Genomic DNA, 72,089 nt, shown 5'->3' with positions numbered 1-72,089 from the left:
TGGTTTTCACAGACATTTTGTTTCTGGCTTCAGTCAGAACTTTAAGATACAAACTTTATGGCCTAAACAAGATAATTTAATTTGAGACTATTTTTCAAAGTTAGATGGGCTTAGATTAACATCTTCTCTTCCAGTACCTCTGTTATACTATATTAAACAGTTACAATACAGTCTGACATACAGATGTATTTTTTTCTGTCCAGCAGGACCAACTGTTGGTACATTTCTTAACACAAGCAGCTTTACTAATGCATTTTTCAATATAAGCATCTATACAAATTGGTTTGATATACAAATGACATATAATTCTTTACAAAACTCCAGCTAACTATGCTGGCATATGCTACACATCCACTTCTCCTGGCATAGCTGGCAATACCTCACATCATCACATCTTTCCCACTTTGAAGACTCAAGCTAGTTTCTCAAGTGACCCTGGAGAAATTTTGCTTGAAAGGAATGAGCCTGTCTGGGAATACATTAACCCATACCCTGTCTAGAGAACCCATCTACATTAGCATTGCTGACCCCACTACAGTATAGCACAGCACTGCCATGTCATATGCCTGCAACCCTAGACTCTACCTTAATGACTTGGCATTTTGTTGGCTGCCTTGATGTAGCCATAGGTCCCCCTCAGACTCTTCCTGCCAGCCACTGTAAATACTCAGCACAATGGTCTCCCCATCATGGTAACATGGTACAGTTTGTGCCCCTGCCTCTTGCCTAACAGTTCTACCATGTAGTTAATGTCACTGACCTTCCTTAACTCTTTGAAGGGTCCTTCCCAAGCTACCTGCAGCTTATTGTGTCTGACAGGAATGACAACCATAAACTGCTGTCCCCAGCATACTCAGGCTCAAGCATTCCTGTCATGCCAGACCTTTTTCTGCTGTTGGGGCCTGCCAGGTTCTCCTGGGCTAAGCCCATATGCTCCCTATGCCTTGTCCTGAGGTTTAGGATATATGTCACAATAGATTGTGTCACGCTCACCCATTCACTCATCATGAATCAAATCTAAAGGCCCCTCACCTTATGCCCATACAGCCACTCAAACGATGAAAACCTGTGGATTCCTGGGGTACCTGTCTATATGCAAACAGCAGATGGGCAAATATTTATCCCACTTTCTCTTAAACTGGCCTACCAATGTCCGCAGTAAGGACTTTAGAGTTTTACCTCCCCTCAAGACCATTAGACTGGGGGAGGTAGGGGTGGTCTTTAGGTGCTTCACCCCACAGAACTCCCACAGACAAGCCAGCAGGTCTGACATGAAATTGGCACATCTGTCAGTCAGTATTTCTCTTGGGAAACCTACCCTGCTAAAATCTCTAACAAAGTATTTGCCACCTTCTCTGCCTCAATGGAGGACATAGCCACTGCCTCAGGATATCTAGTAGCATAATCTGCTAATGCCAGGATATACTTCTTCCTGTGGAACTTGGGATAATCAGAGGCCCCACAATATCCATAGCTACCCTCTGAAATGGCTCCTCAATCACAGGAAAAGGCATCAAAGGAGCTTTAACCTTGTCTCCTGCCTTGCCTACTTTTAGGCACTGCTCACAGGTCCTGCAGTACCCTGTTGCATCTCTTGCAATCCAAGACCAATAAAAGTTCTGCATAATACATCTATTGGTACTCTTTTTGCCCATATGATCTGCAAAAGGAATTTCATGGGCTATGGCTAGAAGTGCCAGACAGTAGGCTGTGGGCATTACCAACTGCTGTATTACCTCACACTCTAGCCTTTTCTCATGGGTTCACTCTCTGTACACTAACCCTATGTTCCAGTATACAGACTCCCCTTTTCCTTGAGAATTCCTTTGTGGCCCTTCCTAGCACCCCTTCCACAGGAAGTCTAGTATCCTCCGACAGTGGTGCCTCACTGTCAGCCTGGGTACTACCACTCACCTCTGCCCTTGCAGTAACCCTGTCCAAGGGAACATCAGTACCCACCAGCAGCTGTGGCTCACCTTCAGGCTCACTGATACAGCACCTCACCAGCCCTGGCTTCAGGTGTGGGGTCTGTCTGGGTCTCCCCAGGCTACTAGCCCCACATGCCTGTCTCCAAGCCTGGCTACATGTAACTGCATGCACACTGCAATATCAAAATCATTCCCTATCAAGACATCTGCAGCAATATCCTCAAACACACCTCAAACACACCTACTTGCTTGATTCCTGTTTCACCCTCCCAGTCAAGGTGAACCCTGGCCAAAGGCATTTGGAATGGGGTCCTTCCTAAAGCTCTGAATGGAGTGGACTGCCCAAGCAAATACTGCTCCTCTTTAACCACTGCAGTATTCATAATGGTTATGTCAGAGGTTATTTCTGTCTTAGCAATGGACTATTTTCCATCCATAAAGATAGAATATAAACTCTGGTGATAGTTTGGTACCATTGATGTTTCCAGACAACTTACAACTGGCATACTGTTATTCCCACTTGCCTGCTCTCCCAATTTTTATTCCTCACATTGCTTCCATGGACATCTGTATGCTACATGGCCCCATTGGTTACATTTAAAACATCTAAACATTGATACTAGCCATGTACCTGAACTAGTGACTTCCCCTGTTACAGGTGGACTCCTCTGGGAGGTTTAGGCTGCCCATCATGGTTTCCCTTATAATCATGTGCAGTACTGGGTATCCCCGTCTTGTGCAGTGGTGCCCTGCTTGTTAAGTATAGATCTCCTTTTTTCCCCAACTCATCTGCAGAGTTGCATTCTGTGTCTGCCAACCAGATTCTCATCCCCTCAGGCAAAGTGCTAAGGGCTTGTTCATTCACCAAAAGGTCTTCCAGCCTTTCAAAAGTGGTGACCTGACACCCACTCGCCCACCTATGAAAAGCACTTAACTCAGAAATAACACCAGAGTTTCAGTCACAGGAAATATTAAAAATAACACAGATGGAAAGGTTCACACAGATACAGAAAAACAATATTAATCTCACTATATTTTCCTGACTGATCTAAAGAATTACTACCCCCTAATTGACTTATTAGAGCAAGGCAAAATGATGTAGGTGAGTGGTCCTTCTTTGTCCGGTTTCAAGAACAAACTGCACTGAGACTTGTGTGTCATCTAGTGTTAAAGCATCATTTCAGTGCTGGCTTACAGAATGACATGACACATATCTGGTCATCTGACCTCTGGTTCCCACACTACCCCCTTTGCTAGCAGCTGAGCCAGAATCTTGCACATGTGTGTCATCATGCACACACACAGAGCTTTACTAAGATGTGTTATAGCATCTGAAAGCTATAAAACCATTTCAAAATCCCCCACTCTTCCAAGGTAGCAATTAGTTCACCCCTAAGGACAGTTCAGTAGGATGTCTATTCCTGGTTTTCACAGACATTTTGTCTCTGGCTGCATTCAGAACTGTAATATACAATCTTTATGGCCTAAACCAGGTAGTTTAATTTCAGACTATTTTTCAAAGTTAGCTAGACTGAGATTAACCTCTTCTCTTCCATTATCCTCTATTACAATATATTTATTTCAACGGTTACAATACAGTCTGACATACAGGTGTATTTATTTTCTGTCATGCAAGACCCACTGATGGCACATTTTTAACACAAGCAGTTTTACAAATACATTTTTCAACACAAGTATCTGTACAAATCGGTTTGATATACATATGACATATATCTTTTTTTTACAAAACTCTAGCTAACTATGCTGGCATATGTTACACATCTACTGCCCTACTTCTCCTAGCATAGCTGGCAATATATCACATCATTACACTAACATAGTCCTTTCAGGGTTCAGCCTCTCCCTCTCTCTGTTAGCATGAAAGCTCTGAAGGAATGGCAGCCAAACCTGTCTATTTAGTCAGCTCAGCTCAAGCTGACTTACAGTTTGGCTGCATGGAAGGTGCCCTGAAGCATTGGAGGCTGCCCAGCTGTTATATCCTTTGCAGAATATCACCCATATAGCTAAGGCTAATGCAGTTTTGATCATTCGAACATCTACTATTATGCCATGTTTACTTACACAATTGTACTTTCTTGAGATGAAGATTTCAAATGACTCACCTTCAGAAAAGAAAGTTTCAGACTTTTGTAGGTTGTTTTGACAGGAAAAGTATAAAACAGTAAGTCACTGTTAAAAGTAAGTAAATATTAAGTTAGTAGTAAAACATTTTTTTCATTAGCTTACAGTAATAATTTTTTTTCTCCTGACAACTTTTTTTTCTCCTGACATTCTCCATGCCCATTAAGCCCATATCTCCTACTGACCACTTACTACCCTATTCATCCAGAATTCAAGTATATCTGGAATAAAAACAAAAAGCAAAAAATAGCAGGCTTTGTATGTTCCTGAATCCCCTACCACAGTAATGGCAGGCAATGTGCATGTTGTCAAAACAAGACTTGTAGTGCCATCCAGCAGCAATAGACATACGTACACACAAGCACATACAAAGTAAAGCTCCAGTGCTACATGTTGAGTGATAGGTAAAAGCACCCAGCATCAACCTGTTCTTACTGCTGTTCCTTATTATGTCCAAATAGACAAACTTTCTACCTGATGGAGTCTACAAACTGTATGCATACATATGCATGCAAACAGGAACAAATGCCTAACACCTAGTATCTGGAGAGTTCATGCATGCCATGTGACAAACAGAAGGCTGCACTCCAAAGGCTGAGACAGCTCTCAGCTATTTAAATGAAGGCTACTGTACTATACTAACCTGTACTTTCTTAGCCTTAGGGCACTATATTTGCTTCTCAATGGTCTGCTCCCAAACCTGGGACCTTATATCACAGACTTATCCACTCATATTTCTTCAAACAGGTTGTGTAATATGAACATAAATGTAAATGCAGTACTGTTAATTTTCATGTGCTTTGGTAGATATCTCTGGTTTGCATTTCTGTGAAAAAAATTTTCCAGATTCATAGGTAGGTACTAGGCTATTGGCCCTAGGGCCTATATAAGCCTAGCCAAAAATGTACCCTGGCTTTCGCCACCCAAGAAAATTATTTTCCTGTGCCCCTGTCGAGCAGAGCCACAGAAGTGATCCCTGGGGTGAATTTCCTATTTCCCATCCAATCATCAAGATTTTTCTTGGAGTGTGCTAATGAGGAGCTCTGTTTGACATAGGTAGTCTGTTCCAGAGTATGGAAAGTCTCTGGGACAGGAATCTATCCCTCCAGCATGTTCTGTTTATTATGGTGACAAGGTTTAGGTCCCTAGAGCATGTAGCTTGGAGGGATTGGGATTTCTTTAAGTGGAGCATGTCCAACAGCTCTGGGTTTGACATAGCTTTATATGTTAGGCAGAGATCGCCTCTGAGTACGTGATATGTGATGGAGTAAAGCTGGAGTTTTTTGAGACGGTCTGCATAGGGCATCTGTTTGAGGCCAGTAATCCTCCTTGTGAGGTATTCCCAGTTGTTGTAGATGTCTTGTGAGGTACATACCAAAAAGGGGCGTTGTACTCTATAATGGGTCTAATGAGTGATGAGCAGAGGGGAACAATGACCTCTTTTTTTCTGGATGAGAAACCTTTTGTGATGAGGTGAGCCACGTAGAAGGATTTCCTGACCACTGTGGCGATGTGACTATCAAAGGAGAGACTACTGTCCACCTGTGTCCCAAGGTCTCATCACATTTTCGGTGTTAAGTAGGCTACCACCTATGTGGTAGTTCATGGGTACAGAGTTTTTACCAAAGGGGGTGACAATACACTTTTTGGCATTGAGCTTCAGGCCATGGCTTTGACACCAGGCATCTGTCTCAGTGAGGCCCTTTTGTAGTATGCCTACATCATTAGGAGTTTCGGTAATGGCTCCTAGTTTGCAGTCATCTGCAAACTGTTAGCCAAAGACCTTCTGTGTTAGCCTGTACTTCACAGAAGTAGATACCAAACAGGAGAGGACCCAGGACTGAACCCTGTGGTACTCTCCTTGTCACTGGTCTGAAGTCGGATTTGGAGTATGCTACTTTCACAATGTGGGTACTGTCCATGAGCCAGTTGGCAACCCATCTTGTGACATAGGGATTTATACCTAGTTTAGTGAGCTTATCTATAATTCCAGAGTGGGGGATGGTGTTGAAAGCCTTGGTGAGATGTAGATAAGCTGTGTGAACCACCTTACCCTCATCTATGGCTTTGGTGACTGCTTTAAAGAAGTCAATCAGACATGATCTGCCTTTTACAAATTGGAACTGGGTAAGGTCCAGAGTTTGGAGATTACGAATGTCTTTGTTTATGAGTTCCATGATGATACATTCCATGGCTTTGCAGACCAGGCTTGTCAGGCTAATGGGGAGGTAGTTCCCAGGGTCCATTGTGGCTCCCCCTTTGTGGAGTGGGATAACTGCCGCGGTGTGCCATTCAGTGGGCACAAAGCCTGAGGTGAGGCAATGACTGAACATGGTACTTAGGGTGCCAGTTCATTCTGTAGTTCATGCAGAACGCAGCCTGGGATATTGTCAGGTCCCATGGATGCTGTGTTCTTGGCTTTGGAGAGTGTTTTTTTTACCTGTGCAGCCATGATTACAGGAACTTTGCATTATTCCGGTATAGAGATGGGCCCTCTAGGGGGTGAGAGGGGGGTAAAGTTAGCACTGAACCTATCTGCCAGGATGTTGGCAATATCAGTTGGTTCTGTATATTTAGTGCCATTGTGCTGTAACTCAGAACAGATCTGAGTGCTGCCATTGAGATTCTTGACATAGCTATAGAATGCTTTGTGGTTGTCTTTAAAGTCAGTGGCAATTTTGTTTTTGTAACTAGCTTTGGAGGATTTTATGAGGGATCTCAGCTTCTTACTGAGGTTGACCAGGGAGTTCCTCCAGTCATGGGATTTTACTCTTTTTTTGCAACTGTTTCTTTCTTCTGTTGTAGAGTTTGTTTATGGCAGAGGACCACCAGATTGGCTTCCTTTTCTTGGAGGATAGCATCTTGGTTCTATTAGGGAGAGCATGATCCATGCACTCATGTAAGTGCTTATAAAGTGCATTTGTGTAGGATTCAGCAGTTGCACCTCTATTGTCCATCTGCGTGGGTGTCATGAAGTGTGCCACGTCTGTCTTAAGAAGTGTGAAGTTGGCTTTGGAGAAGTTTTTTGTGGTGGTTTCCCTAATTGGGGGCGGGATGTGGATGTCTAGGGTGATTAGCTTGTGGTCGGATCTGACCAACGAGGAATTGACCTCTGGTGTGGAACACCTGTTGCCCATGTTAGTAATGACCAGGTCTAGGATATTGTTGCCCCTGGTGGGGTTGTGAATAAGTTGATTCAAGGCGATGGAATTTTTGAATTCCAGAAAACGTTGAGCAAAAGAGTTGGTACATGAGTAGTTTTCCCAGTTAATGGTAGGGTAGTTGAAATCCCACATTATTAGGGTGTTGGGTTGTACTCTAATACTTTCCAGTGTATCAGGAAATGAGGATTGGGAATCCTGGGGCATGGTGGGTGGTCTGTAGCAAGCTACAATTCAGATTGCGGTCTTTCCCAGAGTTAGTTGCACTTGGATAATCTCGGATGCAATATGCTGTGCAACTAGCCTGGAGGTGTGGATATCCTTAATGAATATGGGCACGCCTCCACCTTTAGTGCTTCATTCCGGGTTAGGTGGCCGAAAGGTGTGGTATGAATTATAGCCTGGCAATGCAGGGGTGATCTCTGGAGCTTTGAACCAGCTCTCTGTCACTGCACAGATGTCGATGTTCTCCATTTTAAGGAGTGCCTCAAGTGAGTGCATTTTGAGGTTTAGACTTCTAGCATTGAGTATCATTACCCTCAGATTTTGCTTGCTTGTACCTGTCACGGTGGTGAATTTGCCATTTGAACCTTGCCTAAAAAAGGAACTATGGGGTGGCAAGAGCCTTAGCCAATATCCGGAATCCCAAGGGCGACAGGTGCAGGCCATCTCTGGCAAAGCATCGTGGTCTGTCGATCATGTCGTCTCAGACAGACAAATACTGGATCCCCTTAGAATGACACCAGAAGCTTAGCCAATTGTTGAAGTCAGTCATTTTGTCCTTGTACTGTGGCATAATTCTGGGTGATGGCAGGATGCTACTCAGGGCTAGGGTCATAACTGCCTGGGCTACAAGACCGGAGAGCTCCTCCATGTCTTTTTTCATGTAGTCCAGGGAGGTACATCTCAGGTCATTCACACCAACATGTACAATGTCAGTGTCATATTTGTACTTGTTGTGGAGTGACCTGAGTGTGTGCATTATGTGGCGGATCCAGGCACCTGACAGGCAGCTGACAGTAACTTTCTCCTTGTTTAGCCTGGTGAGTGGAACATCAGTGTGCTTGACTATAGAGTCACCTATGACTGTCAGATATTTCCCCTTTACTACTATGATTCCCTTAAACATTTTGTACCACCAGGAGCCATGCTTGTCTTATATAATTTTTGTCTATTCTAGCCACTTGAATAAGTGTAGACTATTAACTGTATGAGCTGATAACAAGCTTGGTCTTCCATAGCCAAGTACTATGCTGGGCTGTGCTTGTGAACTATTTTAAGGCTAGCCAATTTCTGCTTATTGAGAATCAAAGCTTGTACCTCTTTACTGTGAGGCTGGTTTGATTTCCTCAGTCTTCCTTTGCATAATCTGCAACTTTGAGTAAGGCACTTCATTAGGCAGTGTGCCTGGGTTGGTACTGATCATAAGGATGTTTTCCTTTTTCTGGTTTTGAATGACGAATACAAAACATTATTATAACTTTGGAGGACCACAGAGGTTCATGTTGTTTACATCTGTGAGTATAATAGGAAGAAGTAACATGGAACATTTTGTCTTTCTGAACTTCTAATTTATATTCATGTAAAGCTAGAAAATATGTTAACATAATTCAGTTAATTTAAGCTATTGTTTAGTCTGTTTCACCTTAACGATTGTACTTTTTTTTCGAATATCCACTCATATAAAGTCAATCATTGACCTTTACAGTCCTCAGTGGCTTGTAGCCTTGAACACACAGGCCAACAATTATTTGTGCAAAGAACAAATTCTCTGCTGTTTTATCAGCAGTACTTAAAACATGAAAGACTTAAGATCCTGGGGGTTGAACTTTTAAGCGCTCTTGTTTGTACTGATAATTTGGAGAACAGTTAGGCAACATTTATGTAGCATACTTCACACAGAACAAGAGCCATATGGTTTCACTGCAATTGCACATACTATCTGCAGAATGCATATGATATATATATATATATATATATATATATATATATATATATATTGGTATGTATATTATTTCAGTTTGAAAATGTAAATCACTGTGCATTGTTTAAATTCTAATTCTGTTCCATAAGTTGTGTTTTTCTAAGATCTATTTCTGTAAACAAAAAAATTTGTACTACTATCTATAGACATGCTTAATAATTATGTGACACATTTTTTCTGAAATATTTATCTTCACATTTGTTTGAGCAGTTAGCTAAGCCTAGATCAGGTAGTAATGAACTGACATTATATATTCAGCATAGTTATAAAACTTAATAAGCAGAAGCAATGTGGAATAACTAACTATATGAGTTACCTTATTCCCTGTGTGTTGAATAGATTTTCAGACAGCTCTGGATTATTTCATTCACCTTATAAATGATTTACCAGAGCCTTGGCAATGGCATTCTTGTATGATCTTGTTTCCCTTTATTACCATTTTGTACTTTTGATAATCTAAATATGAAAATAAAAAAGTGCACATCATGCACATTCTGTCATATATAAGGACCAAAAAAATAGAAACTGTTTGGCCGTGACTTACTATGTGAAAGAGCAACCAAAAAGTTATCAACAACCTGAAACCTCAAACAATTTACACTGGATGAAGTGTAAGTTAACAGTAAAGGTAGCAAAAGAGAAGGGAGGCAGAAAGAACTTAGGGGCAACAAGAGAGAGAAGCAGGATAGAACTGAAGGGTATGCTAGGGCACTGCAGGTAGTAGGGATAACCTGGGGTATTAGACAGGGAGATAGAATAGAGAGAAAGTCTCTAGTGGTTAATAACAGTGTACCAGGGCTGATCTGGGGTAAAAGGTGTGTAAGAAGGTGATCAAGGTAGTGTCAATGGGTAGAAAGCACTTGCTTGCCATGGTACAGATGGATACAAATGTCCTGACTGGTGGGACAGTGAAAGAAGAAACAGAGGGCTAGAGAGGAAACTAGCAGGCTTAGGAAATGGAGATGCATGGTGCATTTTCTGATGTGCTACCTATGCCAGTGACTGGCAAAGTTGGGAAAGTGAATGAAAAACAATGGTTTGCAAACTTCTTGCAAACAGCCACTATTTGTCCAAGGTGAGATTAGCCCAGATATCAGGTGTGAAAAGTGGGTGGGGAAGGTAAGGTCAGAATAGTGAATAAAAGGGTTAGGATGGTCAGGGCAGGGTGAGTTGTTTGGTAGGAAGTGATAAAAGGCAAGAGTTAGAGGGGGTTTGGCCTTTTCACCACTGGGTTCAGTGGACTGCTATTCCCAGCTCCTGTGGGTACTAATAGCAGTATAGAGAGAAAGGTGCACCCAAGCTGACTGGAGGATAAGCATACTAGTGCCAGTCTTCAAGAACAAAGGGGACATTTACAACTGTGGGCAGTACAGGGGTATCAACCTCCCATCACATTGCATAAAAGTTTTGGAGATGGTGATTTATAAATGAATACTCAGAGTAGTAGAAAGTAAGATGACAGATAATCAGTTTGGATTCAGATCAGGATGCAGCACAACTGATCCAATGTTTGCGAAAGACAGTTGAAAAAAAGCTAGAGATGAGAAAAGAGTCCAGCTGCGCATTCCTAGACTTGAAGAAACCATATCACATTGTCCAAAGATAGCTGATTTGGACAGTCCTCTGATGGTTCAAGGTCCCAGAACACTGGTAGAATTAGTGCAGGCTATGCACAAGGACACAATGACAAGTACGAACAGTGTTTGAACTCAGAGAGAGGTTTCCAGTGTGAGTGGCTGTACATCATGGTTCAGCTCTGTGCCTACTACTGTTCATAATGGTGATGGACTACATTAGCAAACAGGTTGGGGGGAACAGATCAATAAAGTTGATGCATGCAGATGGTTTGGTGTTACAGGCAGACTGAATGGAATGTAAAACTGAAGGCACACAGGATGAAACTGAGTACAGATAAGACAGTTATAATGGCAACAAATAGGAGAATCAGAAGAAGCTGAAATCTGAGATAGAAAGGAAAACAGGGGAACAGATTAACAGCTTCAAGTATCTGTGGGTGGTTTAGGAGAAGGGAAGCCTGAACGAGGAGGTCAAAGCTGGAATCAGAGGGACAGCAGTCAAATGGCACAGAGTGTCAGGAGTAGTGTGTTACAGAAAAATTAAAAAAGAAGTTGAAATGTAAGGTGCGTAAGAGTGGAACAACCAGCGCTAATTAATACTACAGAAACCTGGGCAGTGAAGGCAGAGCAGCTGAGAAAGCTAGAAGTGATGTAAATTAAGTTTCTGAGATGTAGGGTGCACACTGTGGGACAAAAGAAGAGCTGAGGATTTCAAAACAGAAGTCCAAGCAGTTCCAATTGCAGAGAAAATCAAAGAGAGTAGATTACAGTGGTCTTGTGCAGGAAAGCAGAAGTCAGTCTAGTGAAGATGATTTAGGACATAGAGGATGAAAACAAGAGGAAATAATGGCATCCAGCAAAGAGGTCAATGGACTATGTGAGAGAAGTCATGTGACAGGCATGACTGTCGAAGAAGTTGAGAGAGATGGCAACAGTTAAGATGACATCCTGATCCCATGAAGAAAATGGGAAAGGGGGATTGATGATGTTGACATTTGGTTAGAAATCAATCACAGCAGCAACAAGTCCTTGTTTATGTGTTGATGAAGGACAGGGTCTTCAGTGCAAGTGTTCTTGATGGTGCTGATCTTCTGATGGTGAAGGAGATCAAACAGGCAGAATCCTTCAAGGCTAGGTGCAGATCATTGTGACAGAACCTGTATGTATGAGATGGCATACAGCGAGGCAGAACCATGTATCCCTATTCTGATTGCATGCACCATTGCCATATCTGGTAACTGTAAATTAAGGAGCAAAAAGAAAAAAAAATTCTCTCATATATAAGGACCAGAAAAATGAATGCTGGTACTACTGAAGCCCCAGACACCTTCTGCCCAGGGATGCTGCCTCCTTCACACCACCCTAGCTACACCTCTGAAGGTAAGGAGAAAGTGAAGAAGATTAGTGCCATGGTTGAGGAGATGGGTAATTTGGTATAAGAAAAAGCTACTCACAAAATCAAAGAATGGCTGCGCATATCAGTTACTGATTTTATATGTTAATCACACCCAGTTTTGCATAGCAAATAAACAAGCATGTTTTGGGGAGACGGGAGGAAAGTGGAGTTCCTGGAAGAAATCTGTACAGATATCAGGAGAAAAAGGAACACCGTGTTACATACATTAATGGAAAAGGAAATAAAACACATTACCATTGTTCATTACTTTCATGTAATACATTACATATTTTATTTTTTTAACAATTATCTTCCACAACATTATATAAATTGCTCAGTTCCTCACTTCCATTAAACCCCAATCCTCATGCACATTATTTCTGCATATATTGTTCCTGCAAGTTCCATTTATTTCTTTGTAATTTGCACCTTCTATTTCTAAAGATTCATTCTCCAGTTCTTTTTTTCTCCTTTACAATATTCAGTACTTTAACTTCAGTTGGTTTAGATTTTGATTCCCATTTTTGTGGTGATTAATGTTTTGAGAGCCAATAGCATCAAACTTAATAAGGCCTTACTATGCCTGGGCAAATAAGATCATACATCCCAACTCAAAAGAATCATTTCCTTAGTTACAACCGATTGCACCCCCCCCCCCCCCAGCATTACTGACAGAGTACTCTATAGGAAATGTTTAAAATTGCCAATTTGTAACATTCCCAAAGAACATTTTCCCCAAATACCTCTCTTTTTCCCCATCACACCTTCAGCATTATCTGAAGTCTGCTGACAGTATAAACATACCTATACAAATGTTTCCAAGCAAAAAAAATTATATACCTTCAGGACTTTGTTGCATACTTGGAGCCATACAAATGTCCTCCCATTGTTCCTTTGTACATTGCTTTTCCATTCTGTCTTGTCAATTTTCTAACCTTCTCTGATTGATTGTTATAGATATCATGCCCTACTAATTGTCTTTTTAACAACAGCTCTTGTTCTATACTAAACTAAAAACACCATCAGAGATGGTCTTTCACTCAGCACTGTCTTATCCACTTCTATTTTTGTATACCCTGTCATCTATCCCTGTCTCTTTACCTATATTCTGTTAACAATCCATGGTAAGGATGGCAGTCTCAGACTTTCTGCTTCAATGAAAATACTAAGAAAAAAAATGACTTGAGTCTTCAGAACCCACCATCCCCTTTTAACTTACAAACACACAAATCTATGTACATTTGCAAAATAATAAAGATTGACACTCCTGATAGCAGCTGCCCAAAAGTGTCAGCTGCACCCATAGGCATTACCTAATCTAAGATTAAGGTTACTTATGATAATGTGCATGCTACAGTCTGTGATAGGACTTACAGTGATTGCTAGTGTTCTTTTCCTCTCCCAGATGTGAGAAACAGCCAGCATAACTTCTATTCTTAGAAAGTGCACTGGTTACCATTAAAATATACTAATGTGTGCACTGTTTTATTAAATGCATTAACATTCCAAGGTTGCTGGGGAAACAGCTACTTGTATAACTTACTCACTTACCACAGTTTCAAACTTTATTTACTGTTTTACTAAACTGCTTTCCAATGTACTTTGTACACTTCCCTCAGCAGACAGTGTTCAGACCTCTCATGATTGTTTGCACCTGCAGACTTTTTTCTCCACATAAAGCAATTGATAATGAAAACGCTAAAGACTTTCCAGATGCATGAAAGGATCTTTAAATTTCACTCAGAACACATTGTTCACACCTCCCATAATTAATTGCTTGCACCTATAGACTTTGTCTCCAACTGAAAGCCTTTGCTAGTGGAAAACTTATGTATGCAAATAGAAAAAAATATTTCCATACCTTTCATAATTTTATCTTATTTTTAAGGATATTTGCTTAAAAATACTTGTATATTGCTTAAACCAAGGGCATTAATCTAGATATTCACATATATATAAAAAAAGCAGGAAAAAGTATTACCTTAATGTTATAAAGTGAGTGCCCATAGCTTTCATATCTGTTAAGAATAAACCAGTCTTTAGTAACCTGTAAGACAGAGTCATTAGCTAATCCTTGTGAATGGCCATATTATAGGAACATGCCATTAACAATAGTGGTCCTGTAGGAAGATCTTGACCAATAAATTATGTCCAGCTTATAGCTGGTAACAAGGAATGATCAGACCACTGCTACACAGAGATTCTCCAAGGTTGTATTGCAGAAAAAAAGGGAGCAGAGGTACACACTGCTCTGGTAGAATGTACATTGCCATTTTTATTTAATTTCATCCTCTGGAAGTGTAGGGATGGAAGCTGGGGTGGGAAAAGGAAAATATATGGTCTGTTCCTAGGATGTATCTCCCTGGTCTATATTTTCATAGGTAATTATTAGACTATTGATCTGTAGGTTAAGAAACCTTGCCTTACATTCCCATAATAGTATAATTTGGGAAGTCATCCATCCCTGGTAAACATCATATTGACAACACACCCCTTAGAGTTTACCCAGTAGTCAGGGACTTAAGGACACATATAGATAGTAATCTAGCCTTTGATCACCACATGTCTACAGTGGTGAGTAAATCATTCTATGTTGAGCAACTTATAAAGAAAGATACGACATCTAAAGTTCAACTAAGTCATTGCTCCTATGTATTCAGCATTCATCAGGCCTATCTTTGTGTACAGTGTCCCCTTTGGTATGTACCTAACCAGGCATATCCAACAATTGGAATGTCCACAGAGGTTCCTCACTAGAAGAATATAGGGTGTTAAGTAATATTGTCCTGTGCAGACTACCTCAAGGCCCTATCTCTGTATTCTGTCTCCTACATACTTTTGAGAGGAGATCTATGTCTGGCATACAGGGCATTGTCAGACCCCACTCTGATGCACCTCTTGCATATCTACAAAACAAACAGCACCAGAATTACCCATTCTAAAGACTTAAACCTTACCTGTGATATAAACAGAACCTGCTGGAGCGATAGCTATGTATCTGAGAGTACCCTGTGTATGGAATAGGCTTCCCATTTATATGGAGCAGAGTTCCTCCCTAACCAAACTCAACTACAACTTGGACAGTTGGATAGGAAACCTATGTCTGTAATGGACACAGGTAACCTGTAAATGGTTCATCTCCCAGGCCCATGCTTATACTTATCAAGGGTATCAGAACTTGTCAGAGATTTGGGATGCATGGCTAGGCTTAAAAAGGCCCTTGTGGTTGTTAGCCTAGTAAACACCTATGAACCTAAAAAAACAATGGACTAGGTAGGCTGGTACAGATCTGGTGTAATAGTATTAGTGACAGACTAGATGGATTCTCCCTCTATCCTTATATCAGATAAATGTGTGTAAACCCCATAGCCAGAAGGTGACCAATGACAATGCAGACGTGCATCCCATTCTGAATATACTGTGCATACCTCTCAAGTGTACCTTATTACGAGGAACATACCTCATTTGGGGTCTTAAAAAGTTCATGTTCTTCAAAGTTCCACATTTCAGAGTCTGTCACACATTCAGTGTTAGGAATTTTTTTAAGTGAAATTCATGGCAAATAGAAATTAATCATATAAATTCATTAAAAGATCTTCTTTATAAGTAAAACCAGCATATTTTAACCATCCTAGGACCCTCCTAGTCAAAGTTGTTAGTAAGCCATTAGTATGTGTTCCACAATTTGCCCATTTGTTCCACATTATGAGGGCTAGTGTTCCTCATTCTGGAGATGGGAGGTTGAGAGCTATGATACTGTGGCAGATAGGACTGTGCGTATTAACTATAAACAGCTGAGAGTGACACTTATGATAATTCTTGTTAAACAAATGCTTAAAAGAGGAGGGGGAGACATAGCTGTGTTCCAAGAGTTCAGCATTAAGCTTTAACCTGTGGTGTACAAAGGCTAACAAGGAAGATAACTGCACAATACACCATTTACCACTCACAACATCTATTCAGGTGGCAAAATAACAAAATGCTGGAGCATTCATCTGCTAAGATGAGGACAATGGCTTAACCCATGTTACTGATGCATGGCAGACAGATAAAAGTTATGACAGGCTCCATAGATAACACATAGATGTTAAATATTTGCAGTGCATTTGCCAAGTAAGTTAAATTACCTAAAAGTACCCTCTTCAGAGACAACCCCAGCCACAGATGGAAAAATTAATGCAGCCACACAACGCACACAGAGATATGTAAAAATAAAATAAAATATTTAGATAAATTAGCAATATAACTTACAAATGTGCAATAACAAATTATGAATACAGAACTAATCTTCTTCTTTCAGATGCTTTCGTTAGGGGTTGCCACAGCGGATCATCTGTTTCCATTTCTTTCTGTCCTCTGCATCTTGCTCTGTCACACCAATCACCTGCAGGTCATCTCTCACCATATCCATAAACCTTATCTTAGGCCTTCCTCTTTTCCTATTACCTGGCAGCTTCATCCTTAGCATCTTTTTCCCAATATACTCTGCATCCCTCCTCAGCACATGTCCAAATCAACGTAATCTTGCCTCTCTTGCTTTATCTCCAAACCTTCCAACATGGGCTGACCGTCTAATATACTTATTCCTAATCCTGCCCACCCTCATCACACCCAGTGCAAATCTTAACATCTTTAACACTGCCACATCCAACTCTGACACCTGCCTTTTTGTCAGTGCCACTGTTTCCAAGCCATATAACATAGCTGGTCTCACTACCCTCTTGTAGACCTTCCCTTTCACTCTTACTGGTACTTTGTCACAAATCACTCCTGACACTCTTCTCCACCAATTCCATCCTGCCTGCACTCTCTTCTTCACCTCTCTTCCACACTCACCATTACTCTGAACTGTTGATCCCAAGTATTTAAACTCATCCACCTTAGCCACCTCTACTCCCTGCATCCTCACCATTCCTCTATCCTCCCTCTCATTCACACACATATATTCTGTCTTAGTCCTGCTGACCTTCATTCCTCTTCTCTCTAGAGCATATCTCTACCTCTCCAGGGTCTCCTCCACCTGTTCCCTACTCTCACTACAGATCACAATGTCATCTGCAAACATCATAGTCCACAGGGACTCCTGTCTTATGTTGTCTGTCAACCTACATACTTCTTTGACACTCCTGACTTTGTCATACAATACAACAACTCCTCTCTAGGCACCCTGTCATATGCTTTCTCCAAGTCCACAATGACTTAATGCAACTCATTCTGACCTTCTCCATCAACACTCTCAGAGCAAACATCGCATCTGTAGTGCTCTTTCCTGGCATGAACCCATACTGATCACTAATCATCACTTCCCTTCTTAACCTAGCTTCCACTACTCTTTCCCATAACTTCATGCTGTGACTGACCAATTTAATCCCTCTGTAGTTACTACAGCTCTGCACATCACCCTTACTCTTAAATCGGTACCAAAACACTTTCTCCATTCCTCAGGTATCCTCTCACTTTCCAAGATTTCATGCATACAGAACTAATGTTTGATGTAAATACTGATATTTTCTCATAATTTTTACTATGTTATCTCACAGCTGACAATCTAACTGACTGGCTTTCAAACTGAATGCTGACGCAAATGTTGTACCTGAAGTAATAATGTCACTGTTGCTGCTAGATACGTTAGCTGAACTATATGGCCAACAAATTAATAAACAAAGAAAATGCACATGGCTTGAATAATAAGTCCAAGTAATTGCAAAAGCAAACATTTATAAGTAGCTTACCTTAAAGATGAATACAATTAACTCACTATAGCACCTCTCACATTACCAGAAAACTGCAACAGTGCAGTTTAAATCTATAAAGCCAGCAAGCTTTCTCAGCCTGCATTTCTAAAATAAGCTGGATAATACAGTGGTATTTCCTGGTCGGGTTTGAACAAATGATGCAATTCAATACTTTTTTTGGTTAATCAATCAGCCTAAGGGTATTTACCTTCATTTAACTCATTCAAAGCAGGAACTCATGGAATTAAGCAACTTTCCAAGCCCCAGCTGCTGTTAGAGAGGAGAAACCACAGGTTATTGTAACCAAGTAGGAAATTAGGGGCAGGAGGTTTTTTTTTTAAGTCACTGCTGTGCTAATCACAGTCAGGTTCAACACCAACAGATGAAGAAAGGGTTGTGTTAAATGAGGAACTTGAGGGAAGAGATACTAATCTGTTCAAGTTAAGAATAAGCATGTTTGTAAATAAATAAGTAGAAGAAAAACTGTGTGGCTCTGTTCTCAAAACTAGTGCACCCTGATATTATTTATATTTCTAGAGTCCGATATCTTCTCTCCAGGTTCTTATATTTGCTTACAAATCCCTACTTCTGTGATGCCACACCTGAATACCATAGGTCATCAGAATTGCATATGCTGGGGTCAAAGTTTCTAGTGGTGTTCTATTTCGGACTCTCAATGCTTGATTCTCCAGTTTGATTCTTGCCAGGTGACTTTTGCCTGGAACGCAAATCTCCTGTTTGTGCTTTTGCCAGTTTAATCCCCACCACTGCTACCATTATGTGATGTTCCCCACTCTGGGCAAGTAATCAAGAAACCTGAATCCTCACCACGGACACTGGAGAGGGACATGCACTTGGAATACAAATAGATACACTAGGTATTTCCAGATGCAGACCTCCCTGCATCAAGTACAATTTCCCCTTAAGAGAACACACTCAACCCAGGGTCTAGATTTCTCTATATCTGTCTCCCTCCAGGTCCCCAATAAGACTCCCACTGGTACAGCTGTAGGGTTAGGTCCTCAGTCGAGTGTCCAAGCCCAGTCCTCCAACAACCATCTCAGTGAACCCAGTGCTTTGTGTCGCTGCCCCAAGTAGCTGACACAGAAACACTTGAGATTTGATTTGCACACGGTCACACGCACACCCCTGGGATAGGCCGGCACAGATGTACCTGCTGTGTCCCCTTCTGCCCATAGTATAAAGTAACTATCACCACCAGACACTCCACAATCAGCTACTCTAAGGCACTTAACAAAGGGTGTCCAATTATACAGTGCAATACTAATACTAATACAAATGATAGTAGTTGACCAAGTCACCTAGGCCTTCTGGAGTGGCCCACACAGTATTACCAAATAAATGTAAGTACTCTCAAAGGTTAGATACTTTCTACAAGGGCCAGCCATGATAAAAATTTTAAATATATTTTATAAGAAATAATAAAAGAATATGAAAATATTTAATATATATTTGCACTAAATCACAGACTTCAAATCATAGGAAATATTGAAATTAATATTGATGGACAGACTCATACAAATAAAGAAAAACAAACACTCTCTAAACTAAGATTCACTATTTTTCTGACTGAATCTAGGAAAATTTACTGTTCCCTAATTAAATTAGTTACTTACTACTGCAAGGCAAGATGCTGTGGGTAAGGGTCTCTCATCGGATTCCCCAAAACAGAATACTCAATTCCACTTTGTAATATCTAAAATATAACTTAGAAGAGGGATGGCAGAATGACCTCATCTGGTCACTTAACTCTAGGTTCTCACAGTACTCCACTTTGAAGCTGAGACACGAATTTAGCATAGACGGCTGCAATACATATCTAAATGTTTATGGCAGTGCCTAGGGCTTCCCCTCTTTTTACTGAGCTAATGAATAAAGGCTTTTTTCCAGACCTCGCATCTCTGGTCCCATTCAACACTGTGGGTTACCATTTTAATGCTTTAACGGCTCATTTACATTTTCCTTATTTTTTCATAATGTAAGCTAGCTGGTACATTTAATTCAGTTACATGTACTTTTCTTTTCATTCCTGTAGGGTGCACTGTTGATACATTTTAGCACAAGCAAGCCTCACAAATACATTTTCAGCACAAGCATCGGTACAAATCAGTTTGATATTCAAAGGACATATCATTCTTTACAAAACTCCAGCTGGTTATGTTGGTACTCACCCATATCATCACAGCCAGGTTCTCTGGATTCTTTCCTTAACCTATAGGCATAGCTCGTTTATACACTGGTAATATACCACAGTGCCTGTAAGTGTTAATGCATGTTTTCTGTAATGAAGTTGTATTCTATCCAGGAATGGTTTCATGTCTTACACCTGCTGCTTATTAGGATACATTTTGGCTTACCTGTGACTCTAAATAAGATAAATCAGGTATTGAAAATGAATGAATATTCTACTCCTACCTCATATCACCTGTTTCTTATACAGAAAACAAGATAGATGTCTAACTTCACATGGGCTGCCTCCCACCAAATAACAATCATGCAAAACACATTTTTTTAACTTTAGAAACAAAAATGAAACTCAGCATTGTAAAATACATTGAAACCATACTGCTACTAACAGGCCTTACACCCAGACATAATGTCTGAGAGTACAGAAGGTACTACACCAAAGCTTCCAGTACATGAATGTGAAGGAGTGAAGTTGAAGAAGCTGGCAGTACAATGGACCTCCAGCCATAACATCTGTGTTTAGTACTGCCTAGTTCATCTGCAGGTTTCTCACGACAGCATACTGTGCCCTTCTACTGTCTCACAAAACAAGAAGTCTTTCTATGATCATGTGCTCAGGATTACACCCTATGTAGGCTGAGGATTCTTTAGATGTGGGACATGCATTTGGATTTTAGTCCTTAACAGTGACTAATACAACCTTGGATATATGCAGCTGCAGATAGGGAACAATGTCATATCATGTCTCACTCTCGCAACTACAGCACTACCCCACCCACAGCACTGAAAGCAGCTGGCTTCCTAATATCATGACTCATGTTTGCTGAACTCAGGCGATTACACAGTACTGATGTCACACACAACAAAATATTACATATTACACACACATATACCTCCATAGCAGTACATTTGTCAGTTTTATCCTTAACCAGTTGATTGTTCATAATTTATTTGACATTTGTTTAGCAGGAAAGTCCAACTAGAATAATATTCCATTTTCAGTACAGGCCGAGGGGAGAAAAGCTCCACATTCAAATAATATGGTTACAGTTAAATGAGGTTATTACAAAGCATAATATGGAAGAATGATATATTAACCAATTAAAAATTCAGCTTCAGCTCATACAGTGTAAACCTATACAACACAGGGCAAGTAACCCACTCACAAGATGTTTTGGTCACCAAAGAAAGTTAAACAAGTGGGAAACACCAAGTGAAGAAAATGAAAAAAAAAATGAAAAAATACACAGACTTGGATTCACTTGAGGGTTTATTTTGCTACAATAATTAGAAACAAAAATAGAAGACATTTGAAATTTATTATAAATATCTAATTTCCATAGTTCTCTTTTTTAATAAAATCTGAATTTTTATCAGCTCTTCACAAATATAATACAGAGTTCATTAATGCTACATTGTGAAATGATTGCAGGAAATCCCTGTATTCAGCTTTACATCTTGCATATAAAAGACAACAAAGAAAAACAAAAATGATAAATGACAAAACTATATACAGCCTTTAGGAATTATTTTGTGTCTGCAAGTGCTCATTTATATAAATAGACAAACAATCCAAGAAGAAAGCCAATATTTACAGCTTGCTATACAGTGACCCCCCCCCCCCCCCCCACACACACACCAATTTTAGAGAGACACCCAATATTAAATGGAATGGTTGGCCTTTAAGATATCTATATACAATACAGGCAAAGATAGTGTTTTACAGTCCAAGGTGGATTTTTTTCTCACTTGTACACTTACAGGCTTAATGGTTTTCCCCTCTGGTTTAGTGTCTTCCACAAATAGCTTGTGTTACATCAACTTCTTTGAAAACCAATCTACTTTGGAATCAGGACAACTTAATCATTTCTGAAGTTTGATTTTGGTCTGTTTTATGACCATTCAACAGACATATCTGTGACACAGTGTACCTACAAATATTTTTACTGTGAACTGAAGAAAGGTGAGTAACAGTCAGTATGTCTAGACTAGTACACCATTACAGTACAGCTGCAAAAAATTATCTGACAGGACTACTGAAACACTAAAAATATAAACTGTACAAACGTTTAACATATCTGGCACTTTGTGTAGCATTTTTATTCATCATCTTCTAAGAGTGTAATAAAACTATACTTTGTTGGCTTGCTGCTACAAATATACAGCCAGTTATAATGTTGTAGCATCTAAATTGATTAGTTTTGAAATTAATCTGACATAGTATAAACTCACGAGGTTGAAACAGCTTTATGAACTGGAATCAATCCAATTTTAATGCTAAAGATTAATAAGAAGGGGAGTACAATATAATCGTTAATGAAATACAGTTATTACTGTAGCCTAATGGGTCATCCTGGGAATCAAAGCAACAAGATATGACAGAAGCATTAGGACACTTTGTGGTCCAAACTATTAACTACATGTTAAAGGATTTGCAGAACTGTTTGTTGTAAATAGTTGTGTTTTCTGTTTTCCTGGACTGTAGAGTACACAAGTACAAAGTTGTGATTTTTCTATTAAAAAATGTAATTGTAAATGTAAAACTAGTGCCACATGGCCTGCTACAAACTACTTGTTAAGGTATATGTGTTTATAAAAACCACATGCAAAAGAGCAGAGAATAAGCTGTTTGTGACTCTTCATCTGTGCTGAAGATTTTAGTCAAGCCAGTGTGTTCCTAATTTACACACTTGATGCAATGCTTTAATTTTTTGTACTAAAATAATAGGGGCTCATTACTTCGTGCCATGCAGCAAATATAACCACGATGCTGCCATTGTTGTTTAAAAAAAAGGTTTTCTTTAAATCCGCTAGAAGGAGACAAGTTTTACATTCTTTGAAATAAGTACACAATGAATTATTCAGAATAAGCTTTAACTTCCAAAGTATTTGTTTAAAAAAATGTAAAAAAAAAAAAAACAAAACAAAAAACCCCCCGAAAAATCAAAGTATTGTAAAGGACAACTCAGCAATGGCAGCAACGGAGATACTGTGATATTGGCAGCTGGTTTTCAAAGCACTAACTTAATTCAGTTATGTAATATAAATATGTCCTTTTATCTACCAAAAAACTACCAATACAAACTGCTTGCTTGGTACAAGTGCATATTATTGAAAAAACATTTATGCTCACAACAGTTTGGGTTGTGGGACTGGTGATATGGAGGGCTAAAGCACTATGACAGTGGTCTGTTACTATGGCAGTTATATGAGTTAGGGTCACTGCAGGTCAGGTGGAAAGGTGAGGCCCAAGCAACTAACTTCTCTCCTCTGTCTAACTGGACAAGGAAGCCTACAGACACAGCCAACAAAGGAAACTTACATGCTTATGTGTAGCCTCAGAAGAGGAGGACCCCAACAGTTCACAAAATAAATGTGCCTCCAAACACATACAGGTGTTGTACCACAGCAATCAACTGAAGTAAAAAAACAAACAAAAAAAAAAAAAAAACAACCTAAAACCTCAGTAATACCCCACAGACCAATCTGCTTTCATCCGACAAAGTGCACAGACTCAGGGCATGGAGTATGTATGACTACTGCTTCTTAGCATTGGCATGAGACCAAGGAATTAAACTGTTTGAGAAACAAGGTAAAAACATAAATAACAAATCATGTGCATTAACAAACTTTATGTCTTGTAAAGGGGGAAAAAACAGGCTAGTTTGTTCCTTGCAGGTTTCCTTGCATCTGGCAGGCCCCTTCCAGCTCATTTGTTATATCTTTTCTAGCAGATTTCCAGCCATCAGTCACAAAGCACGTCTAGTTTACTTTTGCTGTGCAAGAAGAAAAGGTTAGGGGAGTTGGAGGATAAATCTGAGGCCAAGAATAAAGAGAAAAAAATGGAAATGTTATGTGTGTAAAGAAAGAGCTCTGAATGCACAAAGAAAATAGTCCCCTACTATATCGTTAATTGGGTAACTAATCTTTTGATCACATTACGTTGAAAACTGGGTACGTTTTATGTTACTTTAGTCCTTCAGCATAGACAAAGACAAAAAAGAAAAAAGATGTTATTCAACGGCTAAAAAAAAAAAAAAAAAAAGCTAACAGACTCTAATCAGACAGGAACTCCTCGAGCTTAAGAAGTTGGTCTGACATGAAAAGGCAAGTATTATGTTTCAAAGCTTATATCAGCGTTTTTAATTTGCCAAATAAAGGCAATATCTTTGTTTAGTAAAAGGATGCATCTTTAATTCTGGGATGTAAAAAAAAATCTACCAATAATTCAACCAGGAACAGTTTAGCTCTGTGGTTTTCATTTTTTTAACGGTGGGAGAGCTGACCAAAGCCACGAGTACCACTCACGGAACCTAGTGCATCCAACCTGCTGTGACAATGTAATTATATAAAAATGTTATAATAATTCCATATTAACAAATTAAACAGACCCTAGGGATCCAAGCACAAGTGCATTTGCATCCAAGCGCAAGTGCCTTTACATTACTAACAAGACAGTGGTAACACTAGCTGCTTTTTTTTTTTTTTTTTTTTTTTATATAAACTAAGCTGAACAAAAACAGTGTTTAAAGTGTTTTGAATGAACAAAAAAGATGAATTAGTTACAAAATCACTATACCAGTTCTGCCATTAAAGAGAGACTATGTTGACGGCTAATGAATTTCCGAATATTCTGTGCACAAAAACATGCAATTCTTTTTCCACAGACAAAAATTACTTGTTTTCTTTTTCCTCCCTTTTTCTGTTAAAATTAAGAAAAATGTTGTAGAATCCTGCCAGAAGAGCCTCATGGCTCCAGCAAACCCTAGCTGAAAATCTAGGGTTAAAGTAATGTAATGAATGTGATATGTAGCCACAGTCCCTGGAAATATAACTTCTATACAGTAACAGATAACGCAGTCCCTGGAAATATAACTTCTATACAGTAACAGATAAGCACCAATTACCTGAAAATAACCTTATGACTGTTACAGCCAAGATGATCAACGGAGTTCATACTTTACACAACTGTTTTTGTCACTGGGAGGCAACCATTCTCAGTTACTCTCTCGAACTACAAATATCCACCTTGCCCCTTTGCCCCACTTTGGTTTCTAGACCACTTTCTTCTATGCAGATTCAGTTTTTGTTAATGTTACAACCTGTTCAGGCTTGGAATTTTCCAGATGAACCTCTACTGAACCATCAGTTCAAGAAATGGTATATCAAATACTGCCTTGGCTATCTGATAAACTAAAAGCAAATTCAGACTGGGGTGAATCTGGACATTTGCAAATAAAGGACACTAAACAGAAAATTTCACAAACAGCAGTAATGTGCTTTGTTAGTAAAGTCAACAGGTTGTTTAAATATGTAAACATTCTCCAGACAGCATCTAAATCCTTCTATAATTCAGAGACCTATTAGAAAACCATGTACTTAACAATACCTAATAACTGCACAAAGGAATTGTGGTTATGAGATGCAAGTCAGATATAAACTCCACTATTAGCTAGCTACTATATTTGGTGGTCTGCATTTCCTGACTCAACAGGCTATCCAAATAAAGGAAGCACACAGGATAAGTGTGGGAAACCTATCAGATCCAAATCCAACAACTACCGTAAACTACCTGGGAATTTGGTAAACTTGACAAACACAGTAGCTAGAGCTACTATCTCCTAGTTCCAAGGTCTGGCATTCAGTCAGAGCTCCAAGATATTGTCCAGGTGAAGGCTGTATGGTCTCCCACCTGTAAGGCATTTTTTTCAGGTACTGCCATTCTTCCACCTCTTAAAAGGAATACTATTTAGGTTGGCTGACAAAAAAAAAGAATCTGTTTTTTTTTTCCTCTGTATTGTGTAATTCGTGGGCCTCCCCATTAAGCCTTGGGCTGGTGGGATTAATCCATCTTAAAGATGACTAAATAAATAACTAACACCTATCCTGCAGAAACTCAGTGTTGTGGTAATCGGAATAACTTAAAGAAGACACTGGAATTTGCAGTATTCACATGAATCATCTCATTACTACAAGTTCAGAATACTTACATATCTGAAAACTGAACAGCAAGCAGTCTCACAGGGACTAGTGGCTTCAACTTTTGACAAATACAGCAACAAAAAAAAAAAAAAAAAAAAAAAAAAAAAGTTCCCGTAGTAATGCAGAAAATGTGGCATAGAAGCAGGTCTCTCTAGCCTCCCAATAAATGATATTTCATAATACAATCATAGATGAAAACAGCAGACAGGTAAAATACATCCTGACAAGACCCACAAGCTTTCTATCAACTCTTCACTTAGGGTACATAAAATGTTTCAGTATGAAATATAAAAGCGCATGTCAGAAGGGAATATCAAAAAGCAGAACAAGAAAATTATATTCTTTGTTGTTTTACATCGAGGTAGAGACTGTCGTCCAATGAAAAAAATATATAATCTGAGGTATTGTGGCAGCTGTTAAAATATGCAGATGGGATACCTGTAGCCTATTTTACTGACAAGATATATGTTGAATATGTTTAGAATCCAGGCTGAGATAGTAAACAGATAACACTTTCAATAATTAATAAAATGGATGGGTGCCTGCCACCAAATGATAATTCTGCATTTTGTTCATACAGATAGGGGTAGTTTTAATACAGATCTAATATTATTAATGAAATCATAAATTACTCTCTCAAAAAGGCTGACATGGTAGTCAAAAATGGGTTTTAGCTGCAAGTTGAATATTGTTTCAGTCAATCTGCTTTAAGGATGAATCTGTCAGAAAAGTGATGGAAAAGTGATAGACACTGGAAAGTATGGGCACAAAACTGAATTGTCAGTCAGTAAACTATTAAAGTTGAAACTCAGTTTTTTTGCGAAGTCCCCATCCCTTGTTACTTATACATCTCCAAGACTGCTGTCCCGTGGAAGAAGAAGAATTCTCAAAACTACAATCTCAATCTAGGTACACAAAGCAGACCCATTACAGTTTTGTGATCTCACTTTACAGTGTGTGCAGCACATCTCTGTCACTTCTGCCTGCCTTCTAAAGTATATCATATAAAATACTGATTCCACCCATCCCCAACAAAAAAAGCATAGCAAGTTAAGCGACATGGCAAAGATCTGGGCAAGCCACTTATCGGATACAACAATTTTTTGATTTCTGCTCAAATATCAGCATGTTTCTAACATTCCCTCTATTTTACCACACAAAATCAGTCAGCTGCTATCCGTCCTAGTCTCTGCCATCATGTGTAAACAACTGTTAAAAAAAAAAAAAAGATTTTCAACAAACAAGAAGGCATCAGTACAAAAGTGTAAATTACAAGCTGTCCTGCATCAATGCAACCTCCAGAGCTGCAATGAAGGAACAGGAGGTGCAATGTTCTTGCAAGCAGGAAAAGAGGGTGAGGGTTATAAAGAATATCCCCGCAATGTATAATCAGGGGAGAGAGAGAGAAACAAACATATTTGTTTCTATTAATCATTTGAGGAGGTGAATTAGAAAAGGGTTTCTTTTCTGCTTTCCTTTTTCCCCCGACTGAACACTCAGGATTAAAGAAAACAGAACATACTTGAAGAGTACAAAAAATAATCTCCTTCAGACTGTCTATACAGCAACATGCACTTTGCACCAGGTGTGATGACAATAGTAGAAAATCTCACTTTCCTGTCTCAAAAAAAAAAAAAAAATTAAAATAAGCTACTGTTATTCACTGCTGTCACCATCATATAAAACATTATTTTTTATTTATATTCACCTTTTGAGACCACATTGTTAACCATTACATTCCCTACTTGTAAAGAAAAAGAACAAGATTGCGAAATAGAACTTTAAGAACATTGTACCTTAAAAATAACTTGTATATTTTTTAGAAGCCCCCCCCCCAAAAAAAAGATGACCCTATCTAATAATGAACTATGGTTCTGTGTTACTGCAGTGCCATCATCAGTTCAGTGCACTGCAGTTAAAGTGCTGGTAATGACCTCCCAATACCAATACAAAGGGGTTTTTAAATATAAACACAAACTAAGAAAACATTTTTTAACTTGACATTTAAAGTCACAGAAAAATACTGAATTTCAAGTAGCAAATTCCGAACTGCAGTCTTAAAGCTTAACTACTTCTTAATTTACACACTGAACCAGCCAAAACTGAAAATACATAAAACTGACAGCATCAAAACAGACAAGTGTAGTTCAGAAAACAGCATAGATGATTCAATACCCACATAAACAAGTGGCACAGTTAGATAAAAAGAGGAGGTATAAAATCATCACGCAGTATCTTGTCGCAGTATGCCATTTATTGTTGGAGTGGTCAGCAGAACGTCAGTAAGTCACCCACAGCTTAACTCCACAGTTTGTGGACAGGGCAATCCGCCCCACCACACACCAAGCAGATTAGCATATAAATCATGCCAGGAGGTCTCTTGCAGGCATACATAGAATAATCAAGATGACATGTACAGAATCCCCAATATACAAATTACTCAAAACTAGGGTGAGAGACGCAGAAATACCTGCATGTGACATCTCAAATAAAATACAGCATCTTGCAAAGGAGAAGCCGATTTCTAAATCAGGAAATACAGTATACAATCTTTTTACACTTACATGCAGGTTTGTATGGGAACCACTATTAAAAATACATAGTATTTTATACAGGTCCCCAATTTTTCTGACTTAACTGACAAGATATAACGTTTACAATTTCAGCTACTGGCAGCTGTAATTGCAACAAAATAAAATGAAAATTATACTCGTCAAATATAAAAAATTGTTTTTGGATTAGGATATCTACAAGTTAGAAACACATGAAACAAATGATGTTTTTACGTTGAGAATGTTACTACAACAAGATGTAAAGATCCTGAATTTCAAAATACTCAGTATTTTCAAAAAAATTTTCTTAGTCATTACAGGCTGGGATATTTTTCAGAACCAAGTTATTCATGCAAGGCAGCTGAGCAATTTGAAAAATAAAGAGATTTAAAACAAAATGTATTGATTCTTACTAACCAGCCTACCTCTGCTATTCAACAACCTGTCTGCCGCATTAAAACATCAACAGGATGCAGCATGCAACAGAGGCTGCACAGCAGTGTACAGTTAGTGGTGTAATAAATCTTTTATTTTCTTTACTTGCTGAACCAGATAAGCCATTTTGGACCACAAATGCACTAAAAATTTAAAACATCACATTTTGAAGGGGACTGGGTTGGAATACAAAAACATTTATCAGTACTGTATATGGAAACACTCTCTTATCAAATACATTCACCTACTACTGGCTTTGAAACAAGAAAAAAGATGCCTCCTTACCCCCCCCCCCCAACAAAAAAATGCCAAGCAGCCTTAGAAGTAATGGTGAAAGTTAAACCAGTAAAGTAACCAAAAACACATTTTAGGAACTCTGTAGCTAGCCAGAGCATGCAGAACGCAAAGGTCTAATAATATCTTGACTAATCTAATCTACATCAACATAATTTGTATCGGGCAGGTAAAAAGGGTCACATCTAGACATTTTGTTCTGAAACAATTACATATACCCATAATTTATTTTTTCAGGCTTTGAATGCCATTTTTCATGAATGGGTTATCAAGGTTTGCCTTAGTGTTGTACCAGTAAATTATTATTTTTTTTTTGGGGGTTGATAAAACACATTCATTTTCCAACTCATCCACCTCAGCTGCTTTAGGTAGTAAATATCAGTATCTGACAGAAATATCACAGCTAGTTCCAATTAACCATTAGAAAACCCTCTGCACAACATGCACACAGTCCATCCCAGCAGACTGTCAACAGATACATTTGAAAAAGTGTTACAAGCAGGAGTTTCTTTGGGTAAAGCAAAGCTTATAAGGGATGGAAAATAACATGCTGAAAACTCTGTGGTGAGATCACATTGGTGCAAGAATGCTTCAGAGACAGACTGACAAAGCTAAGTAACATTTTCTTTACACATCTGTCTTTTACAGTAAAAGTTCTCACTGTCAGGAATGCCAGGAACAAAAAAGACAAGATTTACACATGAGAATGGGGCACTTGTTTATGGTAAGTGGCAGAACTCACTACCCCAGTTCTGGCTGTCAAAGCAGTACTGGCCTCACTATACATGGCAGTGCTGACAGGCTTTGTGCCACGGCAGCACCTACCTGCAAACTGTCTCCAGGACTCCAGGGTTTTCCCAGACCAGATCCACACCCCAGATGTTATTCCTACCACAAGGCACATAAAGTACTTGAGCATAAAGACAGCATAGTCTGGCCTGGGCTGATCAGTGTCCTCAGGGCAAGAACAGTTCAAAGTCTTCTCCCAGCTCTCTCTGTAATGCTGCTCATAGATGTAGCAAGACACAACTATGGTGGCAGGTACTGTGTACAGCACTGTAAAGATGCCTATTCGGATCATGAGTTTCTCTAGCTTGTCTGTCTTGGTGCCCCCTTGTTTAATGACACTTCTTATCCGAAAAAGGGACACAAATCCTGCCAGAAGAAACAATGTTCCTGTAAAGAGGTAGACCACAAGAGGGGCTAAGACAAATCCACGAAGGTTGTCCAAGTTCTGGTTTCCCACATAGCAAATCCCTGCAACAGGATCTCCATCCACAGAACTAAGTGCCAAGACAGCTATGGACTTGACACTTGGAACAAGCCAGGCTGCCATATGGAAATACTGAGAATAGCTGGCAATTGCCTCATTGCCCCATTTCATTCCTGCTGCCAGAAACCAGGTGAATGACAAGATGACCCACCAGATAGAACTAGCCATTCCAAAAAAGTAAATAAGCAGAAACACCAAGGTGCAAAGTGCTGGCCCTGTAGTCTCATAGTGGATATGGTTATAGTCCTTGTTGCAGGCTACACTGGCATGACCAACAATCAGTCGGATGATGTAGCCAATGGATACAAACAGGTAACAAGCAGATAAAAAGATGATGGGCCGCTCTGGATATCTGAACCTTTCCATGTCAATAAGGAATGTGGCAACTGTAGTAAACGTGGAAATAAAACACAAAATGGACCACAGCCCTATCCAGAAGGTAGCAAAGGTTCTCTCATCCTGTGTGAAGTAGGGCTCATAGCAGGACATTGCACAGTTCAGCACACGACCACTCTTTATCTTATTATACAAAGGATGGGCTTCTTTGGAAAGAAGTACCAACGGTGGTTTGCATCTGCATTCCCCACTACATTCTACAGAAGAGGGTCTTCCAGGACGTAATTTACTAGAACCCTTGGGGGAATTGGTAGGCTTTGCAAAAAGAGGAGACAAAGTAGTGGTTTCAGTTCTGTTGTCATCCATACAAAGATTTTCAGACTCTCCCAGCTGTGGCAACTTATCGCAGTTCATCCTTTCTGGCCAGGCAAACCCATACTGCCTCATAAGAGGTGAACAGCCTGCTTTAGCTCTTTCACATACAGACCTGCAGGGAGGAAGGGGCTTCTTGTAATCAGGCAGACAAATAGGTGTATACATACTACACAGGAAAAAGCGCAGATCTGGAGAACACTGAATCTCCACCAAGGGCCAGAACTGGTGTACCTCTAGTCCAGCCTCATCCTGTGTATCATGATTGAACTGATTTGGCATGTATGTAAGGTTGTAGCCAATTCCCTTACACATGGGTACTGTTATCTCCTGGCACACAATCCCTTTGGATGCCCTTAAACCTAGAGATGGTAACAAGAAAATAAATAAAGTCCATAAAGAAATATGAAAGGAAAGTGTACTGTAAGGATAGGCCATTTTTTTTTAAATTTTGGCGCTTATATTTTCAAGTCTGTACTGACCCTTGGACTTTCAGTTTATGTTGTTTTATAACTTCATTGCAGATGTATTACTTGCTAATTACAAAAGTCAGTTAAGCCAAGGCAGACAACTATGGAGTTCCAGCAGTGCACCTCCGATTTGTTCTCAACCCATCAGAGAACGATGTTGAAATCTCACAGTTCCATCCTTGCCGATAGCGTTCGTCAGTCAAAGGACATGAAAATGGTGCATTTTTGTGCTTCATCTGGCAGGTAAAGCAGCAAGTAGTTGCAAATGCACATGTGGAGACTAAATATTTTTGCTACAGTTTCATCCTTCTCTAAGGTGGGCTGTACCTGTAAGAAAGGTTAGCCGGTGTAGAGCTGCATCTGACGTGCAAGTCCTTAGCCAAGCAGTGAATCATTCAGAGTCCGTTTTCGAAGCCCACACTAAGGCGGCTGCATCTCGGATCACTTGGTTCGATGCCCCGTAGCGCGCAACAACTGGAGCAGCGCTACTCTGTAAATGTTAAACCAGACATACATGACTTTGCTCGTTCGAAGCCCCATTACTAAAATTGTCCGCACAGGCTCGTACCCAGAGTCCTTCCCTTCTCTGGTCGTAAGAAATTGTGATAACTGTAATTAGAACTTAAAACACTGCAGACCACTGTTAGCAAACGTTTGCAAATAACGCCTCTCGCAGTTCAAAAGTTTTCTTCCTAGGATTGATACCTTACACCTGCTTCCCAGAGAGAGAGTAAGAAATGACGGACGAGCATGAGTGCGTCTCCTCCACCAAATAACCTCCTTCAGCCTTCGCTACTTCTCTAGTAGCTTAATCTCAGTTTCTGCTGAGAAATAGTCTGCCCCCCATCACCTCAGTCACGCCCCTTCAGATATCGATGCCGCTCCCACGGGGTGGTGCTACTGGCAAACCTGAATACAGACGCAACCTCCACTAGTTGAATGCTCTTGCTGTCAAACTGGCCGTCCTTTCACTAGACTTTAAAAGTCGTTCTTGCGAGTAAGTGCCCAACTCACAAGGAGATTATCGTGGACACCAGCCTGTTTTTTTACTTCGGTTTAAACCGCAGTTAATATGCATTGATATAGTTGTGCCCACTATGTTTCAGTTTTTAGCCACGCCCCATGCCTAGAACGTGCCCAGACAGTAGCTCTGTCGCGTACATTCCCGGCTTCCCGTTGGGTTGCCTATACTTTACAGTGAAGGTAACATTAGGAGGATAGAAAGAGGTGGGCACGAGCGTTCATTTAGTCTTGTATTATGCCAGGTGTGTGTACAAGGTGTGTGGTGCATGATGCAGAAAATTGCATATACATTGGGTATGTGGCAACATAAGGGTGTGTAAACTTTGAAAAGACGGGCAAGCCAGGGAAGACACGCTTACTTTATAGACTGCGAGTTATTACTTTCTCTAACGTTGTTAACAATATCATTTCATCGGTTGCTGAGGATCTCGCAATTTACGGATATGCATTGAGCAATTTGCGTGCGTGCATATATGGGCGCGGGGGGGGGGGGGGGGGGGTGCGAGACTTCTCAGCCTCTTAAACTTCAGAAACGGGGGCAGACTGTTCACCTGAGACGTTGACAGAATAAGAGAACGTGAATAAACTCGCGTTTTCTGGAGTAAAACAAATCCGTAGCTGTAATCGTTATTATTGCCATTATTTATTAAGTTTAATCTACCATTTTTTTTTCAAAATCACTACTTTTAGTTTATCACCTGTCCCTCTTTGTGTAGTTGTGTCATGCAAAAAAAAAAAGAGAGAGAGACAAAAGTCCTGACATTTTACAAAAATATTCCCCGTGGTTTCTTTAATAGTTGCATAAAATAATTATTTCGCATCTGAAATACCTAAATGTCATACGGAATCACATACGTATTGCAAATGCTACAAGAATAAGCTTTTATTTGGACAAAAAAGTGAAGTTTTGTTCCTTGCACTGGCTGTGGTTATGTTTTGTCTTGCAAAAATCTTACGTTTCTACAAAAAAAAAAAAAAAAAAAAAAAATGCCCCACTATGAGCATCTGAAGAGGTGGCAACTCGAACTAATTTTAGTAGTGGCAAAGCAAAAATTCTGAGCCAAAATAAGGGACACTTGAGAGTGGTGTGCTCGTGTGTTGGGGAATGTCCCTCAGTAATTCAGGGATGCATAGGATCCACCCTTAAACTATAACTGTCAACCTTTTATCTGCCTGCAGACTATTGCTAATAATCCATATTCAAATGTTCCCTCCTCCAGGGTCTAGGCATATCTCTCTGGACATGTGCAAAAGTAAAGGGTGTGTATAATGCCCAAAATCAAGGACATATTTTAAGTAATGTTTATAAACTCAGAAAGTTGCTAGACTGGCAGATTTTACATCAGCATGCATTTTTTGAAAGATAACGTCTGAAACTCAAATATCCGCATTACTTAGTGATTTCAGTCCTTAGTAATATATCAGAAAACACAATTTTTATGACAAACAGATGAAAACCTACAAAAATCTGGACATTTTCTTGACAGTTGAGTGGTATGCCTCTTGGAAAGCTAAACAAGATAGACTTGGAGAAAGAATTTGAGGCTGCCCATCTAGATATGTAGGTTTACCTTGAAAATGGCAAGGGCACTATTGTTCTTGACATGCAACAAAAGTTTGTTGTAGAGATGGGGGAAAAAGAGGTTGTGAATTAACATGTATTTTCTGAGGTAAAAGAAGAGTGTCACTGTAATGATTATCAGTATTTACTGACTGTAATCCACCCCCCCCCCTAAAAAAATCTAGTTTTAGAAGAGATGGAGCAAAATTTACACATCTTCCCTTCTATGCATCCCAAATTAGAAAGGAACAACTACAGCATAAAAGTCTAAATTATTCATAACACAACATTGAAAATACAAAATCTAAATCCACTTAAACATGCACTTAAACTACATAAATAATTACAATACATTTACAACAGTGCCTGATTAATAAAGCAAACTCTTTCCATCTATACACTCGTCTGTGAAACAGTACCTTTCACTCCCCCCTTCTATATATCCAGCATCATAATGCCTCTCAATTGATGATAAATTCTACCTTGGGATATAACACATAGTATCATATGTATTTACAAACCATAAACAATTCATTTGGCAACCTCAATTTCCATTACTTCCTTCCTTCCAAACAATACTCTGGTATAAACATTTACGACATACCTTTCCCTCTCAATATGCAGCTCTTATACTACACATACTTATCCTCCTGATTAGTAATACCTTTCAATATGATAACAGGCCACTTACTCCTACAGAATTCATGGAACTGCACTCAGGAACAAACCCTCAACAAATGAAATCCCACAATACAGTCACTAAACCACACTGGATCCACAACCCTAAACAAACAATGCTATATCTCATTTACACCCTTCTTACTCTGTGTCCCTAAAAAAAAAAAAAAAGAAAAAAAATTCCCAACCTCCTTTCAAATTTTTTCAATTTACAATATGTACAACACCATTACTTAATATTCTTCTAATATGTATTGCCATAGAAACCACCCCTAGACTGCAAATACCTTCTATCCTTAATCAAAATAACAAAACACTAAAGAAAGGCTCTGTCAAATGCTGGTAGCATCATTAACAAACTGGAGAAACTTGATTACTTTTTACTTATCTACAGTCTGGATATAATTGGTATTACAGATTCATGGCTGAAAGTAGACACCCCCCAACCTAAACCAGCATTTCACCTGTTACATATACCATTTCAACTTTCATCTAGCTACCAGAGTAGGGTTTAAGTACCATAATCCTTCTAAAAAAACATCAAAGTGTCTCCACTAGTCCAAAATACATCTCAGAATGACTGATCCAAACTGGAAAATCATAAATCTACAATTAAACCAAATAAACACCCTTGCGTTAACAATAGCATGCCTCCCCTCTTACAAATATCACAACATTCAAAGCATTTGTCTCTGAAATGCTGCACCACATAAGGAGCCTAAAGAACACCATAATACTGGGAGACTTTAACCTAAACCTTCTTAAACCCTCCTTTCAGAAATAACCAGCTTTAAAGCCTTTCCAAATTAGTTAGGGATGCACTATAACACAGTTTAGAACAAGGATTCACTCTTTCTACCTCTTACTAACCAATATTCCAGACAGAATCCCAGATGTATTAATAACCAATATTCCAGACAGAATCCCAGATGTATTTATGCCACCTCCCATCATTATGGATCATTGCCCCCTTCTTTTTACACTAGCCATGCCAGATATCAAACCACATTACACTTTAATTGTCTTTTGAACCTAGTACACAAAAATGAAAAAAAAAAAAAAACAGCCTTAAATGAGGAACTATCACTATATAAAATAAATTGGCAATGAGTAAGGACCTTTCAAAGCTTGCAGAAAATCTAACTTCAATGGTTTACTATTAAAAGTCTGAGCATTAGTCTGTCAAAAAGCAGAACCTTCAGATGGAAACATTGAAATCCACAATACCGATCAGGTACAACCCTGAAATTGTACCGAATCAAGAAATACTTTATTTGCACAAACACAGAAACGACTGCTAACATGGGTCTAGCAAGGTGTGTGTGTGTGTGTGTGTGTGTGTGTGTGTGTGTGTGTGTGTGTGTGTGTGTGTGTGTGTGTGTGTGTGTGTGTGTGTGTGTGTGTGTGTGTGTGGGGTAAGTCTGGGATTCGACAGTGTGGGTTTCGGTATGGGTGAATTTCAATGTTCCTAACTTGAGATCCTGTATTTCAATGGACTAATGCTGAGAAAGCTATAACATCTTAGAAACACTATTCTTTTGAACAAAGGCATTTATTGGCATACAAACTCTTGATTGGGAATGCCAGTGGTGTAGACTTAAAACCTGAACTCAAAACACTGCTCTGAATGGATTTTTTTGCATGACACTAGTTAGATTAATTACATTTAGTGCCCCCATGTTTGCTTTTTGTAAAATGGTAGAAAAGTGAAAGAACTATGAATGAAACAAGACAGACAGAAGAATGGGAGAGAGATGAATGATGTGCTGAGAATGAGGTTGTGAAGCTGCAGTACGGGAGCTTTGGAGTGGTAAAGAATGTGGGGTTTTCAGGAGAGTGTGACAGCTTCAGGAGTTAGTATATAGAATGAAAAGATGGACGTGGAATGGCTTATTAAGTGAGGAAGGGTAGAGTGAGACTGGAGAGAAACAGTAGGTGGTTGGAAAACGTAGAGAGAGAAGGGCAGAGGGCGGAGAACATAGGCAGATTTTGTTACAGAAATAATGGCAAGGGGTGGCATAAAGTACATTAAAGAGAGAGCATGGGAGATGCCAGCCATGAAAAAAAGAATAAAGAAAATGTAGTCATGGCTGAAGGAAAGAAACAAACAGCCGTGGAAAACAGGGATGACTTGATAGAACCAGTGGTGTACATCCAGAAATGAACACTGCAAGGAGAGCAGGAGGCAAGAGGGACAGTGAGTCAGGCAGATGGTAGGGACATTGGGTGAAAGGGAGGGCATGTAGGAAGATTGCAGGTGGACTGCAAAAGGGATTAAATTCACCACAGGGGAGTGAAGTAGCCAGCACAAGCATTGAGAAAGGCTGGGTGTGGTGGAACTGAAGGGGGAAAGGCTGTTTGTAAGAGAGGTAGGAACAATGGGCAGAAGTGAAGGAGGTGAGAGCTGTGGTGGAAAAATAAGAGAATTTTGATGATTGAAGGCTCAGACACTTAAGAGAATTGGTTTAATGAAATAAGTGATGCCATAGTTTGCTGAAATGAGACTTGTGGCTCAAACTTAGTAAAGCATGGGATGAGGTGAGAAAGATGGTCACTAAAGTGGAAGGGGCGGTCCATGTTTTGATGCAGCAGTGACTTGTCAGAGGAAGTATTTGACATGGCAGCAAATAGGCCAGTGAAATGACACACAGATGCCAGGATAGGGGCTTGAACATAGCATTCTCAGAAGTATTACCCATGTCATCATCATAATCTAATCCATGCTGCAGAAATGGACAAGGTAGTAGGGCTTGAGACTTTTAGGATGGTGAAGAGGGACTTGACAGAGAGACTGGTTCCATACAAGGGGTAGACTCAATCTAAGCCTAGAAAAGTGCTCACAGGTAATCTGAAAAGGTACATCTTGGAGATTGTACCATTAAAATCCGAAGGTAAGGGGACAGTATGTCAGAAACCTAAAAGAGGGTGTAAGTACTCAGGCAACAGAAAAAAAGAGAAAAAAGACACACTGTATCAGAATAACAAATCTGATTGAGTCAGAGCATGACTGGGTAGTATAACAATGCAGTAGAAGGAGTCTGGGAAGAAGCTGGGGGAACTGTGGGCAGTGATGCAGGAGAGGAGGGTTGGATGTGCTAATATATCATAAATATGGGCAGGGCTTGGATAAGTCCTGTAACATATCATAAATATGGGTGGGGCATGGATAATCCTGTAATATATCATAAATATGGGTGGGGCATGGATAAGTCCTGGTACAGGCATTTGTAGTCTGTTCCTTAGGCAGAGGTGACCCATGCGGCTACTCGGCTACTTACAGTGTCACTCAGCCAGGGCCACTTTTCTAACTTCTGTTTTTTTAACTACACTAAAACAGCTATGGCTGCAGCATATTACAAAGAAAGGGCTGTACACCTTTTTAATTTCCTGTCTGTGTGGTCGGTCCTTCCCATGATTTGGACAATGAATCAGAGAGATGCGAAGAATTGGTGAGGCTGTGCGATTCATTATCTACAGTGCAGTGAGTGGTACAAACCAGAAAGTCTGGAAACTCTGAGCAATGGAAGGCAATGGCAGTGACAGCTACAGGAGTATGTATTAGTAGCATCTGTAGGGTAGAGGGAAAGCAGCAGCTGCCCCAGAAGCAAACTGTTAGGGGGTGCAAGTACATGATTCTGATCGTACTTTAGTGCACCCTGGCATTTAGAATAAATATCAGTCAAAACTGAGTACTGTAGCACACAGTGTGTGATGTAAACTGCAGCAACTGCTTACTATAGTTTAAAGGAAAAAGCATTTCTTTTTAGTTTTTAGCCCTTATATTTTGAGTACAATTAACCCAAAGATGGGCAGAACAATGATGTGTTGGGAGGTTTACATGTTGCCTCTATCCATGAGGAACAAGGGTGTTCAGAACATTTCAATGCACAAAAAAATCCTTTGAATAACATTCATAGGTAGGAAGTAATGCCCCCATCTACCCTGTGCTGCTGCAATCATTTCTAAGATTCAGAGTATAACTGCCCCCAGTTTTGAACTGGGAAAGAGTCAGGTAATTTTTGATTCCAACATGCAAGAATTACTGTTTTGGTTATTAAGGAGATTACAAAGAGCAATGTAATACACTTGTGATGTATTCAGTGATCCAGAATGCCTAATAAATATTACTGAGGGTCTAAGTATATAATAATAAACTAATAAAAAACTGTGCTTATTTGGTTCATATGGAGTTTATTTTAGGTCACCTCCACCAGATATGGTGTCTTGTACCTAGTTGCTCACCAACATTGGTTATCAGTGCAGAGTTCATTTTCTGTGAAAATAAAAATGCCCAGTGAAATAGTTTATATACTGTTGCTCAATTATGTGGAGAGTGAATATCTTTCTTATATGATCTTCAAAGCTTTAAAAACTGAGCATTAATCAAATTCCATTTACATGCATTGTTTCATTTATAGGTAGTTGAAATAATATGATCTTACTCATGGGGGCTATGTCTTTTATAAAAGTATGACAGAAACTCTAATACACTATTACCATTTATTGGGAGCCATTTTCTGGCCTTGACAATATTGTTTCTAATTGCTAAGACCTCTGAGGTTGGAAGACCTGGAATTACCTCTCTTAATATAGCCAAATTTTGTAAGGATTAAAAAGCTTAATCTGTCATGTTGCAGGTTATAATACATTAATTTTAGCTATGCTGTCAGTATAAGACAGGAGTCTCAGACCATTGAAAGTTTCTAACAGAAATTAAATTCCTGTTACTGCAACCATGGTTAGCTTTGTAAACCCATTTCTCCAGAATGACTGAGTAAAAGATAAATTAAATATGCATGCCATTTATGAATATTAATCCATAATTGTGCAGACATGTACCTCACAGGCACTGGAACTTGAAACCCTTCAAAATCATGTTATCAGAATCTTCAGTGAATTCTATAAGACACTCCCTCCTTCCACCAAAGGAACTTTTTCCACACTTTCCTAAATATTTCATACCACTCGTATCTTGGAGACAATAGTATGATCTTTACAAAGAAAATCCATTTGTTTTTTTCAGCTTCATCTTTGGTAAGATTATTCTTCCTAGCAAAGACACATTTTGAAAAGGTAGGCAATTGACAGCCTCACAAATTTGTTCCAGTACCTATAACTTTTGTAGTTCAAGCAACCATATTAACTCCCCTTTTAAAAAAATCCATCCTGAAAATGTTACTGAATCTGACCGAAAGGGTAACACTGACTGAGATGATAAATAATGTATTGACAGAATATTTCTCTTTGTAACATTTAAAATAAAATCAGTAATTCTGTAGCAAGACTTTGCTAGTGAAAAAAATATCAATTTTTCTTTATTTGAGATTGCAAGCAATATATTGTTAGCAAAAACAAAATATGTATCTCATACATTCTTATAGGATTGATCGCCTTAGAGCTACAAATTGCCTGTAAAATTAGGTTTGGCCTGTCAATTGAAAGAGTTAAGACAGAGGAGAATCATGCCTGACCCCAGTGCTTTGTTTTTGAGTAGTTGTATTATAACCATTAACGGAAGTAAAAAAATGTGGACTAAAACAATGCATTTATTAAATTAGGAATAGCTGAAGGAATTTTTTTTTTACTTTATATTTCATTGATGCAGTTGTTCATCAGGACAGAGCACTGATCCAAGTCAACCATTTTAGGCCCAGTTTGGGCTTTACAAACCGATTAAAAATATACTAGGTAATGTAAGAAGTTGGTTGCACAGTATTTTACATTAAGGAAACAGTAATAAATAAAAACTACAAAAGCAGTCAGCAATAGTTTGTAAAATGTCATACATAGACAGGTAAAGACATTTACTATAACTACTGTACTACAATATAACTGGAGTGAAGGAATATTGTTTTTGTACTACATAATGAATCTTCTACAAAACTGTGGAGACAAGTAAAGGCACACTATTATACATTCTGATATATATATATATATATATATATATATATATATAACACTATTATACATTCTGATATATATATATATATATATATATATATATATATATATATATATATATATATATATATATAACACTATTATACATTCTGATATATATATATATATATATATATATATATATATATATATATATAAAACACTATTATACATTCTGATATATATATATATATATATATATATAACACTATTATACATTCTGATATATATATATATATATATATATATATATAACACTATTATACATTCTGATATATATATATATATATATATATATATATATATATATAACACTATTATACATTCTGATATATATATATATATATATATATATATATATAACACTATTATACATTCTGATATATATATATATATATATATATAAAACACTATTATACATTCTGATATATATATATATATATATATATATATATATAACACTATTATACATTCTGATATATATATATATATATATATATAACACTATTATATATTCTGATATATATATATATATATATATATATATATATATAACACTATTATACATTCTGATATATATATATATATATATATATATATATAACACTATTATACATTCTGATATATATATATATATATATATATATATATATATATATATATATAACACTATTATACATTCTGATATATATATATATATATATAACACTATTATACATTCTGATATATATATATATATATATATATATATATATATAACACTATTATACATTCTGATATATATATATATATATATATATATATATATATATATATATATCTAAAACACTATTATACATTCTGATATATATATATATATATATATAACACTATTATACATTCTGATATATATATATATATATATATATATATATATATATATATATAACACTATTATACATTCTGATATATATATATATATATATATATATATATATAAAACACTATTATACATTCTGATATATATATATATATATATATATATATATAACACTATTATACATTCTGATATATATATATATATATATATAACACTATTATACATTCTGATATATATATATATATATATATATATAACACTATTATACATTCTGATATATATATATATATATATATATATATATATATATATATATATATAAAACACTATTATACATTCTGATATATATATATATATATATATATATATAAAACACTATTATACATTCTGATATATATATATATATATATATATATATATATATATATATAACACTATTATACATTCTGATATATATATATATATATATATCTATATATATCTATAACACTATTATACATTCTGATATATATATATATATATATATTTATATATAACACTATTATACATTCTGATATATATATATATATATATATATATATATATAACACTATTATACATTCTGATATATATATATATATATATATATATATATATATATATATAACATTAGTATACATTCTGATATATATATATATGTATACATATATATATATATAACACTATTATACATTTTGCTATATATATATATATATAGATATAACACTATTATACATTCTGATATATATATATATATATATATATATATAACACTATTATACATTCTGATATATATATATATATATATATATAACACTATTATACATTCTGATATATATATATATATATATATATATAACACTATTATACATTCTGATATATATATATATATATATATATATATATAACACTATTATACATTCTGATATATATATATATATATATATATATATATATATATATAACACTATTATACATTCTGATATATATATATATATATATATATATATATAACACTATTATACATTCTGATATATATATATATATATATATATATATAACACTATTATACATTCTGATATATATATATATATATATATATATATATATATAACACTATTATACATTCTGATATATATATATATATATATATATATAACACTATTATACATTCTGATATATATATATATATATATATATATAACACTATTATACATTCTGATATATATATATATATATATATATATATATATATAACACTATTATACATTCTGATATATATATATATATATATATATATATATATAAAACACTATTATACATTCTGATATATATATATATATATATATATAACACTATTATACATTCTGATATATATATATATATATATATATATATATATATATATATAACACTATTACACATTCTGATATATATATATATATATATATATATATATATATATATATAAAACACTATTATACATTCTGATATATATATATATATATATATATATATATATAACACTATTATACATTCTGATATATATATATATATATTAGGGGGAAGAGAGTAAGGGAATGATTTATTGATGTAATAGGTAAGGAGGGAAACTGTAGACACTTGCTTATATGCGTTTACTGATATCAATGCAATATCTGCTTTGAATAATGAAGAATATGAAGCAATAAATAACATTAATATTTGTATTTGTTGGGTGGTTAATGACATTTCTTTGCCTGGACAAGAGCAGACTGATATGTATCTATCATTTAGGAAAGAAAGGATATTTATTAATAACAAAAGCACACATTTTATAATGAGTACTTAATAAAGATATGAGACAGTAGCTGTCCCTATCCCATGGGTCATTATTAGATGCTGAAAGTAATATAGTTTTGGCTAATGCAAAATATAAATCTTACCTGTATTCTCAAATTACCACAAACTGGTACAGTTCTGACTATCTCGGAACCACAGACCGTAAAGTTTGCTGCAGAATTTATAGGGCAACTTTGAGCCAGCGACTTGTTCTTGGCTAAAGTTTTAATTACACCCTTAACTATCTCTCCAGTTAAAATAAACTGTGGATAATGTGGAATAACCTCTATATTGTCTATCAAAAATATATTAAGTTGCAGTGGCAAAGTTATCATTTGAAAATATTTACTTATAATATTCTATAGAATAATTAGTTATAAAAGTAGAGCTAGTAATAACCCACATTTCTATATTTATCTTCTTAACAAAAAAATCTTGTTTTTTTCCTTTAGCCAGTGAAGAAGAATAAAACTTCCCATGCTGTTTATTGTATACATTTTTTCTTTATAACAAAGATTACTGGTTTTGCATTAGTAATAATAAAGGCTTACTCTGATCAGACGTGTCATTTCTTGGACGTACATACATAATAGTCACAGATAACCTGACACATCCAAAACTTCACGCTGTTCCAAAAGAGACTGAAGTTGCACTTTCTGTTTGTATCTCAAATGCAATTATAAGTGTTACATAATACAATATCATGACTGCAAACCACTTTTTACTTAAAACCATTATCCAAGAGATGTTATTGCCTAAATATTCCACCATTTTTCCATTATAATGTCATTATAAACATCAGATATTTCATCGATTAAATTAATTTTAAACCTAGGCCTGTTGGGATTTCCTATATTATGATTATATGTAAGCAGTGAGTGATCAGAAAGTAATCTATAATGGTAACATAGTTCAGATTTCTTAGATAACTGTTGAAAAAGAGCACTAAACCACTGAAAAATGATCAAAAAGATCCACACCATGAATGAAGGCGAAAATAGCTTTATGTACAAGCGCTTTTGTCTAGAAAAGACTTCTTCAGATACAGAAAACACAGGTGCTACACATAACTTATATAATGCCTCATACAACATCCAATTACAATTTTAAAGGAACATACACAATAAAAATATATATAACAATATTAAACCCTAACTGCTTTGGCTAGCAAAACTGGCTTAATACTCACATATTCATTAAGACCAGGTATAATATTCGCCCTCAGCCTAAGCTGCCATTTTAATTCTTTATTTAATAAAATATTTTTACAATCACCCCCTCTGGCATTATTCCTAACAACTTCAATAATGCCAAATTTAAAACCACAAAAAGAAACACATACCTCTGAATGTTTAAATAATGCACTACTGTCTTTACCTGTCCTTATATCATAAATGTGTTCATATATTCTATCTCTAAGTGCTCTCGGTTTTTCCTGCATAAAATGCAGGACAACCACCGCACACAGCCAGGTAGACCAACATCTTAGTTCTGCAATTACCCTTACAGAATCTCACAATGCTATTAAGCCCATTCTTTAATCTAATATGTGCATCCCTAAAAATGTGGGGACATTGACTACAACTTCCACATGGAAAGGTAGCTTTATTTATAATTTGGACGTTACTATCAATCTGTTCAAAAATTTTCTTAAAATTCTTTCCTGTCCTAAAGCTGAATATGGGTTTAGGTCCTACTGCTTCAAAAAGATCTTTATTAGTTTTCAGCACACTCCAATTGGAACTAATAATATTAGTGAAGGTGTCAGAGAATGTTGTAAACTCTGTAACAGAAGACCCCTGGAAGTCTTTTACATCTCTATTCTGAGACCCTGAGGCAACAAATGGTTGACCTAACAAAGGCTTGTATTTTTTGCCCCATTCCTCACAAACTTCACCTAATATATCACAAACCAATTCTAAAGGGTATTTCCTTTCAATGAACTTATTACCCCAAAAAATGAATTCATTCTTCAAGTCTTCCAAATCTGAGGTCATCCTCGCTATCTGAACTGCCTGTCCCTTCATGAGGCTTTTCTTTTGAAATGTGGGATGATAGCTTTCATAGTGCAAGTAACTATTGCATCAGGTATCCTTGCGAAAAATTTTGGATTTAAACCCCTTATTAGTTTTGACAATAGTAATGTCCAAATAATTAATTGTGTCATAATGCCATGTATGTGTGAAAGAGAGAAAACTATGCTGTTATTCAAATATTGCATAAATGATGTAAGAGTTTCTTTCGACCCTTTCCACAAAATAAAAAAATCGTCAAGGAACATAAGGTAAAGCTTAATGTTCCCTTGAAATGGACTGACAAAAACATGCCTGTTCTTCCATTCCAACATGACAAGATTGGCATAAATGGGGGCACAAGCTGCCCCCATTGCTACCCCACTGATTTGTTGGAAATATTCACCTTGAAAACTGATGTAATTGTAATCAAGGACCATTTCCAAAAGTTCTAAAATGAGTGGAATTTGATCCTTGTGTACAGAAGAATATTTATGAATACTGTCACTAAAATATTCATAGCCCTGGTCACGTGGAATACATGTGAAAAGATCTTTCACATCAATTGTGAGGAAACTACAGTCCTCACTCCATAAATCTTGAATCAATTTACTAAGAAATTCCCAGGAGTCCTTGATGAGGTGTTCTGTTTTAATCAAAATTTCCTTAGTATAATGATCAACATAAACTGCTAGTGGATGGGTTTTAGAGTTTCTAGCAGATACAATAGGTCTAAAGGTGGGAGCTAAAATAGATTTGTGTACCTTAGGTAGTCCGAAAAAAGTAGGGATGATGGAATTATTCTGTCTCAGGAATCGATGTGTCTTACAATCAATCCTGTTTTCTAATAGATATTCCTCCAAAATTGAATCAATTCTCCCATATGCTATATTAATTTCATTAATCGAAATAGGAGAATAAGTAGTAGAATCCAACAAAATACTGGTAATGAAATTATTGTATTCCTCAGTACCAAACAACACCACACCCCCTCCCTTATCGGGCTTCATAATACGAAATTCATTTTGCCCTTGTAAGAACTGGAGAAGCTGAATTTCATCTTCACTTAAGTTACTTGGGCCCAGATTCATCTTATGCCTGAAAAAAGCTTCATATATTTCATCTGTAACAATTTTTTCGTATAACAATAAAACAGAATGAAGAGGTGGGTTGTATGTACTGCTTCTACCTAAACCCTGGGAAACATTGTTTCTATCTTTATCAGTTTTATTGAAAATCATATTTAAATTTAACTTTCTTAAATACAATTTGAGATCAACCAAAAGATTTGCTAAATCACCAGGGTTACTTTTAACATATTTAAACCCTTTTGAAAACAAATCAAAGTGTTGTTTCCCTAAGACTTGGGTGGTATAATTAAAAATTTTAAACCTATTGTATTCAGACAAAATGCCCTCAGTGCCTTCCTTAATCACTATTTCCCCTTCTTCCCCATCTTTTTCCATCCATAATTCATCCCGTAGCCATTGCCTGAATGACCTGGGTCCGATGGGTGCCTGGTCTTGTTGGCCAGTCATTCTGATCTCCTGGGAAATAAAAAATGATCTTGTGGCTCCAAAAAAGAATCTAACTCATCCATAGGTCTATTATGGCTCATCCCTCTATCCATGGGCACCTCTCTGTCATGGATATCAACCGTTCTAATCACTGTAGGGTTTACTAAATCACCCAAGCCACTGTTCATATATTCATTAACATTGTTTTTATTGATATATTTATTGTTGTAAACAGGACCTGGATAAACTTTCCCAACACTGTATTGCTGTTTATCTCTCATAAATTTCTTTTGTTTCCTAAGACAAATGTTGTTAACTCTCCTATCAGTTCTATCCAGGACTTTCCTATACATTTGCTCATATTCAGGAAATAATAAATCCTTCAAGATATCCTAATTCAATCTATTTATCGCACCACATAAAGACACCATAGTTACATCATTATACTTCATAAGTCTTTTCACAAGACCCAAGCCACACTCATCAAAAAATTGATGAAAATCTTTTAAAACATCATGTGTATAGACTACACCAAATGGATATTTATTTTCCTCACAATTGATGTGAAATATCTTTTCACATGTATTCCACATGACCAGGGCTATGAATCTTTTAGTGACAGTATTCATAAATATTCTTCTGTACACAAGGATCAAATTCCACTCATTTTAGAACTTTTGGAAATGGTCCTTGATTACAATTACATCAGTTTTCAAGGTGAATATTTCCAACAAATCAGTGGGGTAGCAATGGGGGCAGCTTGTGCCCCCATTTATGCCAATCTTGTCATGTTGGAATGGGAGAACAGGCATATTTTTGTCAGTCCATTTCAAGGGAACATTAAGCTTTACCTTAGGTTCCTTGACGATTTTTTTATTTTGTGGAAAGGGTCGAAAGAAACTCTTACATCGTTTATGCAATATTTGAATAACAGCATAGTTTTCTCTCTTTCACACATACATGGCATTATGACACTATTAATTATTTGGACATTACTATTGTCAAAACTAATAAGGGGTTTAAATCCAAAATTTATCGCAAGGATACCTGGTGCAATAGTTACTTGCACTATGAAAGCTATCATCCCACATTTCAAAAGAAAAGCCTCGTGAAGGGACAGGTAGTTCGGATAGCGAGGATGACCTCAGATTTGGAAGACTTGAAGAATGAATTCATTTTTTTGGGTAATAAGTTCATTGAAAGGAAATACTCTTTAGAATAGGTTTGTGATATATTAGGTGAAGTTTATGAGGAATGGGACAAAAAATACAAGCCTTTGTTAGGTCAACCATTTGTTGCCTCAGGGTCTCAGAATAGAGATGTAGACTTCCAGGGGTCTTGTGTTACAGAGTTTACAACATTCTCTGACACCTTCACTAATATTATTAGTTCCAATTGGAGTGTGCTGAAAACTAATAAAGATCTTTTTGAAGCAGTAGGACCTAAACCCATATTCACCTTTAGGACAGGAAAGAATTTTAAGAAAATTTTTGAACAGATTGATAGTAACGTCCAACTTATAAATAAAGCTACCTTTCCATGTAGAAGTTGTAGTCAATGTCCCCACATTTTTAGGGATGCACATATTAGATTAAAGAATGGGCTTAATAGTATTGTGAGATTCTGTAAGGGTAATTGCAGAACTAAGATGTTGGTCTACCTGGCTGTGTGCGGTGGTTGTCCTGCATTTTATGCAGGAAAAACCAAGAGCACTTAGAGATAGAATATATGAACACATTTATGATATAAGGACAGGTAAAGACAGTAGTGCATTATTTAAACATTCAGAGGTATGTGTTTCTTTTTGTGGTTTTAAATTTGGCATTATTGAAGTTGTTAGGAATAATGCCAGAGGGGGTGATTGTAAAAATATTTTATTAAATAAAGAATTAAAATGGCAGCTTAGGCTGAGGGCGAATATTATACCTGGTCTTAATGAATATGTGAGTATTAAGCCAGTTTTGCTAGCCAAAGCAGTTAGGGTTTAATATTATTATATATATTTTTATTGTGTATGTTCCTTTAAAATTGTAATTGGATGTTGTATGAAGCATTATATAAGTTATGTGTAGCACCTGTGTTTTCTGTATCTGAAGAAGTCTTTTCTAGACGAAAGCGCTTGTACATAGAGCTATTTTCGTCTTCATTCGTGGTCTGGATCTTTTTTATCATTTTTCAGTGGTTTAGTGCTTTTTCGTTCATGAGCTGTTGAAAAAGAGCAGTTTGAAACCTTATTTTTAATATCAAATCCATATGTGAGAGCAGTGCATTTATAGGGTGAATAGACCAGTTAAGTAATGAAATGCTAAAAACAACTTCTGCAGTTTAGCATGTTTACCTGCTGAGCCTCCTAGTATTGTGGAGAACCTAATATTACACTGAAATCACCAGTTAATATTAAATAGTTAGACAAAGTTGACTTGCTCATATTGACATATCTAGTAAGACGTCTGTGTAATTCTCAGAGGAGTGTAAACTGAGCCCAAAGTAAAAATAAGATTATTCCCTGAAAGCTTAAGTAACAGTATATGAGCATCTGAGTCCTTAAAAACATCCAAGACCTGAGACAACTGTTTATATAATTTGTTACGAAAGTAATTAATATAAACCATATTAGTATATTTTATTTACTAACCACATTGTTATTATCAGCTGTGCCTCCTGCAAAAGTGAACTGTAATATTCAAATGATGCAATAACTGAAGTAACTGCTGATGGTTGATACTATAATGTTGTATAGTTATACCCATTCATCTTTGAATGAAAAACAGTAGTAACTCTAACCTTTAACTGTAGCAGGATCCCTCCTCACAAAGACAAAAGTAATATAAGGAAAATAATATAAACTAAACACCATACCAAAACTACAAAATATTGCTTAATTTGTGCATAGTAGCACATTAAAGGAACACATTCTCAGTCCTTATAATCCTCAGCAAAGGCACATACATCACTGAAACAGTCTTAAGGCCTTCGGTTCACTTTCATTGTTTAATTGAAAGGAAACAAACCCTGGAATTCAGAGAAATCCCTACTGCTTGTGTAATTTCCTAGAGCAGGTAGGTCAGTTTGCACAAATTGGTGAAAATGTGATTCAGAAACATCTTTGGCTGCATTAAGGATAACATCATTATCATCTGTTAAGGAAAATAAAAATGAATTAAATAAATAGTCTTGATAGAGTTTAAAAATTTATTATAACACACGTGTGGATACCCAGCAATTATTGGCGTGTCTCCCCAAACTAATAAACTCAGATCAAATTTTAGAATTTCAGAACAGAATTAATAACATTTATCAAACAGACCACTGTCATCTACCAATCAGAGTTAATACAATTCTCGTATTCATTAAGACATTATTATGTTTCACTATATTAATTACATATAGTTAATGTCACCTACAGGACCTAGTCATCACTTTACTTAAAAATAGAATTATTTTTGTTACAAATTTAATTTTCTCATGAGAGGAAAGGAAAACTGCTGATCAAGCATATGTTTTGATACTTCTTCCAATACATAAATGGAATTTGCTTTATAAGTTATTGTGAACAATAAAGCAGATACATTTATTTTTGCTGTGGTTCGCACATTCCCAGGTATGCTCATTTGTGTTGTTTACTGCTTAAAAAAATCTGCTAACATGGTTAAAAGTTTAGTCATGCACACTGGCCACATACAACTTCCTCTTCGTTCCAACATGCGCAGATCATTTTACAATACATTTTTCACCTTTGTTTTATATTTTCCTTCACACAGCACATTAGTGAGCCCCTGTATTGCACTGTGAGACCTGTGATGGCAGTAGAGTTTACACTAACAGTCTATACACTGTGTTGCAACAGCCATCACCCTACACACATCTACCCAACTTCAAACAACCTTCTCATTCAATCATACTCAAGGGCAGACTCACCCATTCACCCAAAGATACACTCTGATACTATACTATACCTAACCCCCTAATTGGACCACCCAGGCAGACACACACACACACACACACACACACACACACACACACACACACACACACACACACACACACATACACACACACACCTGACAATGTTCATGTCCCTATAGGCACGCACACACATACTTACAGTTCACTGAACTTACCTGCACTTTGACGTCTCCCAATGAAGTCAAAGGGTGTCTGCTGTCATTAGGCAGTGTTAAATTATTTTGCTGACCATGGTAATTTATGCAACCAAGCAATTCTCTGAATTGCTCAACCAGTGCAAATCAGTAGCTGCAGCTATTTTTGGGAGAGAACACAACAGCTAATTATTTATTTTATTTATTTTACATTTATTTTATTTTACATTTGTTGACCGGGCTAGTCTAGCTGGATATATGCCCATTTTCAGTAGAGGCCCAGGGAGATAAGCTCCAAACAGTTAAAATAAGTTCACATCAAAGAAATACATGTTTAAAATGCAAATACATTTACAGTAAAAGAGGAAAAAAGATAAAGAAAAAAATTATAACTGGTCACATATTAATAAAGTATAAAAATGCAGTATATTATACTTGATTAGTACAAGTACTGTTACAAGTAGACATTTAGAAAGAATAATAGCATAATGTACAGTAAGTGTAGATAAAGGAAAGTAAGAAGAGGTAGCAGTTATGTAATACATCTAGTAGTAAAACATGTGCAATATATATATATATATATATATATATATATATATATATATATATATATATATATATATATATATATATATATATATATATATATTTTTTTTTATATAGTAGTAATGAATACTATGATGGAGAAATAGATCATTAGATGTTAAGATGAAGTAAATGCAGGGTTCTGAAGGTAAGGATTGAGTCATGTATCAAGAGCTAGATAGTCAGTCAGGATTAGTACAGGGGCACAACCACTGTGTTTTGAGGTAGAGCTTAAGTTTCTTTTTAAAAAGAGTTATGGAGGGAATTGTAGATAGTTCAGAGGGAAGTAGGTTCCAGTTTTTTTCCGACAGTATTAGAGAAGAGGGAATCTCCAGCCTTGTTGTTTGCTTTGTCAATATTTACAAGAAGTTTGTATGCGGATCTTAGAGACTTCAGGTTATGGTAAGGGTAAATAAGAGTAGATAGAATAGGTGTTTTGGCAGGTTGATACAGTATTTTATGGGCGATGGCTAGTTGATTAATTTTCAGCTGCTGCTGAAATTCAAGCCAGCCTAGTTGCTTTAGATTAATACAGAGGTGGGTTCTGAAAGGGTTACCTGTAGCAAACCTGGCTATGCTATTGATTAATTTTCAGCTGCTGCTGAAATTCAAGCCAGCCTAGTTGCTTTAGATTAATACAGAGGTGGGTTCTGAAAGGGTTACCTGTAGCAAACCTGGCTATGCTATTGTAGGAGTTTTCTAATTTCATAAGATTATTTTTTGACAGGTTAGTAAATATGGGTGAGGCATAGAGAAGGGAAGAGATAAGGTGGGAGTGGGCAATCGTCATTCTAGTTGCTGGAGTGAGGTAGGGTTTGATTCTGTAAAGGGAGCCTATTTTTTATTAATAGTTTTCAAGGTGTTGCTGATATGGGTGTCAAAGTTAAGGTTGTTGTCAATGGTGATGCCTAGCAGTTTGGTAGTAAGATCTTGGGATATAGGTGTGCCATTTTTAGATATTATTATAAAGTCTATTTGGGGGGATTTACTGGTAGGTGTGAAAAGGAGGAGTTTAGTTTTTTGGGTTAAGTAGGAGACAGCATTGTGTAAACCATTGTTCAACAGAGTTAAATATGTGTTGGGTCAGAGAGTGAAGTTCTGATACAGATGTGGCTGAGCAAATAAGTGTGGAATCATCTGCGTATTGTATGCATGTAGCTTGGGGAACTGCTTGGTGGAGGTCATTGATGAATAAAGAAAACAGGAGAGGACCCAGTATGGACCCTTGAGGGACACCAATTTTAACAGGTAGATGGGTAGATAGAGTGGAGTTCCAGAGTACAGCTTGATGTCTGTTATTTAAGTAGGACTCGAACCATTTAATAGGTAGAATGTCAAGTGACAGAGATTGAAGAATATGTATGAGTATTTGGTGATTGACCATGTCAAAAGCCTTGGACAGGTCTAAGAAAAGTGCAGAGGAAAGGGTGTTAAGGTTACGTTTGTTGTTGATGGTGTCTGTAAAGGAAAGGAGGGCAGTGGTGGTACTGTGGCAAGGTCTGAAACCACGTTGGGTATTAGAGAGCAAGTTATTATGGAGAAGGTGGTCAAGCAGTTGCTTGTGGATACACCTTTCCATAATCTTAGATAAGGGAGAGAGTAGGGCTATGGGGCGATAGTTGGAGAGTTCAGTAGAATTACCACCCTTATAAAGGGGAATAATATGGGAGACTTTCCAAAGTTTAGGGACATATCCCTCAGTGATGGTTCTATTGATTAGTATGGAGACAGGGTAGGCTATGGATATGGCTGCTAATTGTAAGTATTCTGCGGGTAGTAAGTCAGCAGAGGGAGTACATGGTTTGAGTTTTTGGATGAGGGAGAGAATATAAGCTGTTGGGACAGGTTGGAAAAGAAATGGGGCTGGTGGGTTTGAGTTAGAATTAGATATAGTTGCGTTTTGACTAGAGAGGTGACTGGCAAGAGTTTGAATTGCTTTGGTGAAAAAGGAATTAAAGTCGTTAGCAATTTGCTTGGGGTCTCTTTGTCTGTGCCTTGTGGGTTGGGTGTGATAGATTGACCAGGCTGAAGTAACTGATTAATGTTTGCCCAGAACTTTTGTGGGTTATTCTGGTGAGTTTGCTGAGATTGTAGGTAATAGTTTTTTTATTGGTCGATATTGCTTTTTTAGTCTCATTTCTCAGTTGTTTGTAGTGTTGGTGATCAGCAGAGTTTTTAGTTAAGAGAGATTTGTTCCAGATTTTATTTCTGAGATGGATTTTTTGCTTAGTTTCTTTAGAGAGCCAAGGAGCAGATTTAGTTCTTATTCTAATAGACCGAGTGGGGGCATGGTGGTTGAGTATGGCTAGAAACTTAGCATTAAAGTAATCTACAGATTCATCAAGAGAAAGGTGTTTTAAGGGGGACCAATTGCATGCTTTCAGTTCACTTTGAAATAGATCCAAGTTGAAGTTTTTCTTGGTTCTAATTGTTCTACTCATGGTTTGAGTGGGTGGATTAGCTTTGAGCCTGATAATATAGGTTAGTAAGTAATCACTTACATCATCAGGGAAGGTTCCTGCTTCATAAGTGTGGGGTTGATTATTAATGAGTATCCAATCCAAGCTGCTTTCTTTTTTATTTGTTTTGTTTATTCTAGTGGGGGAGGTAATAGTTTGAGAAAACCCATAGAGATTAATATGGCTAGTAGGGTGTTTGTTGCTGCAAGATTGCCAATCAATGTTAAAATCACCTAGGATTATGGCTTCTTGGGGTAAGTTTAGAGATAGCCAACAGATGATGTTTTCAATGGTAGAAATGTTATTTCCTGGAGGGACAAAGATGCAGATAATATAGATATATTTGACTGAGTTTAGCTGAAGTTTGGTAATAAGAATCTCGGTATTAGAGTCCTGATGTGGTTTCTGGTGGAAAGTGGTTATTTGAAAGACAGATTTGAATAAGACAGCTACTCCACCACCTTTTTTGGCTACCCGGTCAAGATGTAAAACATTGTAGCCAGGCGGGATGCCTTTGTTGTCTTTAGTTGAAGGTTTTAGCCAGGTCTCTGTTAGACAAATAATATCAAAGGAATAGAGTTCCTAGAGAGCATGGAGTTGTGTTATTTTGTTATTAACGCTGCATATGTTGAGGTGAGCTATTAAGAGTGAGTTGGTTGGTTTTTTAAGTAGGAAGTTGGCTGTGGGGTTTGGTTTGAAGAGTTGAGTGGTAGAGGAGGTATTTGGACCTGGGTTTGGGTGAATATCTCTATCCTTTAGGGAGAGGAGTAGTGTTAGATATCTAGTGTTAGTGTATTTACTTTGCAGAAGTGAATGTCTTATAGGATTGGGGAAGTCATATCTAATGTGGGTTGTCCTATGGTATTTAGGTAAAAGATAGCTAGGTGTGGAAGTAATGTTGATGTGGTGAGTATGAGAGGAAATAATTGAAGTGGTAGATTTAGTAGAGAAGGGAAGTGTGAAAGTAGTGGATGTTCATAGGAGGTTATCAGGTGTGCTAGTTTTAAAGGTGGAAGAAGTGAGAGCATGAATAAGCTATGTTGGAGGACTAGGGTGGGGAGTTTGTACATTGCAAAGGTGGATATTAAGTTCTAGCTAAAGGCACAAAGGTAAAGGGGTGTGGTAATGTAAGGCAAAGGGTGTGGTGGGCGAGAAAGGGAGTGGTAGAAAACAATGGGGGGAAAAGAGAAGATTGGCTAATGGTAGTGTTGTTGTGATAGGTGGAAATGGTGAAGGGGTGTGGTTAGGTAGGTATAATTGTAGGACCTCTGGGGGTGGGTGGGATTTGGGGGTAGGGTAGGGGAGCAGAGTGAGCCCACAGGGCGAATGGAGTGGGTAAAGACAAATGGAAGAGAAGTTAGAGAGGAAACTATCAGTAATGCAGGTAGCTACAGATTAGAAAGGTAGGACATGAGTGGTAAGGTCTGAGATAGTGGAGGAGTCTGAGGAAAATGAGAGCCAGAGGGGTAAATACTGAAAAGGCACAAGGTGAGTATGAAGAGGATCAGGCCAAGAGCCTAATAAATAAAGTGAGTTTATAAAGGTAGAACAGGGAGGGAGGGAGTGATAGATGGATGGGAGAAGTGTGCCACCTAGTGGGCAGTCCTGGTGTTGTAGGTAAGTGTGTAAGGGAGCTGAGTAGTGTAGAACAGTGGAAGAAGAGATCAATAGTAAGAGAGGGTTAGGGTAAGTGGAAGAGGTGTGTTGGCTGTAGGGTAGATACAGAGTAGGGTTAAAGGCAGCTAGCTGCTCAGGCTCACAGTGAACTTTGGAGCCCTGAAGCAAGTAGTAGATAGGGGTCTGCTTTACAAGGTAGACTTAGTCCATAACATACTTCTTCCTTCCTTGATAGAGGGTGCAGAGAATAGGAGGCTGGTAGATGAGGCCACTGGATTTGGAAAGGGTTCTTAAATTACCAGGTAGGTAGTGGTTATATCAGGAGCAGGAAAATGTTGAGCTGGGTATTTTTTCCTTCCTTGCTAGAGGGTGCAGAGAATAGGAGGCTGGTAGATGAGGCCACTGGATTTGGAAAGGGTTCTAAAATCACCAGGTAGGCAGTGGTTATATCAGGAGCAGGAAAATGTTGAGCTGGGTATTTTTTCCTTCCTTGATAGAGGGTGCAGAGAATAGGAGGCTGGTAGATGAGGCCACTGGATTTGGAAAGGGTTCTTAAATCACCAGGTAGACAGTGGTTATATCAGGAGCAGGAAAATGTTGAGCTGGGTACAGGGGCAAATATGCCAGGGCAGAGTGGACAGCAGCCAGGGACCTTCAAAGAGAAACTAACAAAAGATGGTGCCTCACAGGGCAAGGGGTACTATTAATTAGCATTAGTTGTTCCTCCAGATTCCCTTATTAGTATCCAGCATGGCCAATGAGACCTCCAACCACACTGATGCTCCTGCTAGTGGGAAATCGTAATGGTGGGAGAGTTTCTGAACAAGAAAATGTTACCATGTTGGGGAAGCTGGTGGCAGTAAGGCTTATCACTCTCCGTAATCCTTTCTGAATTCCAGCTAAAATGTCTTTATATTTAAACTGTAGAATCACTGCAAAAAGAAATCTAATTTTAATGTTTTGACTGAAGAAAAGTTTTCTACTACAAGCAAATGTTCTCCTTTTCACCACTTCTAAAGGGAGGTCCTATGAAAGCATGATTGACTGGCATTTTTCCTAGTTTTATAGCTTCTTGGGTTACATTTTTCTGATTAAGTGATAACGTTTTAGTCAAAACAGTTATATTTACTCTAGTTTAGGCACCCCTACCTAATTTATTCAGATGAAACCAAGACTCAACTTCCAAATAGGGGAAGCCAATGTTTAATAAATGGAGTGTAACAGCATTTGCTGTGAATCCCAGTATTAAGTCATTTCCTGTTAACCATCCATTACAGTGCCTGAGATTTGACTCCAGTTCTATAGTCTTATGTAGTAAACAGACCTTTCACTTTTTACCTGTGTATGATAAATTTACTGCATTTCACTAAACTCATTTGTAAACTGGTCATTCATTTATTGTAGTTGTGTAATGCATATATCATGGATCTTTTTAAAGTCCATAATATCTGTAGTCAAATGTTAAAGCACAACTACTACTGTTTCATTCAAATTATCCATATTCACCAACAAATTATCAGCCTGACCAAAAGATTGTGAAAGCACGGCTCCCATTTGCATTGCTACTGAAACAAACCATCTACTGAGTAAATGTCCAGGGCTTAATCTGTCTTCATTGCAAAAAAAAAAAAAAAAAAAAAGATGGTAGAGCACTGGTTGCATCTTTGCTGACATTCATTATCCAATTTTTATTTGATTCTAGCTCTGCTCATTGTTTTAAATTTATATTTGATTCTGGCTCTGCTCATTGTTTTACATTTACTGTTTTAGAGTGCATTGAATGTACCATTAGAGGAGGGGATATCAGAAACATTATTGAACATGCTGAACTTGGGTGCATTCTTTTATTAAAAGCAGATTTACCCCCTGGTTTGAATAATATTATTTCTAGCAAACCAGTTTTACAAGCATGTGGCTTAAGGGATTGATTTTATATATTTTTAGAATAGTTTTATGAATGGTTTTGCCCTACCACTTCCGGAGTAGCCATGTGACCTGATGGGGTTTTCTGATTGGATAACTTGTACTTTTAACAGTGCTACAGTTTGTATGGAGTATTATGGTCTGAAGAAGCAGCCTCCAGCTGGGAAAGTGCTTTCCTTTTACTTTTAGTTTTTTTATTGGTTTTCTATTACAGTTTTATACGTCAGCCTTGATGATTGAGCTTGTTTTTACCTGTTGGATTGTATTTTGTGCTAACCCGACCTTCGTTCATCTGGTATACTTCTGTTTGCTATTCATTATTCAGTGATACTGACTGAGCTGTCTCCTTTTTTTGAGCCACACTGCTGCTTCAAAGTTGCTGCCCACCTTCCTGATTATCCACTTCAAGAAATAGCTTCTAGGGATTTGTGTAGCTTCTTGGAGCATCTCAACAACTAAAGATAACATTTTCTGCCCTTTCATTTGAAGTTCCAAACTCCCTTCTAGATTGGCTTTCTTAAGAAAATATTGCTGAAATAATTTGAAGTAGGGGGTTGTATAAGCAAAGTTCCATTTAGTTATGCCAGCCAACTCATGAGATTCCAGTGCAGTTAAAGAAGGGACTGTTACATATTTGGGGTATCTTCTATTTATTGCTTGTCCTGAAACTAGCCACCTAGCCGCTGAACCCTTTATGCATTTTTGTCATACTCGGCATTCAATCTACCAATGAAGCATTTTGGGTAAATTTATATTCAGACTTAAAACTCCCAAAGAAATGCAAATTCCAATAACGGGTTTACTACCGAGCAAATTTTCAAAAGAATAGTTATCATTGTGAATGCCACTTTGGAGACTCACCACTTCTGACCATGCCCCACATGCTTGCATCATCCGTTTTGGATGAATTATCCTTCACTACTTTGGTAAATATCTGTTTTCTCTTTGGTATTTTGTGAATTGGTTTAAACGTCCTCTGTAGATCATGATTATTAATTCTATTCTGAATCACATTACATACATAATGTCTTATTTTAAGGTCTGTTCTCTAAAGAGAAATATTCTGCATTACAATTACAATACTTAAACATGCACAATACTAATCACAAAAACTTGATTTTCACTTCAGTTATCATACACACACAACTACCTGTTTTTCAGGAGAGACTGGGATGTTTTGGTCTATAATGGCAAGTGACTTGTTCACAGTTTCACTGTATCCTGTGGATGTTAAGCTAGTTTTTTTGTATTTATTTAGCTGTAAACCAGCTAAATAAATTAGCACATGGAGTCTAGGGTAGGACTGTAGTGTAATAGTTTATTTTTAGTGTTTAGCTTTAATGAGGTGTACTTGCAAGCAGGTATTTTGGGTACACCAGGTTTCTTTGATCCTCTACCCTTGACTAAGGGTAGTAGACTGCTAGCTTAACAATGAGATGAAAAGCAACACCTCTGTTCTCTTGGTCTGTGGGATTCTGACTAAACTCCAACATATGAAATTAATTTTGTAAATGTAAAATATGCAGTGGTGAAAGGCTTCCTTTTAGGAGTAACCTAAGGGAAGGATCAGAAGGCATAAAAAAGCAGATATGAAGAGTCCAGGATGCTTACTGAGCTGAAAATGAGAGAAATACTGAAAAAGTACAATGCAGAGAAAAAAAATAAGTTTATCCATGCCTTACACTGGCCTGCATCAGTAAATTGATTTAACATGCTTGTTTTAAGTAGACAAATCTATATAAACCCCGTCAAAAAACTGCATTATGTTTTTTAACACATACCGCCAGAGTGCTTATGCAACTTGCGTTAAATGCATCTAAATCCTTACTAAGCACTGCAAATAAGAGAAATGCAAGCAGTAATTGTGGCAGTGAAACATGCCCTCTGTAGGAAAGACTGGAGGCTTAGAGAGCTGGTAGCTCTCTAAGGAAAAGAGAGAGAGAGACTGCTGTAACATGAATAACTTTCAGAAGGATGACCTGGGTCCATGATCTGCTAGCCAAAACTGTATGAGTTAGTAGCTGCTAAGGCACTACCTTGATAGAAATAAAAAAATATTTTGGTACATAAATATTCCTGGATTATATTACAATCAAATGCCATACACAAGTGCCATAAAAGCAGATGTCTGACATTTCAGTTCATGTATTATCTTTTGAGGATAATGTTTACAAAAGGATAAGAAAGCTTAAAACATGCACCAGCTGATGGAAGATAACACACAAATTAGGTCCCAAGTCCGCAAACCAGTCAGGTGATCTTTAGTCATATCTTATTTCGCTGCGAACTTTGAGTTTAACCACATATTATTTCACTGCTAACTTATGTTTTCTTAAAGATGTATATATTCCCATTTGTAAATCTTGATGCTAACAAATTCCACTCTGTAATTAATATGTGGCCAAAATAATTGGCTGTAGCATTCCACTTTATGTAATGAATTCAGCCACTCTTCTTAATTTTCCATGTTTATTTACCTTTAACCCTGCAACTGTATTTTTCTATAGTTGCTTGCTATCTATCTAGCTATATATGAGTATAGTAGTTTGACTGTCTGTTTCTATATCTATGTGCCTCTCTCTCACAATATATATATATATATATATATGTGTGTGTGTGTGTGTGTGTGTGTATGTGTATGTGTCTTTGTAAGTGTGTGTGTGTGTGTGTGTGTGTGTGTGTGTGTGTGTGTGTGTGTGTGTATGTGTCTTTGTAAGTGTGTGTGTGTGTGTGTGTGTGTGTGTGTGTGTGTGTGTGTATATGTGTCTTTGTAAGTGTGTGTGTGTTTGTGTGTGTGTGTGTAGGTATCACACACATACAACACACACCTCCACTTATACACTATACTGGAATGTACGTATAAATACTGCTATGTGGATAACATTTTAGAAAAATGTGTATCCAGCATGTACAAATAAATAAATGCACTACTGTATGAATGCATATAATGTATCCACACAGTGCCTACGTTAGCATATTTTATTGTGAATTTACTGTCATAACTCTTTGAACTCACTTAAAATCAGATTTGTAAACTATTAACAATTTTATTCAGACTCATAAACCTTAACATCATGCTGTAAATGATGTTATTCAGTACAAAAGTGACTACAAAGTGACATTTCATTCTTAGATACAATTTAAGAATTTCTAAACTGGCAAGAAAAATATAGAATGTCTTTACTTTTTAACAGGCAAATATGAATAACTTTAAAATGAAATAAGATAGTTAGGTAATCACTCCAAATGAGAAAATTATTCAGCATGTAAACAGCTATATAGTGCACATAGTTTAACATATATTACACTGTTTACTTCTTTTGCAAATGAGGAAGAGAAGACAAATATCTCGCGCTATTTAATTGTAAATACAAGTGAATGCAGGTTATTGTCAACAATAACATTCTCTGGCATTAGAAACTTAATAATACTGCAGAAGCCTAATTCCAAAGGTTTCTGCATCTTAGAATGCCTGAATGATTTAGGGGTTGCCCTCTTACTACCTCTTTACACTGACCACAGGACAGAGAACAGTCTTGATGGGTGAATGGGTGGTGCAAATTAGCCATGTGCTCTTCTCCTGAGTGCTGTGGATGGGTTTGTGACTCACAGAGTGAGTATAGCTATCCATGTATGTGTGTATTTGTGTGTAAGTGTATGACCATATGGTTAGAAGCATGAATGTGTCTATGTGAGGGTGGTTGCACTGGAGGAGATGAGTCTATTGAAGTTTTGTGTGAGTATGTGTGTGTATATGTGTGTGTGTGGTTCTGTGAGTCTGAGATTGCCTTTAGGTACTTATTTGCAGCTGTGTGTGTTTGTTTATTTTGGGAGGTGCCTGTGCAACCGCAATGCACAGGCTGATAGGGAGAAGACTAGCGTGATGGTGTCTGACAGTACAGGGTTTGATTTAGGGACATAGTTACTAATGAAATGTTTCTCTGTTCATCCTTACCTTGTTTCTGATTTGGAGATTCTCAGCAATGCACTAATTGGCAGACTAGTGTTAGTCAATTAGCACTTCTGGTGAGAATCCCTCTGAATTCCAGGGATTATTTATTATCTCATTATTTGTAAATAAATGGTGTTTTATATTCAGGTTATTTATATGTAGATGCAGTTAATTAAAGGATTCATATTTCTATAAGTGCTCCAGAGACAATGGATAGCACCTTTGTTCTTCAAATTCATGAAGTTTCTCTATACCTCCACTTAAAGTGCCTTTATAACATCTTGTGTGAGTGTGTGTCTATATATATTTATATATATATAAGTTTACACATTCCTGTTAAAATGCCAGGTTTTTGTGATATAAAAAAATGAGACCACAATAAATAATTTCAAAACTTTTCCCACCTTTAAAGTGACCTGTAACTTGTACAATTCAATTGAAAAACAAACAGGGGAAAAAAACTTAAAAAATAAAAAAAATGTACAATACGCTGGTTGCATAAGTGTGCACACCCTTAAACTAATACTTTGTTGAAGCACCTTTTGATTTAATTACAACATTCAGTCTTCTTGGGTAGGAGTCTCTCAGCATGGCACATTTTGACTTGGCAATATTTGCCCACTCTTCCATGCAAAAGCGCTCCAAATCTGTCAGATTGTGAGGGCATCTCTGTGCACAGCTCTCTTCAGGTCATCTCACAAATGTTCTATTGGATTTAGGTCTGGGATCTGGATGGGCCATTCCAAAACTTTAATTTTCTTTTTGTGAAGCCATTCTTTTGTTGATTTGGATGTATGCTTGGGGTCATTGTCATGTTGAAAGGTGAAATTCCTCTTTATCTTCAGCTTTATAGCAGACACCTGAAGGTTTTGGGCCGAAAGAGACTGGTATTTGGAAATGTTCATAATTTCCTCCACCTTGACTAAAGCCCCAGTTCCAGCTGAAGAAAAGCAACCCCAAAGCATGCTACTACCACCACCATGCTTCACTGTGGGGATGGTGTTTTTTTGGTGATGCGAAGTGTTGTTTTTGCGCCAAACATACCTTTTGTAATTGTGGCCAGAAAGTTCAACCTTGGTCTTGCCAGACCATAACACATTTTCCCACATGCTTTTAGGAGACTTAATGTATTGTTTTGCAAATTTTAGCCGGGCCTGGATATTTTTCTGGGTAAGAAAAAGGCTTCTGTCTTGCAACCCTACTCCATAGTCCAGAAATATGGAGAATATGGTTGTCACACGTAGTATACAACCAGTACTTGCCAGAAATTCCTGTAGCTCCTTCAGTGTTGTTGTAGGTCTCTTGGCAGCCTCCCTGACCAGTTTTTATCTTGTCTTTTCATCAATTTTGGAGGGATCTCCAGTTCTTTGCAACATCATTGTTGTCACATATTTTCTCCATTTTTTGATGACTGTCTTCACTGTGTTCCATGGTATATCCAATCCTGTGGAAATTTTGTGTATCCTTCTCCTGTCTGATACCTTTCAACAATGAGATCCCTTTGATGCTTTGTAAGCTCTCCGTGAACCATGGCTTTTGCTGTAGCAGGCAACTGAGTAAATGTCAGGAAAATCCTATTAGAACAGCTGAACTTTATTTGGGGTTAATCAGAGTCTCTCTAATTGATGGCAGGTGTGTACCCAAGAAGACTGAATGCTGTAATTAAATCAAAATGTGCTTCAACAAAGTATTAGTTTAAGGTATTGCACACACAACAAAGTATTAGTTTAAGGGTGTGCACACTTATGCAACCAGCATATTGTATGTTTTTTAGTTTTTATATTTTTAGCCTAACAGATATGTTTGTTTTTCAATTGAATTGTACAGGTTATAGGTCACATTAAAGATGGGAAAAGTTTTGAAATGATTTATTGTGGTTTCATTTTTTATGTCACAAAAACCTGGCATTTTAACAGGGGTGTGTAAATTTTTTATATCCAGAATGTGTGTGTGTGTGTGTGTGTGTGTGTGTGTGTGTGTGTGTGTGTGTGTGTGTGTGTGTGTATATATATATATAGAGAGAGAGAGGGAGAGAAAGAGACACACAATCAAAGGATAAAATGTTATACAAACAACCCATTCAGTAAAAACTGCAAAAAAGACTCCTCTAAGCTAGGATCTTCACTATTACTATGTAATACCTTAACCCTCCTGTAGTGGAGGCCCGTGGTATACATGCAAATGACCCTTAAGGGCGTACCATCTTTTCAGCTACATAGTTTCAGAATGCCCATGACTTTTTACTTTTTAATAGATACATTCAGGCCATTAAAGCCAAACCCCAGTCTGGAGATTTAAGGTATTACAAGTTGAAGATTCTGGCTTGGATGAGTCTTTCTTGCAGTTTTTACTGGACGGTTTGTCTGTGTACACTTTTTACACTTTGCTTGAATGTTGTTTGAGATATTTTGTAAGCACCTTAAAGTTTATGGGCAGCAGTCTGGATTTTAAGCCCTGTGTTTCAAAAGTATAGCTAAACAATCCACTTATGCTGTACTGACAAAGCCACAAATAGTCTGAAACATAGCATGACAAAATCCATTACAGGTTGAATGTACCCATAAAGACTTAAAAAGTACGTTACAGTCAAGGTACAAGTTCTCAGCTAATAGGCTACACACACACACACACACACACACACACACACACACACACACACACACACACACACACACACACACACACACACACACACACCTACTTTGTTTTGTTGAATATCATTTCACTGAATTTCATTTCACCCTGACCAATTCAGTGAAAACTCAAATTACTGAAAACTCATTTCACTGAATCTCATTTCACTGAACTGCAGTTAGTATATATGGCACTGTGTAGAGCACTGTAAGGCAAGTAAAAGGTATATGCCTTTTTCCCCACTGTAGTGTGATCCTGGAGTTAGTATATATAGTTGTGGGGGTGTGGTGGGCACAGCCCCCCCAGTTTGAGTACATATTGACTTCTGGAGAGAGTTAATCATTGGTGTTGCAACTATACATATCTACTGTTTAAAATGTATTGTTTTGAAGTTTTTGGTAAAATAATATATAAAACAAACACACCTAACTATATAGGTGCTTCAACAAAGTATTAGTTTAAGGGTGTGCACACTTATGCAACCAGCTTATTGTATGTTTTTTATTTTTTATATTTTTCCCCTAACAGATTTGTTTGTTTTTCAATTGAATTATACAGTTTATAGGTCACATTAAAGGTAGAAAAAGTTTTGAAGTGATTTATTGTGGTCATTTTTTTTATATCACAAAACCCTTACATTTTAACAAGGATGTGTACACTTTTTATATCCACTGTATGTACTTGCCATAATGCTAGAACCATGTTGACTTGTTCCAGCTGGTTCAACATTCCCTCTTTGTCTATCTCCTAACCTATATTGTCATTTTCTGGCTCCCAGCTGATCGGTTGGGTCAAACTGAGAGCCTTGTCTTTGGACTGCCTGTTCCTGTTATCCATATCCTTTGCTGAGGTAGGCTTAGTTTGTTATGTTTGCATTGTTTTCTTTTTGTGGTTTTATAGTTATAAGCAGGCAAACTTAATCTGAGATAATCAGAAGACAAGACTGTGCTCATTTATTCAGAGCTTCCTTGTATGTAGGTTGGACACCCGTGACTACAAGACCTTAGTTTATATCTAAAAATATATGTGGACCTACAAAGCTGATATATGTATTTTTTTGTACTTGCTCTAACTGTCTGAGTGCTATTTAACAGTGCTTGTTAAAGAAATGTCATCTGTTTGTTACTGTACTGCTCTTAGGTTGTTTTAACAGTATTCTGATATTTCCCAACCTCCTCTGATGCTGCAAATGCTGTTCTGAGTTTAACAAAATATTTCTATGTTTTTCTGTGTTTGTGAACTTATTTCTAAGGATTCCTGATACTGCAGGACTTCTGCCTTTTGCTTTAAAGCATTTGATACTGCTCTTGAGCTCAAAAACAGTTGATTTAACATTGATGGTTTTATTCTGCACTATGGTGGGAGCAGAGGGTGATTCAACCTATATGAGTTGGAAACTGCTGGTGGAAGGCTTATTGTGTGTTTATCAGATTGGCCTGAGGGCTTAATTGTGCAAAGATCTTTCATCCTGCTGGTATAAAAGCCTTATAGATGCACAGACTTGGTAACCCGTGCCTTGTATATAAGCAGACCACTCCAGTTTAAAATCCTCTATAGGAAACGGTCTCCATAGTCTCCAACTGTTCACAGCTGCTTGAAGAGCTGATAGTTTGTGCAGAATGCAGCACCATTGCTGGTCATCTTATAGTATAATACTAAACACTCTCACTTAGACCTTTATGTGACTCTCCTCTACTCCTTCCTATCTACTAAAGATCTAGTATAATGAATAGGAACTTCCCTGTCATCTCTGTTTCTGGTCTGGTGGATATGGGCATCCTCAGACAGTGTAGTAACTACTCATGTTCACTGACAATCATTTAATTTTAGAAAAGACAAACACAGTGTGTGAGAGAGTTAGATATACAATGTTATTGGAGGCAAAGCTCTCACATACACACACAAAAAGTGCAAAAGGTTGTCAGCATTACACCCCAAATATTCACTACTAACACTAAGAAGAAACACAGACCCACATATGTGGAGGTACTCACATGTAATCCACCAAATCCCCAAGCATCTCTCATTGATCCTGCATACACTCAAAAAAGACAGCACCTCACATAACACACAACTCTGAAAATCATAGTAGCCCAGCTTGCAAGCCCATAAGGCAACACACCATACAGTAAAACAGTCTAGTATTGGAAATTCCATTGTAAGACATACGGATGCCCTCCTTACCAGGCTAAACAAGGAGAATATTACAGTGAGCTGTCTGTGTGGTGCCATGATCTGCCATGAGGATGCATGCACTTAGGTCTTTAAACCACAAATACTAGAATGACACTGTCATGGTCCAAGTGGGCATACATGACATAAGACTTACCTCACTGGATTATATAAAGATAGACATGATGGAACTCCCTGAATATGTGTCCTAGGCGGGTATGAATCTAACCTTGTGTAGCATCCTACCTTCACCATTGTTGATGCCAAAGTACCAGCAAAACATGATTGATTTCAGCAATTGGCTTAGTTTCTGGTGTCACAACAAGGTGATCCAATATCTGTCAGCCTAGAGAGACGTGATCGACAAACCATGATGCTTTGACAGGGATGATTTGCACTTGTCCCCACTTGGTTTCTGGATAGTGACAAAAACGTTATCTATCCCCATAGTGCCTTTTTTAGGCTGTGACAAGTTGTTTAAACCCACCAACATAACAAAAATCACAACAACTGAAAGGTATACTGCTTCTCATTGCTAGGAGTTGAAATAAAAACTGCAGTCCCTTGATGCAATCCTCATTCTGGAGAATGCAGACATATCTGCAGTCATGGAAACATGGTTCATAACCACTGAAAGTACACCAGATATCAAAGACTACAAAGCCTTTCATACATTTTGATCCTGCTCATCTCAGGATAAAACAAAGGGAGGTGGTGTCTCACTGTTCATAAAGGACAAGTACACTGCTAGACTGGTCCAACGACATGACTCGCTCGAGCTACTCCATGCCCATGTAACCATAGGTGAGACCCCCTATAATATCCTTGCTAGTTACAAATCCCCTAACACGAGTCTGGAAAACCACAACTCATACCTAAACCTACTGGAATCTCTTATAATTCAGCCTAACACCATACTTATGGGTGACTTCAACTACCCTTCCATAAACTGGGAGATTAATACAAGCCATAATTCACTTGCTCAGGGGTTTTTGGACTTCGTCAATGCAAACACCTTGGAGGAACTAATTACCCAACTAGAGGTACAAATATCCTAGACCTAGTACTCACAAACATGGGGGGATGCTGCTCCCTCCCATCATTAACTCTTCCCTGGTAAGATCTGACCACAAAATGATCTCCTTTAGTATACTAACCTAGAACCCCAATCAAACTCCAGACCTGTTAAGAACTTTGCTAAGGCCAATTACCTCAAACTAAGTGACAACTTATTAAACTTCCAAGCCAATCCAAATCCAGATGACACTGAGGCGTACTCTGAGGTGTACATAAAAGCACTGTACAACCACATTCATGGCTGCATACAGGAGGCAGTACCTGTCTGAGTCAAACCTATAATTACTGGCAAAAATAAACCACCCTGGTGAACCCTTAGCATAAATATGCTATTCAACAAAAGGGAAAAAAATCTTCTCCAAAGTAAACAAACAAATTAGAGAGCTGGTCAAATTTGCCAAAGAAAACTGCTAGGCAAGTGTAGCCTCCCAGGTGGAAGATAACCATAACGCTTTTTTTAATTATGTTTGTAACCTCAGAGGGGACACTCAACAATGTGCCAAGATAGTCATGAACAGCAACACTTACACCCAGCCTGAAACTATAGCAAGCCTACTGTCTGACAAGCTCATTTCAAACTATCTTCCCCATCACCTCTTACCACACCCAAACAAATACCCACAACCACCTCTCACCAATCATTACGGGAGAACAGGTCCGTCACTGCACTTGCTAAAGCCAAAAACACAGCCTCCATTTGTCCCAGCAACATTCCAGGATGCTTCTTAAGTAGCTTAAAACAGAATCTGTTGGGGCTATTAAAACGTTTCTTTAACTAAGCCTCTTAATGGGCTTTGTCCCAGAAGAATGGAGGACTGCAACAGTCATCCCTCTGCACAAGGGGGGGGGGGCATCAACTGAGCCAGGGAACTACAGACCCATAAGCTTGACAAGTCTTATCTGCAAGGATGTGGAGAGAATTATCATGGACCTGATCAATAATGACATAGGAAATCTTCAAACACTGGACCAGACCAATTTGGCTTTTTCAAAGGGAGGTCTTGGCCGCTCAGTCTGGTACATGCCATTTATCTAGACCTGGCCAAAGCTTTTGACACAGTCCCCCACTTGGGGTCATAGATAAACTTGCTGAGTTTAGCATAAACCCCTACGTCATCAGATGGATAGCAAACTGGCTCACTGACAGTGCACATGTCCGGATAGTTGAATCCACTTCCGATAAGAAATATGTTACTAGTGGTGTCTCGCAGGGCTCAGTGTTAGGACCCCTCCTGTTTGGTATATACTTCTCTGAAGTGAAGGCCAATGTTGGGGGCCTAGGCTCATCAAATTCACTGATGGCAGTAAGTTGGGAGCAATCACTGAAGCCTCAAATTATGTTGGCATCCTACTAACAGGCTTAAAAATGACAAATGACTGGTGCCAAAACAATGGTCTGAGACTAAATGCTAAAAAATGCATAATCATACCCTTCAGTAAATCAGATATCCCTGAAAATTATAATGTTGATAGCATACCCCTAAAAGTAGACCCAGTGGTGAGGGATTTAGGAACACAGATAGATAGTAACCTAAAGTTTAACCACCAGGTAGCTACGGTAGTGAGGAAATCCTTCTGTGTGGTTCAACTTGTAAGTAAAGGCATGGCATCAAGTTCATAGGAAGTCATAATGCCATTTTATGTGGCCCTCATCAGGCCCATAATTGAGTACACTGCTCCCTTCTGCATGTATCTAACCAGGCACTTACACCAAATGGAGCAGCCTCCGAAGATTCTCACTAAAAATTGCAAAGAGTAAGACACATGTCTTATGCAGACTGACTAAAGGTCCTATCTCTTTACTCTGTCTCATATTGTCTATTGAGCTCTGACTTATGCCTGACCTACAAGGCATTCTCTGATCCAGCCCTGATGAATATGTTACATATTTGCTAGAAAAATTATACAAGCGTTACGCATTCCACGGACCTGGACCTTATTTGTGACTCTAACAGAACTTGCTGGAGAGACATATTCGTATTCCAAAAGGCTACCTCATCTATGGAATAAACTTCCCATCTTTGTAAAACAAAGCCTGTCCCTCACTTTGTTCAAAAATAATTTGGATTAATGGATGGGGATCCATAAATTCACTCCTTTGGTACTACCCATGTCCCTTATGGACAGAGCCATGGCTCCAACATCCAAAGACCCACTACCCTGATACTACCCCATCCCGTATCTGAGGAATTAAGATATAATATTGTCATATCCTGGGTATTATTGGTTAGACTTCTAAAGGTTTTTGTGCCATTAGCTTAGTAATCACCCATGAACCTATGAACCTTTGAACCAGAAGGAATTGTGGGTAAAGGAGGCATTACAGCCCTGGATTCAAGCTCTTGAAAAAGTTCTAAGGTTGGATCCTTTCGGGTCTGACAACTTAACTGTTGAACCAGATGGAGCAAAACAACACAGATCTAGCATTATGGTAAGTACATAACTGTGTAATGTGTGTATGCATGGGTGTGCAGGTTATTATGTTCAGAACTGCTTCTGTAAAAGGTTTCTCATCCAGAAAAAAAGAGGTAATTGGTTCCCCTCTACTCATCACTCATTAGACCCATTATAGAGTACAATGTCCCTTTTGGTATGTATCTCACAAGACATCTACAACAACTGGAAAGGCCACAGAAATACCTCACAAAGAGGATTACCGGCCTCAAAACAGATGCCCTACGCAGACCGTCTCAAAAAACTCCAGCTTTACTCCATTGCATATCACCTACTCAGAGGTGATCTCTGCCTAACATACAAAGCTATGTCAAACCCAGAGCTGTTGGACATGCTCCACTTAAAGAAATCCAATCCCTCTGAGCTACATGCTCTAGGGACCTAAACCTTGCCACCACAATAAACAGAACATGCTGGAGGGATAGATTCCTGTCCCATAGACTTCCCATACTCTGGAATAAACTACCTATCTATATCAAACAAAGCTCCTCATTAGTGCTCTTCAAGAAAAATCTTGATGATTGGATGGGAAATAGGAAATTCACCCCAGGGATCACCCTGTGTGGCTCTGCTCGACAGTGGCACAGGAAAATAATTTTCTTGGGTGGCAAAAGCCAGGGTACCTTTTTGGCTGGGCTTGAATAGGCCCCAGGGCTGATAGCCTAGTAGCTACCTATGAACCTATGTTGTGCGCAGATTTTAATGTACAAATAGGCGAGTGTTGGGAGTGCTGTGTTTGACAGTTTTTGCTGTAGCTGAAGTACATACTGTTGGCTATAGAATAAACCTTACATTTTTTCCCCTTTGGTAGTGGTTGAGCAACCTTGGGGTTAGTATATATAGTAATGGGGGAGGAAAGTGGAACCCCTCAGAAAACATTGATATTTACTTTGTAGTTAATGCGGGAGGTATGCAGTTTTAATTTTGAGCAGCAAATGACTTTAAGTGTGTTTTTTCCAGAGAGAGAGATTTTGTTGTATGAATAGTTTAGGTTTTTATACAATATGTGTGGTGGAATATGTGAGTGATTTTGTGTGTGTATGTAAAATATTTGGGAATGCTTGGTTGTGCATTTGCAGTTGCTGTGTGCATCTGTGTATATGTTATTATGTGACATATTTGCATTGTCAGCTTTATTTTGCAATTATTTATGGTTCAGTGATTGCAGTGGATGATGTATTTGTCAAAGATACTTGCATGAATTTTATGCCTTGAGTGGTGAGGTTGCCTTCAAACAAAGTACAAAGAATAATATTTTGATATTTATCTAATATTTGAAACTCAGTCAAATATTGTATGGGAAATATTCTTCCTTTGAAAAATAGTGTAATAATTTTATATTTATGAATTGAAAGGTCATGTTCATGTAATATGAGTATATATTTTATCATATTATTTTGTTGGTAAAGGTTCTCAACTCAGTTCTTCACAAGTTGATTATATAGGGACTATATATATATATATATATATATATATATATATATATATATATATATGTATTTCCAATTATATGTTGACTCCAAGTAAGGCTTCTGAATAAAGGTTTGAACTTTATACCTATTGGTAATATGGATACTAGTGATGCCATTTTAGCGGTACGAATGTTTACACGTAATTTACCTTTAAAACTGTTACATAGTGATATATCTAGTCAAAATGTTAATCGTTTTAAATGAAAAAGTATTTATATACCTCACTTGCCGGCTAATGTAGAAATATTTCTTAGAGCGTTTGAGAATACTGTTTATAATGATTTTGAATTGAATAATGTAACAGATGAATGTAATTTGAGTAGAAGTGAAAGACATGCATTAAAACAGCTTCAAGGGCATGAAAGTATTA

At 37.4% G+C, this 72,089-nt stretch overlaps 1 protein-coding gene across 1 annotated transcript; it reads right to left on the bottom strand.

Moving 5' to 3' along the window:
• Nucleotides 1–29,713: 29,713 nt before the first annotated feature.
• FZD5 (frizzled class receptor 5) lies at nt 29,714–32,631 on the bottom strand. Its single transcript, XM_044060537.1, has one exon. The coding sequence runs from the start codon at nt 31,811–31,813 to the stop codon at nt 30,089–30,091; it is 1,725 nt and encodes a 574-aa protein (XP_043916472.1). The 5' UTR covers nt 31,814–32,631; the 3' UTR covers nt 29,714–30,088.
• Nucleotides 32,632–72,089: the final 39,458 nt, after the last annotated feature.

The sequence above is a fragment of the Protopterus annectens genome, chromosome 2.part0 (genome assembly GCF_019279795.1).
Source record: "Protopterus annectens isolate FY-2018-M chromosome 2.part0, PAN1.0, whole genome shotgun sequence".
Taxonomy (NCBI): domain Eukaryota; kingdom Metazoa; phylum Chordata; order Ceratodontiformes; family Protopteridae; genus Protopterus; species Protopterus annectens.
The sequence above is the reverse complement of the archived record's forward strand: the minus strand, read 5'-3'. Positions and strand labels throughout refer to the sequence as shown.

Coding starts and splice junctions, on each gene's coding strand:
- FZD5 (XM_044060537.1), bottom strand. CDS start 31,813: ATGGCCTATCCTTACAGTACACTTTCCTTTCATATTTCTTTATGGACT.